The sequence below is a fragment of the Taudactylus pleione genome, unplaced genomic scaffold (assembly GCF_031769625.1).
Source record: "Taudactylus pleione unplaced genomic scaffold, aTauple2 ptg000854l, whole genome shotgun sequence".
Taxonomy (NCBI): Eukaryota; Metazoa; Chordata; class Amphibia; order Anura; family Myobatrachidae; genus Taudactylus; species Taudactylus pleione.
This window is the reverse complement of record NW_028285256.1, coordinates 1,353,542-1,425,630: the sequence shown is the minus strand read 5'-3', so window position 1 is coordinate 1,425,630 and position 72,089 is coordinate 1,353,542. Positions and strand designations below refer to the sequence as shown.

Sequence of the window (72,089 nt, the reverse complement as noted above, 5' to 3'; positions counted from 1 at the left end):
TGTGAGCTAAAGAGATGCAGGGGTGTGAGCTGGAGAGATGCAGAGGAGTGATATGGAGAGTGGAGAGATGCAGGGTGTGAGCTGGAGAGATGTAGGGGAGTGATATGTAGAGTGGAGAGATGCAGGGGTGTGAGGTGGAGAGACGCAGAGGTGTGAGCTAGAGAGATGCAGGGGTGTGAGCTGGAGAGATGTAGGGGAGTGATATGGAGAGTGGAGAGATGCAGGGTGTGAGCTGGAGAGATGTAGGGGAGTGATATGGAGAGTGGAGAGATGCAGGGGTGTGAGGTGGAGAGATTCAGGGGTGTGAGCTGGAGAGACAGGTGAATAATGGTGATCATAATGGCATAACAGCCACATACTTGGGCAACCTCCAGACTCATGAAGAGTCATCCTTCAGCACTCAGGAGAGGAAAACCCCCTGTGGAGGAAACCTCTGGGGAACCATGGCTTCAGGATCGCCCTTCCCTCTGGGCATTAAGAGGTGTATTAATAGATAAAGGGAGACAGGTGAATGATGGTGATCATAATGGCATAACAGCCACATACTTGGGCAACCTCTAGACTCACGAAGAGTTATTCTTCAGCACTCAGGAGAGGAAAAACCCCCTGTGGAGGAAACCTCTGGGAAACCATGGCTTCAGGATCGCCCTTCCCTCTGGGCATTAAGAGGTGTATTAATAGAAAAAGGGAGACAGGTGAATGATGGTGATCATAATGGCATAACAGCCACATACTTGGGCAACCTCTAGACTCACGAAGAGTCATCCTTCAGCACTCAGGAGAGGAAAAACCCCCTGTGGAGGAAACCTCTGGGGAACCATGGCTTCAGGATCGCCCTTCCCTCTGGGCATTAAGAGGTATAGTAATAGATAAAGGGAGATGTTCAATGCTTTCCAATACTTACCAAAGATCATCAGTTGTTGTGTAGAGTAAGGGGAAAGAGAGGAGAAGACATTGTTAGTGTAAGAACAAGCAGAGTGATAAACTGTAAACATTGATGTGGTTGTGAAGATGAAAAATCTCTCTATGTAAATAGGTTAATCCGATTTTCCAACTATTGAGGACATTGAAAATGCCTAAAATATGAACAATTGCCAATAGGGACAATTTTATTCCCCCTAATGTGTGGATTATATAAATCAGTTCACTCGCCGGTGAGGGCCAGCTACATCCCTCCGCTCAGCTGCTGGCAGCCTAACGCTGCCGGCAACGGGCTTCTATGTCATGCCCATGTGCGATGGTCAGTCTGCGTATGCGTCATCTAAAGATGTCAAGAGCAGTGATAAACAGTGATAATTTTAGATTGTTAAATAGCGAGTGCTAAATGGGTTATGTATGATAAATGGAGCTCTTAATATTTGCATAGGCAAATATACAATCACTTGTTACAGCTCTATTTCATAATTTGAGTCTATACTATTTTGTCCTATTTCATCATTTGGATATACTTTGTACAATTATATAAAGGTCAGGCATTTCACTATCTCCAGATCAGTGCTCCCCCCCCCTAGATCTGTGTATCCTGTATTGTGCTTCCCTGTTTAATTCCCCCATTATTGTATTGTGCCCCCACATTTATATGTGCTGGCCCCCATCTATATGTTTTATATTGTGTACTCTCCCCACCTGAGTCTCTCTGTTTTGTACTGTACTCTAATCACACCCCACCGCTACAAATACATTTATCTGCACGTCTGTCTCTTACTTCATCACCCTGACCCTCCTCACAGCCCATTGTATTACTAATGATCCCCCTGCCAGCCCTCCTCGCTCTGCACAGTCCTCTGTTACTGTCTCACATGGATAGTCCTCCTGTCTTTTCCTCGTCCATGCTATAAGTCTCTGTTCTTCCAGCTACTTTATGTGCTTATCATCCATACTGTCCTCTTGATTTCTCTACTACTACATTATGAATTTTCATTCCTAAATGTGTTATTCCTTCCTGTACTTCTCCTAATTATGTGTCCTTGTACATATATTCCCTGTTCTATATTGTCCTGTATCTCACCCTAATACACTGCACCCTGCTTTCCTTACCCACCTCCATCATACCCTGCTATGTAGGACTTACCTTCCTCCTTCTTGGCCAGTAACTGTAATCTGCAGCAACTGTAGATAGAATGTTACAGGATGAAGCACTGTGATGTCACAGGATAGGTGTATGATGTCACAGCAACCATAGCAATGCTGCTAAGTTACAGCTATCATATTATAACTGGATGTACATGCACTTTCAATAAAAAAGAGAATAATGTAGAAAAAAAACTATAAGGCAATGTTGTACAGAGTGCCCCAATATATTAGTGAAGGGAAAATCTAAGTTATAGTAAAATCTAGATTATATCACCATTTATATTTTAGAAGCAAACAGGATTTATGGTACCTACCAGTTACATCTCTTTATCTGACTTCATCTGGGGGACACTCCATTACACCTGGGGTTAGTGTGGGATAGAGACGTCAGCACATAGGGGCCTATTCATGATGTTAACATTTCAATCCATCATTGCTCCGGCATGGTGACAGCTGATGTGAAATCATTTGTCCCCGCAAGCGGCTTCACTGCTCCTTTCATCATTGCTCCTACAGGTCACACATGCGCACAAGAGCCCCGACATCCGGTGGAAGGAGCTGGACAGGGGTGGAGGGATCCTAAAGGATCCCTCTTCGCTACCTGGGACTCCTTCCCACAGGGAAGGAGCGGGTATCGGGAGCATTTGCCATCTTATGTTAGCAAATGCTAACGCAGTCAAGCTCCGAAAATATTATATTTTCGGAGCTTGATGAATTCTGTCCCCATATTAGTGTATGGGGACAGCGGGCCATTCCGCCAGAGGAAGGTAAGCAGGAGATATCTGTGATAGTGTATGGGGACAGCGGGCCATTCCGCCAGACGAAGGTAAGCAGGAGATAACTGTGGCCCTGATTCAGAGCCGGACGCTCTGACAGAGCGCTCGCTCTGAATCAGGGCCGTCCCTCCTACTTTTTGGAGTGGCCTCCTGGCCGCTCGCATAGCTGTGGGTGACCACCCACAGCTATAGCGAGTGGCCAAAATTATGGTCGCGATGGTGAAGACCATCGTGACCATCGGGCTTGCGACGAGACCCTTGCGGTAGGGTCTCGCTGCCGCAAGCCCTGGAGTGCTTTTGGCTCTATCAGAGCCAAAAGCACTCCCACTGACATCACTAGTGAAGTCAGTGGGGCCGGCCCCAGACGGTAGGCGTTCCCATGGGAACACCTCCATCTGGGCAGTCACGCCCCTGGAACACCCACCAAAGGGGGCGTGCTGTCAATCACCATCGACAGCACGCCCCCTTTGGTGCGAGACCCATAATGACTGCTTGGCCGTCGTTATTTGGGTCTTGCGCATGTGCACGACGGAGCCGCCCCCGTCGTGCGCATGCGTCCTTGGGCAACATCGACTCGCTTGCGAGTACTCAGCGCTCGTGAGCGGTCTGAATCAGGCCCTGTGATACTAGTGTATGGGGACAGCGGGCCATTCCGCCAGAGGAAGGTAAGCAGGAGATAACTGTGATACTAGTGTATGGGGACAGCGGGCCATTCCGCCAGAGGAAAGTAAGCAGGAGATATTTGTGATACTAGTGTATGGGAATAGGCCCCTAAATGTGCTGACACCAAGCTTAGGGGCCTATTCTGCTCTGAAAATCAGCTGCTTCCCATCCCTATCATCGCTGACGCTTTCACCTCAAATGACTAGCAGGGGCCCTGAAAAGGGTACTCTTTACCTGGGCCCAAGTTTGTTGGTGGGGCCTGTGTCAGTTGTCGCAGCCTCTCTCCCCAGCCTAAGCTGCAGAGGATCCAAGGAGCCTGCCCTTGTTTGATGTGCCCGCTGCTGCTATGCTGCTATACAGCGTTCAGTGCAGTGCCATAACAGGGTGGCAGTGCGCTGGCTCCTAAACCCGTTAAGTCATTACGTTACACATAGGGGGTGGGGCCACTGGCTCCAGAAAATAGAGCACTGCCCAGTCAGCTCCACGAGTTGCAGGGTACCTATCCGTAGCATCCCTGTGGTTCTTTGGCAGTGCTAGTAGTTGCAGGGTGCCACTCTAGGCACCCTGCAAGGCACATGTAGGTGCCATGGGGCAGCGATGGTATGCTCTGTGCAGTGGCATCACTCGCACACCCCTAGTTACGGAAGGCGGGGGTAATGCACTGATCGCCTCCCCTTCCCTGGATCAGCCTCTGGCTGAGTTGCATGAAGCATTAGTTTTGGAAGTGAGCGTGGCCCCACCTCCCACAATTTGGCTACACCCCCAGCATCTGGGTCAGTCCCCACTCTTGACAGCCCTGATTACTACCGGTTAAAGTTTAGACTGCTGGACAGTGTAAGTGAGCACTGCATGAACTGAGGGCCTCAATCAGCTTGGATCGCAAGTCTGCGGAAGCACACACCCGGTCGATGTTTACGTTCTGCACATGCGTATGCAGCGCATGTGCGCGAACCGGCTGCTGCGATCGCGAAAGCAAATGCTGAGGATACTCAGAGCCATCGCAGAGTGATTGACAGAAAGCAACATTTGGGGGTGGAGAGTGGGGTGGTAGAAGGAACACAGGCGTGTCTGTGCTTTTGATTGGCATTCGTTACAGAGACGTGCATAATTAAGCCCCTGCGATGGCAAACGCAGCAAGAGGTCTAGATGGTGACAGGAAGTTCCGCAGTTTGCGAGTCTGGGTTAGTTCAACCACAACTGTGTGTATTGGTCCGATGTTACAGATGTTTTCTCTGACTTGCGGATGTATGTAATGGGAAGTGGGCACTTTACACAGTGGTGGGCGTCTTGGTATAGTGTTGCAATCGCAGTGCGATCGCAATCATTTGCATAGTTTCGCAGCGGGTGCGTGTGATTACAGACTTGCGATCCATGCTGAATGAGGCCCTGAGTTCACACATGTGCACAGAGAGGGCCATTGGAGGCCCATTCAGATCCCTCGCTGCACTCTGGAACTCCTTCCAGTAGGAAGGAGCAGATTGTGGTACTGTGTGTCGTAATTTTAATTGGGAGTACAAATGTGTTGTCATGGCTGTTCCTTGTGAGACCACACCCTTTTTTGTGGCGGCAGGCTGTCCCTTTAGAGAATATGGGTGGGAGGGTGTTACCAGGTTAACATTGCTGCTCTACACAGCTCCGCCTCCCCTGCGTGTTAGACTGACCAACAGGAATCAGCCCATGTATGAGTGCGACGTCAAGACGCCACGCTGTGCGCGCTCACTTGCTCTGCATGGCTGTCAAGAAGAGCTTGTGGAGGTCTCTGGAGGAGCTGTGCAGCAACACCCGGAGGAGGACGCCGGCCAGAGACGAGTCACTCAGTCACTGTGACACTGACAGCTGCCACTGCCCCACTGCCAGATGTAGAAGAGGAGAGGATGGCAGAGTAAAGCAATTTATATTGCTCTCCCCAGGTAAGGGAATTTTCCATACTGCAGCTTGCAGGGGAGAGGTGAGCTTGGGTATGTATATATATATATATATATATATATATCTATATTAGGGGTGTGCACCGGCCACTTTTCGTGTTTTGTGTTTTGGTTTTGGATCTGAATCTTTCTTCGTGTTTTGGATCTGGATTGGTTTTGCCAAAACCACCCTTCCGTGTTTTGGGTTCTGGGTTTTGTGTTTTGGATCTGTATTTTTTTAAAAAAAAGCATAAAAACAGCTAAAATCACAGAATTTGTAGGTTTTTCTGCTCCTATGCTAGTATTAACCTCAATAACCTTAATTTCCACTCATTTCCAGTCTTTTCTGAACACCTCACACCTCACAATAGTGTTTTTATGTCCAAAAGGTTGCACCGAGGTAGCTGGATGACTATGCTAAGCGACACGAGTGGGCGGCACAAACACGTGACCCATCTAGGCGTGAAACTGCAGTGGCAGACAGGATGGCAGTTTGAAAAACTAGGCCCCAAACTGTACATAATGCAAAGAAAAAAAAGAGGTGCAAGATGGAATTGTCCTTGGGCCCTCCCACCCACCCTTATGTTGTATAAACAGGACATGCACACTTTAACAAACCAATCATTTCAGCGCCAGGGTCTGCCACACAACTGTGGCTGAAATGATTGGTACGTTTGGGCCCCCACAAAACAAGCTGGCAATTAATCTGTCCCTGCACAAACTGGCTCTACGGAGGCAAGATGTCATCCTCATCCTCCTCATCCACCGATACCTCACCCTCTTCAGTGTGTACATCCTCATCCTCACAGAGTATTAATTCGTCCCAGCTGGAACCACAGGTCCCTCTGTACGTTCTGGAGGCTGGTCTCCCTGGAAGAGTTGATAATTCATTTTATGAACATCATCTTCTCCACATTTTGTGGAAGCAACCTCCTACGCCTTACGCTGACAAGGTTCCCGGCTGCACTAAACACTCTTTCGGAGTACACACTGGAGGGGGGCAACTCAGGTAAAATAGAGCCAGTTTGTACAGGGACCTCCAAATTGCTTCTTTTTCCTGCCAGTACAGGTACGGACTGTCTGACATGCCTACTTGGATGCTGTCACCGATGTAATCCTTTAACAGACAGACGCACGCTTGTCGCTGCTGCTTTGAGGATGCAAGTGCGGCTACAGCCCACACAATTCACAAAGACAGAAAAAAGAAGAAGAATATTTTTATTGTTTGTGTAGCACACTTTAAGGGTGTCACCACCCTTTAACAGACAGACGCACGCTTGTCGCTGCTGCTTTAAGGATGCAGGTGCGGCTACAGCCCACACATTTCACAAAGACCGAAAAAAAAAGAACAATATTTTAATTGTTTGTGTAGCACACTTTGAGGGTGTCACCACCCTTTAACAGACAGACGCACGCTTGTCGCTGCTGCTTTAAGGATGCAGGTGCGGCTACAGCCCACACAATTCACAAAGACAGAAAAAAGAAGAAGAATATTTTTATTGTTTGTGTAGCACACTTTGAGGGTGTCACCACCCTTTAACAGACAGACGCACGCTTGTCGCTGCTGCTTTGAGGATGCAAGTGCGGCTACATCGCACACAAGTCACAAACACATTAAAAAAAAAAATATATTTTTTGGAGCACTTTGAGAGTTACAACACCCTTTAACAGACAGACGCACGCTTGTCGCTGCTGCTTTGAGGATGCAAGTGCGGCTACAGCCCACACAATTCACAAAGACGGAAAAAAAAAGAACAATATTTTAATTGTTTGTGTAGCACACTTTGAGGGTGTCACCACCCTTTAACAGAGAGACGCACGCTTGTCGCTGCTGCTTTAAGGATGCAGGTGCGGCTACAGCCCACACATTTCACAAAGACAGAAAAAAAAAGAACAATATTTTAATTGTTTGTGTAGCACACTTTGAGGGTGTCACCACCCTTTAACAGACAGATGCACGCTTGTCGCTGCTGCTTTGAGGATGCAGGTGGAATCTAGACGGGATTTGGAACCGAGGACACACTACCTCCATCAATTGTCTAAATCCCACTGCACTAATGGCGGATACCGGACGCACGTCTAACACCAACATAGCAGTCAAGGCCTCAGTTATACGTTTTGCTTCAGGATGACTGCTGTCGTACTTCATCCTCATCGCTAGGGACTGTTGGAGGGTCAATTGTTTAGTAAAAGTAGTGATGTTCCTACTTCCTCTCTGGGATGAGGAACAACTCCCAGCAGCAGCAACAGCACTAGGAGGAAGTGGTTCTTGATCTTTCCCTATTTTATTTTTATCGGAGAAAGTTTGGTCCTCCATTTATGTTATATTGATATATACGTGCGGCTAAAGCGCACACAAACACAGAAAATATTTTTTTATTTTTGCTGGAGAGTAGTGCACTTTGTGGGTTACACCACCCTTTAAGAAATGAGCCAGCCGGCTCTTTACTTATGGGACACAGGCGCACGCTTGGCGCTGCTCCTTTGTTGATGCATGTGCAGCCACAGTGCACACAAGTCACAAACACAGAAAATATATATTTTTTTGTTTTGGAGTGTACTTTGGGGGTTACAGAACCCTTTAACGGTCAAGCCAGCCGGCCCTTTACTTATGACACAGGCGCACGCTTGGCACTACTTTGTTGATGCACGTGCGGCTACTGCGCACACAATTCACAAACACAGAAAATAATTTTTTTTTTGGTTTGGACTGGAGTGTACTTTCGGGGGTTACAGCACCCTTAATGGTCAAGCCAGCCGGCCCTTTACTTATGACACAGGCGCACGCTTGGCACTACTTTGTTGATGCACGTGCGGCTACTGCGCACACAATTCACAAACACAGAAAATAATTTTTTTTTTGGTTTGGACTGGAGTGTACTTTGGGGGTTACAGCACCCTTTAACGGTCAAGCCAGCCGGCCCTTTACTTATGACACAGGCGCACGCTTGGCTCTACTTTGTTGATGTACGTGCGGCTACTGCGCACACAATTCACAAACACAGAAAATAATTTTTTTTTTGGTTTGGACTGGAGTGTACTTTCGGGGGTTACAGCACCCTTAACGGTCAAGCCAGCCGGCCCTTTACTTATGACACAGGCGCACGCTTGGCACTACTTTGTTGATGCACGTGCGGCTACTGCGCACACAATTCACAAACACAGAAAATAATTTTTTTTTTGGTTTGGACTGGAGTGTACTTTCGGGGGTTACAGCACCCTTAACGGTCAAGCCAGCCGGCCCTTTACTTATGACACAGGCGCACGCTTGGCACTACTTTGTTGATGCACGTGCGGCTACTGCGCACACAATTCACAAACACAGAAAATAATTTTTTTTTTGGTTTGGACTGGAGTGTACTTTGGGGGTTACAGCACCCTTTAACGGTCAAGCCAGCCGGCCCTTTACTTATGACACAGGCACACGCTTGGCACTACTTTGTTGATGCACGTGCGGCTACTGCGCACACAATTCACAAACACAGAAAATATATTATTTTTTTAGCACTTGGGGGGAGCACCCCTGATGGACAGAGCACCCCCTGGACAACACTACAGCACCCCTTTAGGACTGGGACACTGCACAGCACTTTGGAGTGGACACAGCCCCTATGGAGAACTGACTGCACAACACAGTCCAGCCAGCCCCTATGGACTTTGAAGTAGTGGACACAGCCCCTATTAACAACAGCAGCACAGCACAACACAGCCAGCCCCTATGTACTTTGAAGTAGTGGATAACAGCAGCACAGCGCTGCACAGCACAGCACAACACTACACTACACTACACAGCCCAGCCAGCCCTAACTCCCACCCTCCCTCTTCACTGTCCACAGCCGAGTGAGAAAATGGCGCCGACGCGGGCACCTTATATAGGATCCAAAACCCGCGAGACTCGGAAGGCGGGATGATGACGTTTTGCCCCGATTTCAGATCCGAGTCAGGCGGGAAAAGTCGAGCCTGACTCGGATCGGACTCGGATCGGGGGGGCTCGGGGGGGTTCGGATTTCTGAGATCCGAACCCGCTCACCCCTAATATATATATATATATCTATACCCAAGCTCACCTCTCCCCTGCAAGCTGCAGTATGGAAAATTGCCTTACCTGGGGAGAGCAATATAAATTGCTTTACTCTGCCAACTTCTCCTCTTCTACGTCTAGCAGTGGGGCAGTGGCAGCTGTCAGTGTCACAGTGACTGAGTGACTCGTCTCTGGCCGGCGTCCTCCTCCGGGTGTTGCTGCACTCTTCCAGAGACCTCCACAAGCTCTTCTTGACAGCCATGCAGAGCAAGTGAGCGCACACAGCGTGGCGTCTTGACGTCGCACTCATACATGGGCTGATTCCTGTTGGTCCGTCTAACAGGCAGGGGAGGCGGAGCTGTGTAGAGCAGCAATGTTAACCTGGTAACACCCTCCCATCCATATTCTATAAAGGGACAGCACGCTGCCACAAAAAAGGGGTGTGGTCTCACAAGGAACAGCCATGACAACACATTAGTACTCCCAATTAAAATTACGACACACAGTACCACAATCTGCTCCTTCCTACTGGAAGGAGTTCCAGAGTGCAACGAGGGATCCGAATGGGCCTCCAATGGCCCTCTCTGTGCACATGTGTGAACTCAGGGCCTCATTCAGCACAGATCGCAAGTCTGTAATCGCACGCACCCACTGTGAAACTATGCAAATGATTGCGATCGCACTGCGATTGCAACACTATACCAAGACGCCCATCACTGTGTAAAGTCGCCCACTTCCCATTACATACATCAGCAAGTCAGAGAAAACATCTGTAACATCGGACTCATACGCACACTTGTGGTTGAACTAACCCAGACGCGCAAACTGCGGAACTTCCTGTCACCATTTAGACCTCAGACACGCCTGTGTTCCTTCTACCACCCCACTCTCCACCCCCAAATGTTGCTTTCTGTCAATCACTCTGCGATGGCTCTGAGTATCCTCAGCATTTGCTTTCGCGATTGCAGCAGCCGGTTCGCGCACATGCGCTGCATACGCATGTGCAGAACGTAAACATCGACCGGGTGTGTGCTTCCGCAGACTTGCGATCCAAGCTAATTGAGGCCCTCAGTTCATGCAGTGCTCACTTACACTGTCCAGCAGTCTAAACTTTAACCGGTAGTAATCAGGGCTGTCGAGAGTGGGGACTGACCCATATGCTGGGGGTGTGGCCAAATTGTGAGAGGTGGGGCCACGCTCACTTCCAAAACTAATGCTGCATACAACTCAGCCAGAGGCTGATCCAGGGAAGGGGAGGCAATCAGTGCATTACCCCCGCCTTCCATAACTAGGGGTGTGCGAGTGATGCCACTGCACAGAGCATACCATCGCTGCCCCATGGCACCTACATGTGCCTTGCAGGGTGCCTAGAGTGGCACCCTGCAACTACTAGCACTGCCAAAGAACCACAGGGATGCTACGGATAGGTACCCTGCAACCCGTGGAGCTGGCTGGGCAGTGCTCTATTTTCTGGTGCCAGTGGCCCCACCCCCTATGTGTAACGTAATGACTTAACAGGTTTAGGAGCCAGCGCACTGCCACCCTGTTACGGCACTGCACTGAACGCTGTATAGCAGCGTAGCAGCAGCGGGCACATCAAACAAGGGCAGTCTCCTTGGATCCTCTGCAGCTTAGGATGGGGAGAGAGGCTGCGACAACTGACACAGGCCCCACCAACAAACTTGGGCCCAGGTAAAGAGTACCCTTTTCAGGGCCCCTGCTAGTCATTTGAGGTGAAAGCGTCAGCGATGATAGGGATGGGAAGCTGCTGATTTTCAGAGCAGAATAGGCCCCTAAGCTTGGTGTCAGCACATTTAGGGGCCTATTCCCATACACTAGTATCACAAATTATCTCCTGCTTACCTTCATCTGGCGGAATGGCCCGCTGTCCCCATACACTGGTATCACAGATATCTCCTGCTTTCCTTCCTCTGGCGGAATGGCCCACTGTCCCCATACACTAGTATCACAGTTATCTCCTGCTTACCTTCCTCTGGCGGAATGGCCCGCTGTCCCCATACACTAGTATCACAGGGCCTGATTCAGACCCGCTCGCGAGCGCTGAGCTCTCGCAAGCGAGTCGATATTGCCCAAGTACACATGCGCACGACGGAGGCGGCTCCGTCGTGCGCAAACGCGAGACCCGAATAACGATGGCCAAGCAGTGGTGATTGACAGCAAGCCCCCTTTGGTGGGCGTTCCGGGGGCCTGGCTGCCCAGACGGAGGTGTTCCCATGGGAACGCCTACCGTCTGGGGCCGGCCCCACTGACATCACTAGTGATGTCAGTGGGAGTGCTTTTGGCTCTGATAGAGCCAGAAGCACTCCAGGGCTTGCGGCAGCGAGACCCTACCGCAAGGGTCTCGTCGCAAGCCCGATGGTCACGATGGTCTTGACCATCGCGACCATCATTTTGGCCACTCGCTATAGCTGTGGGTGGTCACCCACAGCTATGCGAGCGGCCAGGAGGCCACTCCAAAAAGTAGGAGGGACGGCCCTGATTCAGAGCGAGCGCTCTGTCAGAGCGTCCGGCTCTGAATCAGGGCCACAGTTATCTCCTGCTTACCTTCCTCTGGCGGAATGGCCCGCTGTCCCCATACACTAATATGGGGACAGAATTCATCAAGCTCCGATTTCACATCAGCTGTCACCATGCCGGAGCAATGATGGATTGAAATGTTAACATCATGAATAGGCCCCTATGTGCTGACGTCTCTATCCCACACTAACCCCAGGTGTAATGGAGTGTCCCCCAGATGAAGTCAGATAAAGAGATGTAACTGGTAGGTACCATAAATCCTGTTTGCTTCTAAAATATAAATGGTGATATAATCTAGATTTTACTATAACTTAGATTTTCCCTTCACTAATATATTGGGGCACTCTGTACAACATTGCCTTATAGTTTTTTTTCTACATTATTCTCTATTTTTATTGAAAGTGCATGTACATCCAGTTATAATATGATAGCTGTAACTTAGCAGCATTGCTATGGTTTCTGTGACATCATACACCTATCTTGTGACATCACAGTGCTTCATCCTGTAACATTCTATCTACAGTTGCTGCAATTTACAGTTACTGGCCAAGAAGGAGGAAGGTAAGTCCTACATAGCAGGGTATGATGGAGGTGGGTAAGGAAAGCAGGGTGCAGTGTATTAGGGTGAGATACAGGACAATATAGAACAGGGAATATATGTACAAGGACACATAATTAGGAGAAGTACAGGAAGGAATAACACATTTAGGAATGAAAATTCATAATGTAGTATAAGAGAAATCAAGAGGACAGTATGGATGATAAGCACATAAAGTAGCTGGAAGAACAGAGACTTATAGCATGGACGAGGAAAAGACAGGAGGACTATCCATGTGAGACAGTAACAGAGGACTGTGCAGAGCGAGGAGGGCTGGCAGGGGGATCATTAGTAATACAATGGGCTGTGAGGAGGGTCAGGGTGATGAAGTAAGAGACAGACGTGCAGATAAATGTATTTGTAGCGGTGGGGTGTGATTAGAGCACAGTACAGAACAGAGAGACTCAGGTGCGGAGAGTACACAATATAAAACATATAGATGGGGGCCAGCACATACAGGATACACAGATCTGGGGGGGGGAGCACTGATCTGGAGATAGTGAAATGCCTGACCTTTATATAATTGTACAAAGTATATCCAAATGATGAAATAGGACAAAATAGTATAGACTGAAATTATGAAATAGAGCTGTAACAAGTGATTGTATATTTGCCTATGCAAATATTAAGAGCTCCATTTATCATACATAATCCATTTAGCACTCGCTATTTAACAATTTAAAATTATCACTGTTTATCACTGCTCTTGACATCTTTAGATGACGCATACGCAGACTGACCATCGCACATGGGCATGACATAGAAGCCCGTTGCCGGCAGCATTAGGCTGCCAGCAGATGAGTGGAGGGACGTAGCTGGCCCTCACCGGCGAGTGAACTGATTTATATAATCCACACATTAGGGGGAATAAAATTGTCCCTTTTGGCAATTGTTCATATTTTAGGCATTTTCAATGTCCTCAATAGTTGGAAAATCGGAATAACCTATTTACATAGAGAGATTTTTCTTCTTCACAACCACATCAATGTTTACTGTTTATCACTCTGCTTGTTCTTACACTAACAATGTCTTCTCCTCTCTTTCCCCTTACTCTACACAACAACTGATGATCTTTGGTAAGTATTGGAAAGCATTGAACATCTCCCTTTATCTATTACTATACCTCTTAATGCCCAGAGGGAAGGGCGATCCTGAAGCCATGGTTCCCCAGAGGTTTCCTCCACAGGGGGTTTTCCTCTCCTGAGTGCTGAAGGATGACTCTTCATGAGTCTAGAGGTTGCCCAAGTATGTGGCTGTTATGCCATTATGATCACCATCATTCACCTGTCTCCCTTTTTCTATTAATAGTTTAATACACCTCTTAATGCCCAGAGGGAAGGGCGATCCTGAAGCCATGGTTTCCCAGAGGTTTCCTCCACAGGGGGTTTTTCCTCTCCTGAGTGCTGAAGAATGACTCTTCGTGAGTCTAGAGGTTGCCCAAGTATGTGACTGTTATGCCATTATGATCACCATCATTCACCTGTCTCCCTTTATCTATTAATACACCTCTTAATGCCCAGAGGGAAGGGCGATCCTGAAGCCATGGTTCCCCAGAGGTTTCCTCCACAGGGGTTTTTTCCTCTCCTGAGTGCTGAAGGATGACTCTTCATGAGTCTGGAGGTTGCCCAAGTATGTGGCTGTTATGCCATTATGATCACCATTATTCACCTGTCTCTCCAGCTCACACCCCTGAATCTCTCCAGCTCACACCCCTGCGCCTCTCCACCTCACACCCTGCATCTCTCCACTCTCCATATCACTCCCCTACATCTCTCCAGCTCACACCCTGCATCTCTCCACTCTCCATATCACTCCCCTGCATCTCTCCAGCTCACACCCTGCATCTCTCCACTCTCCATATCACACCCCTGCATCTCTTTAGCTCACACCCTTGCATTTCTTTAGTTCACGTTCCTGCGCGTCCCAGGCAGGGTGCATCCCTTCTGGGTGCTACGAGACTAGCTAGTGCCGGCGCGTCCCAGGCAAGGTGCAGCCACACTGGGTGCTACGAGAGTAGCTAAGGCCGGTGCATCCCAGGCAGGGTGTGGCCACTCTGGGTGCTGCGAGACTACCTAGAGCCAGTGCGTCTTTCCAGCTCACACCCCTACATCTCTCCAGCTCATGCCCCTGCGTCTCTCCAGCTTAAATCTCTGCGTCTCTCCAGTTCACACATCTGCGTCATTCCCCATAATAAATCATTTTTATAGTTTAACAAATAATAAAAATGTTTTATGTATTTATTGACAGAGTCTCTATTCTTTACTGAATACTACTTTCACAGAGTTCACAAATTACTACTGATATGATTGTTACTCTACTGTGCTGCTGGTGCTCCTGAGCAGCTATATAACAGTTAGACACATTTATATTCTTTATTTAGCAGCCTTGGGGGTTTATTTAATAAGTGTCAAGTTTTACCTACACTTCTGTTCGTGCTTATACCTGATATTTAAAAGATCAGTGCCCTTTTAATTATCGGGCATAAACAGGAACAGAAGTGTCGGATTGTAAATTTCGCAAATAAACCCCTTGAAGAGCGATAAAGTGGAGAAGTCGCCCATAGCAACCAATCAGCTTCTGTCATTTATCTAGCACAATATTTGAAATGACAGTTAAAGCTGATAAATTGCTTTGGACAATTTAACCATTTTATTTCTCTCCAAGGCTTGATACATCTCCCCGACAGTTTAATGTCCCCCTTTTAGCATGACTGAGATAGTAAACCCTTTTATTTTTGATGGTTCAATGTACACAAACTTTGTTTAAGGCACAAAAAATTAAAATAAAGTATAAAATTACCTATAGGCTGTGTGTATAAGGTGTATATCAAACAAATAAAATTCATGTATGTACACAAACTTTGAGACACAAAATGATTGAAAATATTGTATAAAATTACCTTCAGGCTGTGTGTATAAGGTGTATATAACACATAAATGCCTTCTGTGTTAAGATTTGGGCCCTATTCCTAAGACATTTCAATATGGTTTGCAAATATTCCAAAATACGGACTATTCCGATATCCAAAGTACCCCTGGTCCCAAGCATTTTGGATATTACTCCTCAGTGCAGGGCCGGCGAGTACAGCGGTCTTCATTACATCATACCGCCGGGGCAGTGCATGCAAGTTACCTATTCTGTTTTACTCTGTGCTTGGTGGTTGGCCAGGTTATTGGGTTCAGTGGTTCCCAAACTGTGCACCGTGGCACCCTGGGGTGCCTCAGGACACTTGCAGGGGTGCCCCAGGATGGTGGTCCAGCACCAACTCAAATTATGTATGGTCAATGTAATGTAAATATGTGGACAAACAGAAGCTGAAACCGGTCCACAACACATAACTGAGCCTAAGGATGACAGGTAAGCACAATTTACTTCACTTTACTACTTTACTACATTTTTCCTGAATTTCTCAATAACAAACATTTGGCTTAGGGGTGCCATGAAAACAATGCTGATACTCTAGGATGCCGTGATTCAATAAAGTTTGCGAACCACTGGGTTATACTATTGTGATGACCTTGAATTGGTTTCACTGTGCTGTGTGCTATTGTCTTGGGCTGCTTTAGAGAAGGGTGCTGGTACCAGTGCTAGGGTTCAGTGTGCAGAATACGCTGTCCAGTAAGCTGTATTACTTATCCAGACTCTCAGTTTATGAGTTCCTCACTGGTTCCAGTTCCAGGTCTTGCGTCAGAGTAGTACCAGAGTTACAGCTTCCTCAAGTTGTTCTCTGACTACATAAGACTCTGATTCCTGGCTTGAGTTCTGAGTTCCTATTTACCAGTACTATATTGTTCTGAGTCCTTTAGTTCACCCTTGTTTCTGGAGTGTATCCCTGGACTTGCTGGTCTTCACAGGTCACTAGACGAGGGGTCGCTCAGCGGACCTGGTCTGTTCACTGCATTTCCAGTTCAGTATCCATGCATATCACAAGTCAGTGGTTCCTGCTACACGGTCACTAGTGTACTTATACTCCTGGTTATACTCATTCAAAAGAGTTACATTAATCCTCCTCATTTCATCTGCACCACCATTCAGTCCAGTCTGGAACTATTATTATATACCGCTGTGACCCTGGTCACTCTATATTACTTACCTACTCTCATGGAAGGTGCAGGAGACTCCCGATTTGTCAGGTAGTCCTCCAGAAGAGTGGGTGGCTCTCCCGCATCCCACCCACTTCCTTGTGAATTGGGTGGGATGGGGAGATAATACCGGGAATTGCAGGTTCATATGGGTGGCACTAAAATGAAGCAAATTGCATAATTTTAGGGGTCTAATGTCAGCTGCATCTCCTCTCCGCGCTCCTCCCGCAGAGTGGGATTTCAAAGTCGGCAAGTATGGATTAGCTTGATTTTAGTAAGTTAGGTTTGTTATTGTTATTATTGTTAATTACTATTTTTTGTGCTTGATAAATCATTTCTCACAATGACATAACATGGTACTACTCTGTCAGATATGTAGGTAAAAAACACCAATGGGCTTAAATTAATATTGCAGTACACTGGTAAATACATAGGAAAAATGCATCAAATGAATAACATAATACTGTACTATACTGTCAGATCTGTAGGGAAAATCCATCATATGCATAACCGCATGAGATTATGTGTAACACATCTATCTATCTGTGAGACATGAAACCAGCCATATCTTAGCCCTGGATTAATCTATACACTGTCTTTAAGCTGGACTTATTTGGAGGAATTCAGTAATAAAAAAAACACAAATGGATACGGAGACAGTTTTGTGTATACATACCTGGCATCCAGGGCCGGCTCTAGGGGTGTTCAACCTGAGCGGTTGCACAGGGGCACCACCCATAGAGGGCACACCCCTCCCCAACATCCCGATTTCAGCAGGACATTACTGTCCCGCTGTTGCACCCGTGGGCCGAAGTGGCCTGGGGGTGGTGAAATTGGGAGGTTGGGGACCCCCACCGCCGCAGCTGTGCGGCGGTGCCGGTCCCCGGATGGGAGAGGGCTGGGGGAAGCCCAGCTAGTGAGGCTCCCCCCAGCCTGACGTTATTGGAGGCGGACACGCCTACTAATAACGTCACGTAGGGGGCATGGCCTATGGTAATTAGGCCACACCCCCATTTTCAGTCACACCAGGGAGCTCTGGAGGGGGCCGGCACAGGGTGCTCTGACCCCTGGAGCTGGCGCTGTTGGCATCGTGTGGTCCTAGAGTACAAACCTTAATCCATGGCACCATCTAATGGCCAATTGTAACACTGCAATGTATTACCACTACATTAATCAAGACATAACAGCAATCAAGTCAATATTACAAAGTGATTTAAAACCCTGTACTAGTGTATTTCATAGATATGGGTCACACGCTGCAGACATCAGGACAGCATACAGTATGTGTTATGTATTACTAATGCTGGGAAGCAACTAGCTCTTCATTTACCAAATTATTTACAGATGTCTTAGCCTAGGTCAGGTTACAAAGCGTTGGTCAGTAATAGATCAGATAGATCTGTGTGTGAAGCTGACAGTTACTGAGCAGAAGATAAGTTTTTCCTTATGAAAGACCTGTAAGCTGGATTGTTGCCACCCTTTGGCAGCTGCCTAGGGCACCAATGATTAGAGTTTCCTAAAGCACTCATATCATAATGTTACTCTCCCAGTGTTTTTAATGCTTCTTCTCCCCTCTCGGTGCCCCCTCTTGGAGTGTCAGCTGCTGAGGTGAAGCAGCCAGAAGCTACTCTGCTGCTCCTCCATCTCAGTGTTATGCTGGGAGTGTAGTGCTTGGCTATGATGTCACACCTAAATGCCACACTCCCAGTCTGAGGAGTGAAGAATGCCATTCAAATGCCACGGCAAGGAGCAGTAAGAAATGGGCTGATCCAGGTCTTTATTGATCTCCGGTAATTGATACCAATCTTGGGCAATGCAGCGGAATGCATACTGTACATTCCTTATTATAGACCTTTAGAGACAGCACCTGTGAATGATTGGATGTGTACATTGCATATGAACTGTGAAGCTAAAACTCTGGACAATGGACCCCAGAGGCTGGTGGCAATGTGGAGGATAAATGTAATGACTGCACCATGGTGTTAGACTGCAGCCCTGCCCTAACTATCCTTTATTAAGGAAGCTATATAAGCTTTACCTATACCGTGGAGAACTTCACAAGTATTGTTAACAGTCAAGCAGACTAATTTGCTTCCATTTGGTCACCCTGGTTGAATCATCACAATTGCTTTTCTCCATTATCCTCAGGACTGTGATCCCTGACAACCTTAAGCCCGACTGATGACTTTAAGTCTATGGTCTCTGCTGAAACCTTGTTGGCTATGTTCATTTTATGTTATCTCTGATTAGCTGTTATAATAAATCCCCAGATTGCTTGTCAAGTTGATAACAGTTGGCTGGTTATGTGATGTTCCTCACAACCCTCCCCAACTGGCTCCATTTTCTTTTTTCTATGTCAAACTCTCCTACCGCCCTCCCTATAAAAAAGTATATATATATTTTTTTTAAATAAGGAAGGAAGTACAGTGGTTGTACGTCACCAACACAGAAAGGTCTCCAGGTCTGATGTAATTGAAGCCTAGGATTAGGAACTAACACCAAAAATTGGAAATCCGTCTCTCCGTAAAAAGTATAGAGCCAAATGTAATAGGGTGAGAGTTTAGTAGTAAAACTCTCAGACTAATACATTGATCGAGTTGTATTTTCAAAACAGGAAACACCTGGATGAGAGTTTAAATCTTGACAGTTATTTGAGTCTGAATAACATTGTATATTCATTGTATATAACATTGTTTGTATATTCTGTGACTTTATTACATTGGCTCAGTTTAAAAATTTTAGTTTTCTCTTACATTTACTATACTCTCACCCTATTACATTTGGCCCATAGTATTTTCCTCAAAGTAGTACATAGAAAGAATGCTTGGGAACAGACTATAATTGGGAGGAGGTCCATAGTGAACAGTCTGGTAAAGACAATTCACTATCGACCTCAGGTAGAACACTACATGCAATTTAAATACACTTTAATCACTTTTTGTTTATGATGAAACAAAAGTATCATTCAGCACAAGTAGTGTGTGTGTGTATATAGGTGGCGTTGGTGAGCCACTGAATCTGTGCTGCTATGGTTGGATCTTCCTACACAAGTTTAAAAAGGAGTGTGATTACACCTATCTGCTGCCCTGCGGAGGCAGCCAGGCCAAAAAAGTCAGAGGCCATACCTGCAAGAAGCAATGTTAAAGATGGAGAGCACTACTGTGCAGACTCCATATTGCTCCTCCAGGGAGGCTTCATTCCGTGCACCAAAAATGTCGGAGAACCCAGTACTGCGCATGCACATTGCCATCTTGTCACTGTGCTAGAGTGTCACAATGGAAGATGCATGTCTTCCAGTTACCTCTATTATACTATACTGCATCCACAAAGGGGTCCAGTCATCCTGCTCTGCTACCTGGTTCCTGCCATGCTGTATGACACCCCATTTTGCTCCAGCTCAGCTCCATTTATCGGTGTGTATAACAGTGAGTACGGCTATACCCATTTCACTATCACTAAACCACTCCTGTGGTTAAGCAATGGGTTGTTCATTGTCTCAGGGAATCAGCTGGTGTGTACAAGTTTTTTTGTTGACTGCCCCTTGATAGGCAAGGCTAAGAAATTAGGTAGTTGCCTGAAATGGGACTAGACTGATTATTATTTTCTATTCATTTATGCTGACATTAAAGCATAATTTACTTATTTAAAATTGGATAAGCTGTATGTTGACCTTTATTTGAGCACCCAAGTACTGCACCACTGACCACTCTACTGAGCAAAATACCCCAGAATGTCACAATATGTACAGTACTGCTCTCATATGGCTACATTTCCATGTTTCATTGTACTTTTTCACATTGTTTCCTATATGGTGGGTAAAGCTGGGCATCCACTGTACAATTATCTGTCAGATATCTGTCCAATCTGGCTGGTTGGATTGAAAAACCTGTAAATGTATGGGAGCAAATGACAGTTGATCATATGGTTTTAAACACTGGAAAATGGATAAAAAACAATTGTTCAAATTGGTTAAATTCATGTGCTTTAACCAATTTGGCTGAACGTCCATTTTTGTCTGTTTTCCAGTGTTTGTGAGCAAATGGTCGATTGTCATTTAATCGCATACATTACCAGATTTTCATTTCAACTAGCCAGATTGGACAGATAATTGTATAGTGGAAGCCCAGCTTAAGCATGCTGTAGCAAACATTGCAGATAATGCAAGTTATAGAGCCCATACATCAGCAATTAGAAAATTGTGTTTTTTTTCCTGATTTCACAATTCTCCAGTCCACCAATCTGTACCCATACATTAGATATATCCCAGTGATTTGCAGATAATTCTCAGCAAATAACAGATCTGCCAATCGTGAAAGGCTCATCATTTTACTAGTAACAGTCGGCAATTCTGCTGATTGTTACATTACACTAGCAATCTGCAGCCCCGATTGTTCAGTGAAATCCAACATGTTGGACATCTTGAATTACTGATTCTGATCACTTTTTTTTTGCAATCGGTGAATCCCAGACATTGCAGATACTTTTACACGATCATCCGCAAAACAGTGAATTGCCTCAATTATTTGATGATATATGGGCCCCCTTTATGTGTACGCCTGTTTGTGGAGCATATGTTGCATGTTTTCGCACTGCACATATTCTGGAATTGAGTACATGCAAGTACAGGTGATGAACAGTCATACACATTTCTTTAATTAGAATTGAAGAGGTGTGACTGGGCAGGTAAAGGGCGTTCCCACATAATCCTAGTTTAGCTAGGGCCTCTGGGCAGACTGCTGTCGGGATTCCGGCGCCAAGATTCTGACCGTTCGCATCCCGACCGCAACTACATCCCCTCTGAATCAGGCCCGTAGTCAGAAAACACCAAGGGCCAAAATTCAATTCAGTGCGATGATGAATAGCCACAGGAGGGAGCTCCCTCAGCTATCCAATACAATGCGCTGTTGGTTTAAGTCAGAGAATGCCGGTTCTCGCGACTTAACCTGGGTGTTTAGTCAGAGAATGCCAGTTACCGCGCCTTAAGTGCCGGGCGCGCGTCTATTAGCGCCGTGCTAAGCTGGCAAACAGTTGCGCGCCCTGCCCTTTTATCAGATTTCTCCTCGCATCCCCAGGGGATGCGGACCAAACAGCGCAGTGTATTGATCAGCTTCAGGAGCTCCCTCCCGTGGCTATTCATCATCGCACTGAATTGAATTCGGCGCCAAAATAGGCAGCTGGCTAATAGAAATATTTGGAGTTAATAACACTGTCTAGACATAGACGGACTGTCTTATGTACAGTATACATGACTTCATTAAAGTATTATTGTACCATAGTAAAGTACAGTATTATCATTACACAGTCCAATACGACAATGCAGATCCTGTTTCAACAATTTTGAAAGCAAAGAAGGAAGCATGCCAGTATATATTAAAATAAAATTTTCCGAAGTGGTTGAGATTACAACCAGTTCCGTAGCGCATCTTTAAAATGTAATATTTCACTAATAGTCTTGATGACTGCTGAGAGGAACAGTGACCTTGCGAAAAAAAAATACATATATAGAAAAATTGCTCCTGCTTCTTACAGTTTCCTGGTTCCAATATACGCCACAAACGTGGGACAGAAGATAGCGGCAGCAGTGCATGTCAATATTGCTGCTAGGGTGGTGCGACCAGGGCACCGCAGGGCAGGGAGAGCTGTTTGGGCCTTTCAATTTTCCTGTTTATTATCATTCTCACTTGTAGCTTCCTCTTCTTTTATCCCCAGAATCTCCTGGCCTTTAAATACACATTTAATTACACAGCAAGTGTCCCGTTATGAGACCAGAGTGTGTGCTGTGCTGTTCAAGTGGCCATAGTGTGTGTTGGGGAGCCTGGAGGGGAGGATGGACTGAGGCAACTATTTTGACCCATTGAGGAGACTAGCTGATGCAGACGGTGGACAGAAGCAGCGGAGGTAAGCTTGTTAGTGTCCCACAGCCCTCTCTTCCGTACCCCCTTACCAGTGTCCCCGCAGTCCCATCACTCTCTTCCGAAACCCCATGCCAGTGTCTCTGCAGTCCTATCCTCCTAGCCTGCCAGTGTTTCATTCGGCAGGCAGGCTGCGGGTACCAAGGACGCAGGGAAGATGGGACTGAGGCGGTGCCGGATAGTCGAAGACAGCGAAGAGGGATGATAGCCGGCGGGGTCCGGGCTCCTGTCTGTGGCTGCTGCTTGGTGGGTGCCGGCTAGAGAGAGTGTCCTGCAGAGTCTTTGTACAGGTGAGATGCTGTGTGAATGGGGATGAAGGCTGTGAGCAGGAGGTAGGGTGGGCACAGATGAGCAGCAGACTCTGGGCACCAAGTGCACCCTTGGAGCACTTGACAACCTTGCCGGCCGCACCTTGCTGGGCAGCGGCGGCCAGTGGAGTGTGCGCTGAGCCGGAGGCAGTGGGGATACAGCGGGAAGGGATGTGAAAAGATCCCTCTGCTGCATAAACGGCAACTTGTGAAGAGATTCGGGGGCTGTACGCCATCTCAGGGTGGCGTACAGCTTCACTGTCAAATTCCGGAAAAAAAAGTATTTTCGGAACTTGATGAATTACATTATTTCTATATCCCGATAAGTGGCCCTGACACTTAATTTATACAAAAGTAGGTGAAAATTATAATTTTCACCAGCTTTTGTTTAAATGAAGTGATGATGAATAGGCCCCTGAATCATAAAGCAAAGTAATCTAATGATGGAAACCCCTATTTAAGCACATTGAGACCTATTGAAGAACAGTGCTATATAAATTATTATTATTATTACAGGTTGAGTCTCCCATATCCAAAATGCTTGGGACCAGGGGTACTTTGGATATCGGAATAGTCCGTATTTTGGAATATTTGCAAACCATATTGAAATGTCTTAGGAATAGGGCCCAAATCTTAACACAGAAGGCATTTATGTGTTATATACACCTTATACACACAGCCTGAAGGTAATTTTATACAATATTTTCAATAATTTTGTGGCTCATAGTTTGTGTACATACATGAATTTTATTTGTTTCATATACACCTTATACACACAGCCTATAGGTCATTTTATACTTTATTTTAATTTTTTGTGCCTTAAACAAAGTTTGTGTACATTGAACCATCAAGAATCAAAGGCTTTACTATCTCAGTCATGCTAAAAATATTCCGTAATTCGGAATATTCCGTATTTTTACATTATTTTATACTGTGAATTTCCCAAGACAATGACATTGATAATAATAATAACTAGGGATGTGCGCCGGACCATTTTTGCCGGATTTGGATTTGGATTTGGTTCTAATTCGTCATCCGGATTTGGATTTGGATTTGCCAAACTGCGGTGACTGGCTTTGGATTTGGATTTGGATTTGGATTTGGATTTTTTGCCAAAATTGGCAAAAAAAGCTAAAATTACATAAATTGGGCTTTTTTTTCTTCCTAGAGTGTTATTTACCTCAATAACATTAATTTCCAGTCATTTACAGTCAATTTAGACCACCTCACAGCTTAAATTATTGGTTTCACCATTATTGGCCAAAGGTTGCAGTGAGCTGACTGGTGACCAAGCGTCAGAGCAGCGGCGCAGTGGCACAGACACCACAGTTTAAAGCACATCTATGAAACTATGCCACACAGCAGTGGCAGAAATGAAAGGTAGTGCTAGATGGAATTGTCCTTGGGCCCTCCCACCCACCCTTTATGTTGGATCTTAAAAAGGACATGCACACTTTAACAAACAAAGCATTTCAGCGACAGGTACTGCCACTTTGTGGCTGAAGTGCTTGGTTTGTTTGGGCCCCCACAAAAAAATCTTCCAATCTACTAAAGGCAACAGGTCTACAGTGGCATGATGTCACCATCATTGCCATCCTCACCCTCATCAGTGTGTACATCATCCGATTCCTCACACAATATCAGTTCATCCCCGCTGGAATCTACCATTACAGAAGTATCTGTACTGTGACGTGATTGGTGGGAAAGGTTTTCCTCGTGAAATTTCCAGTTCATTTTAATGAACATCATTTTTTCTACATTTTGTGGAAGTAGCCTCCTTCGTCGTTCACTCACAAAGTTCCCGGCTGTACTGAAAACTCTCTCCGAGTACACACTGGAGGGTGGGCAGCTTAAATAATGCAAAGCCAGTTTATACAAGGGTCTCCAAATTGCCTTTTTTTTCTTCCAATATTCGAAGGGACTCTGTGACATGTCTACGTGTATGGTGTCCTGAAAATAATCCTCCACCATTCTTTGGATGGTAATCGTATTAGATGGAGTTGCTGTAGAGGTGTCACTGGTGTTGGGCAAATCTTTTAGACCCGACCAGATGTCAAAATGTTGACTTGACTTATCTGCATCACCACTGGGTCTTTTGGAAAAGGTGCATTTTTTTCTGGCTGCTGCTGGAGAAACCGAAGGAGGAGACGTCATCGTAGTGCCATGTGTCACTTCAGCTGCCAACTTGCTCACCAGGAGCGCTTTGGTTCTTTTAAGATCTGGGTCAGTTGTAAAGAAAGACACAGCATATGACTTGAACCTAGGATATTTACCCTCGCTATTTACCCACGACTGCGTGTCGACTTCTGATTCTGTGAAAATCATCAAATTTGCTGATGATATTGCAGTCGTTGGGTTAATTAGCAGGAATGATGAGTCCCATTATAGGAAAGAGATCAAAAATTTGGTTTCTTGGAGTGGTGATAATCACTTGCTCCTAAATGGTGACAAGACAAAAGAACTGGTAATTGATTTTCGTAGGAGATGTTTAGAGCAGAAATTGCCAGTGTCTATTAACAACCAGGATGTTGATATAGTTGAGTCTTTTAAATTTCTGGGTATCCAGGTTGCGGCAGATTTGACATGGTCTTTAAATACACTGTCCCTAATTAAAAAGGCGCAACAGCGTTTGTTTTTCCTAAGACGTTTGAGGGCCTCGGGAGTTAGCAAAGTAACTATGCTAAACTTTTACAGATGCTCAATTGAGAGCATTCTGACGTTTGGTATCATTATCTGGTATGGCAACTGCACAGCGAGTGAAAGAAGTGCACTGGAACGGGTTGTTAGGACCGCCAGCAAAATCATTGGCGTGCAGTTGCCAACTATTCATGATGTTTATGGGCTTAGGGTTCTAAAGAGAACCAAAGGTATCATATCGGATCCAAGCCATCCATTTCATGAATTTTTTGATAAGCTCCCATCTTTAAAGCGGTTTAGAGTACTTCGGGCACGTACGAGTCGCTTGAGGGTTAGTTTTCTTCCATCTGCTGTGCGCATGTTGAATGCTATGATTGTATCTCTTTAGTTAATTTTAATTTTATTATTTTTGTGAAATTGTTTGTGATAACCTTTACCATGGATTGCTATTCACTGTTTTAAAAAAGTGCAATGTAATTTCGTCTGTCAAACTTGTTTTGCTGATGACAACAATAAATACAATACAATACAATAAGAATGGTTGCTAAAATATAATGATCAGATTTCAAGATCTTGGCCACCTGTGGATCCTGGCGAAGCGAACAAAGGACTTGATCTATCAGTCCAGCATACTTTGCGGAATCACTTTGTTTAATATCATCCTTCAATTTCTCCAGCTGCTTTTCCAAAAGCGAAATCAGGGGAATCACCTTACTCAAGCTAGCAGTGTCAGCACTCACTTCACAAGTGGCAACTTCAAATGGTTTGAGCACCTTGCACAAGACAGAAAGTACTCTCCACTGTGCTGGGGTAAGGTACATTCCCCCTCCTCTCCCAATGTCATGGCTTGTCGTATAGCTATGGATGGCTTTTTGCTGCTCCTCCATCCGCTGAAGCATATACAGGGTTGAGTTCCACCTCGTTACCACTTCTTGCTTCAGTTGATGGCAGGGCAAATTAAACTGCTCTTGCAGGTGCTGCAATCTCCTGCACGCTGTTGCTGAATGCCGAAAATGTCCCGTAATTTTTCGGGCCACAGACAGCATCTCCTGAACGCCCCTGTCGTTTTTTAAAAAACCCTGCACCACTAAGTTTATTGTGTGAGCAAAACAGGGGATGTGTTGGAATTCACCCAGCTGTAATGCTTTCACTATATTTGTAGCATTGTCAGAAATCACAAATCCTGAGGAGAGTCCAAGTGGGGTAAGCCATGTTTCTATGACATCTCTTAGTTTTTCTAAGAGGTTGTCAGCGGTATGCCTCTTATTGAATCCGGTGATGCACAGAGTTGCCTGCCTCTGAATGAGCTGGTGTTGTTTGTTAGATACTGCTGCTGCTGAAGGCGATTCACCCACCCAGTGGGCTGTCACAGTCATGTAATCTTTAGTTTGTCCACTACCGCTTGTCCACATATCTGTGGTTAAGTGGACAGTGGGTACAATAGCATTTTGCAGACCAATAATTAGGTTCTGTTTAACGTCCTGGTACAGCCGAGGAATGGCTTTTCGGGTAAAATGAAACCGAGATGGAATTTGGTACCGGGGACACATGACCTCAACTAGCTGTGTAAATCCCACTGCATTAATTGAGGATATTGGACGCAGATCTAATATTAGCATAGCTGTCATGGCGTCAGTGATCCGCTGTGCGACAGGGTGAGAGCTGTCATACTTGCTTCCCCTTGCAAGAGATTCTTTAACAGTCAATTGTTTTTTTGGTATACTACTAGTAGTCTTCTTTGTCCACTTCTGGGATGAAGATCCACCAGCAGCAGCAGCAGGCCTAGCGCTCAAAGATTCAGTTTCTTCTGAGGTGTCCTGGAAATTGGAGGAGTCACCGTGACTTAGCACTAACAAATTGGATGTTGTACTACCACTGATCATTCCTGAGGATATTGAGGAGGAAGGTGTTGTCGGCGGAGATTGCAGGTGCTGGGATTTAGTAGAGAGAAGGCATCTAGCTAATGCTGGACTGCTTGTTGTTATTTTTTTTGCAGTAGTTTCTGTTATCAAACACCTGTCATGAGCTCGCTGCAGATGACGTAATAGCGTAGAGGTTCCTAGATGTTTAACGTCCCTACCTCTACTAACTGTGGTCTCACAGAGGCTACAAATGGCTTGACAAACGTTGTCAGGGTTTGGGTAAAAGTAATTCCACACAAAAGATGTGGATTTCTTGGTTCTATGCCCAGGCATGGCAATGGCCTTCTTATCTTGGCCAAGAGCTGCTTCCACTGGTGCCTGACTTATACAAATAATATCCTCATCCTCAACATCCTCATTAGTGCCAGCATCAGCTGCACATATATTCCTCTCATCCTCTTGCAATTCCACGGTAGCATCCTCAATTTCTATGTCCTCGGCAATACTGCTCATCCCCACAACTACAGATGGAAAAGAAACTGTGGAGGGCGGCTTCTCTGAAAGGTCAGGCTTACACATAGAAATGCCACTTGTGGACCCACTTAGACTCTCCTCAGGGATTTCTGACATTTGTGTTTCAAAAAACACAGTTTGTTCGACTGCCTTATTGGTTTTAAATTTTTTCACACTTCTATAGTCTGATTGAAAAGGTCTTTTATCATCACGAGAGGCACAAGATGCCTCACTGACAGCTGCAGAACCACCACTCAGAAATAAAGGGCAAAGCCTGAGTCTTTCCTTGCCGCTACGTGTGGTGAATGGTATGTTGCCAATTTTCTGTTTCTCTGCAAAAGTAGTAGTCTTTAGAGGTTTTTTTTTTGTCTTTACCCCTGTAAAATCTAAATTTTTTGATTTCAGGTTCCCTAAGGTTTTAAAGCCTCTACGCCCTTGAGCATCAGCTTTAGATAAAAGTGATGGACTTCCAGCCGCTGCAATGCTAGCATTTACATGTTGTTTCTGCTCTCCTCTCAGTTCATTCTCGTGATCCATATTACTTTATCACTATGAACTGGAGTCACAGAGCTTGTATACACACAGTGGGCTATGCCCTTTCACGGAGCTTGTATAATAGACACAGTGGGCTTATGCCCTGTCACGGAGCTTGTATAATACTCAGTGGGCTTATGCCCTGTCAAGGAGCTTGTATAATACACTCAGTGGGCTATGCCCTGTCACGGAGCTTGTATAATATACACAGTAGGCTATGCCCTGTCACGGAGCTTGTATAATACTCAGTGGGTTTATGCCCTGTCACGGAGCTTGTATAATAGACACAGTGGGCTATGCCCTGTCACGGAGCTTGTATAATACACTCAGTGGGCTATGCCCTGTCACGGAGCTTGTATAATACTCAGTGGGCTTATGCCCTGTCACGGAGCTTGTATAATACACTCAGTGGGCTATGCCCTGTCACGGAGCTTGTATAATAGACACAGTGGGTTTATGCCCTGTCACGGAGCTTGTATAATAGACACAGTGGGCTATGCCCTGTCACGGAGCTTGTATAATACACTCAGTGGGCTATGCCCTGTCACGGAGCTTGTATAATACTCAGTGGGCTTATGCCCTGTCACGGAGCTTGTATAATACACTCAGTGGGCTATGCCCTGTCACGGAGCTTGTATAATAGACACAGTGGGCTATGCCCTGTCACAGAGCTTGTATAATAGACACAGTGGGCTATGCCCTGTCAAGGAGCTTGTATAATACTCAGTGGGCTATGCCCTGTCACGGAGCTTGTATAATACACTCAGTGGGCTATGCCCTGTCACGGAGCTTGTATAATACTCAGTGGGCTTATGCCCTGTCATGGAGCTTGTATAATACACTCAGTGGGCTTATGCCCTGTCACGGAGCTTGTATAATAGACACAGTGGGCTATGCCCTGTCACAGAGCTTGTATAATAGACACAGTGGGCTATGCCCTGTCAAGGAGCTTGTATAATACTCAGTGGGCTATGCCCTGTCTCGGAGCTTGTATAATACACTCAGTGGGCTATGCCATGTCAGTTGTCACGGAGCTTGTATAATACAGTGAGTAGTAGAGTACACATACACACAGTGGGCTTATTATGCCCAGTCACGGAGCACACACAAGGGCTTATGCCCAGTAAAGTCACAGAGCACTGCCTACTCTAATCTATCTAACACTGGAACAGACAGCGCACTAGCTAACTACCTAACTACGCGTCACGCGAGAAATGGCGCCGACTGCCGGGCGCCGCGCCTTTTTATTGAGGCCGAACGTCACTCGGCTCTCGCGAGAATCCGACGCCGGACGGGTGACGTTCGGCCTCGAGGTGGAATCCGAGTCAGGCGGGAACACCCGAACTTGCGTTCGGGTGGACTCGGATTCCACCTGTTCGGAGCGGATCGGATTCCTCAGAATCCGAACCGCTCATCACTAATAATAACTGAACTTGCTAATTAAGTGAAAGGGGGACATTAAACTGTCGGGGAGATGTATCAAGCCTTGGAGAGAAATAAAATGGTTAAATTGTCCAAAGCAATTTATCAGCTTTAACTGTCATTTCAAATATTGTGCTAGATAAATGACAGAAGCTGATTGGTTGCTATGGGTGACTTCTCCACTTTATCGCTCTTCAAGGGGTTTATTTGCGAAATTTACAATCCGACACTTCTGTTCCTGTTTATGCCCGATAATTAAAAGGGCACTGATCTTTTAAATATCAGGTATAAGCACGAACAGAAGTGTAGGTACAACTTGACACTTATTAAATAAACCCCCAAGGCTGCTAAATATAGAATATAAATGTGTCTAACTGTTATATAGCTGCTCAGGAGCACCAGCAGCACAGTAGAGTAACAATCATATCAGTAGTAATTTGTGAACTCTGTGAAAGTAGCATTCAGTAAAGAATAGAGACTCTGTCAATAAATACATAAAACATTTTTATTATTTGTTAAACTATAAAAATGATTTATTATGCGGAATGACGCAGAAGTGTGAACTGGAGAGACGCAGAGATTTAAGCTGGAGAGACGCAGGGGCATGAGCTGGAGAGATGCAGGGGTGTGAGCTGGAAAGACGCTCTAGGTAGTCTCGCAGCACCCAGAGTAGCCACACCCTGCCTGGGACGCGCCGGGCCTAGCTAGTTTCGCAGCACCCAGAGCGGCCACACCCTGCCTGGGACGCACCGGCCTTAGCTACTCTCGTAGCACCCAGTGTGGCTGCACCTTGCCTGGGACGCGCCGGCCCTAGCTAGTCTCGTAGCACCCAGAAGGCATGCACCCTGCCTGGGACGCGCAGGAACGTGAACTAAAGAAACGCAAGGGTGTGAGCTAAAGAGATGCAGGGGTGTGAGCTGGAGAGATGCAGGGGAGTGATATGGAGAGTGGAGAGATGCAGGGTGTGAGCTGGAGAGATGTAGGGGAGTGATATGGAGAGTGGAGAAATGCAGGGATGTGAGGTGGAGAGACGCAGGGGTGTGAGCTGGAGAGATGCAGGGGTGTGAGCTGGAGAGACAGGTGAATAATGTTGATCATAATGGCATAACAGCCACATACTTGGGCAACCTCCAGACTCATGAAGAGTCATCCTTCAGCACTCAGGAGAGGAAAAACCCCCTGTGGAGGAAACTTCTGGGGAACCATGGCTTCAGGATCGCCCTTCCCTCTGGGCATTAAGAGGTGTATTAATAGATAAAGGGAGACAGGTGAATGATGGTGATCATAATGGCATAACAGCCACATACTTGGGCAACCTCTAGACTCACGAAGAGTCATTCTTCAGCACTCAGGAGAGGAAAAACCCCCTGTGGAGGAAACCTCTGGGAAACCATGGCTTCAGGATCGCCCTTCCCTCTGGGCATTAAGAGGTGTATTAAACTATTAATAGAAAAAGGGAGACAGGTGAATGATGGTGATCATAATGGCATAACAGCCACATACTTGGGCAACCTCTAGACTCACGAAGAGTCATTCTTCAGCACTCAGGAGAGGAAAACCCCCTGTGGAGGAAACCTCTGGGGAACCATGGCTTCAGGATCGCCCTTCCCTCTGGGCATTAAGAGGTATAGTAATAGATAAAGGGAGATGTTCAATGCTTTCCAATACTTACCAAAGATCATCAGTTGTTGTGTAGAGTAAGGGGAAAGAGAGGAGAAGACATTGTTAGTGTAAGAACAAGCAGAGTGATAAACAGTAAACATTGATGTGGTTGTGAAGAAGAAAAATCTCTCTATGTAAATAGGTTAATCCGATTTTCCAACTATTGAGGACATTGAAAATGCCTAAAATATGAACAATTGCCAAAAGGGACAATTTTATTTCCCCTAATGTGTGGATTATATAAATCAGTTCACTCGCCGGTGAGGGCCAGCTACGTCCCTCCACTCAGCTGCTGGCAGCCTAACGCTGCCGGCAACGGGCTTCTATGTCATGCCCATGTGCGATGGTCAGTCTGCGTATGCGTCATCTAAAGATGTCAAGAGCAGTGATAAACAGTGATAATTTTAGATTGTTAAATAGCGAGTGCTAAATGGGTTATGTATGATAAATGGAGCTCTTAATATTTGCATAGGCAAATATACAATCACTTGTTACAGCTCTATTTCATAATTTTAGTCTATACTATTTTGTCCTATTTCATCATTTGGATATACTTTGTACAATTATATAAAGGTCAGGCATTTCACTATCTCCAGATCAGTGCTCCCCCCCCCCAGATCTGTGTATCCTGTATTGTGCTTCCCTGTTTAATTCCCCCATTTTTGTATTGTGCCCCCACATTTATATGTGCTGGCCCCCATCTATATGTTTTATATTGTGTACTCTCCCCACCTGAGTCTCTCTGTTCTGTACTGTGCTCTAATCACACCCCACCGCTACAAATACATTTATCTGCACGTCTGTCTCTTACTTCATCACCCTGACCCTCCTCACAGCCCATTGTATTACTAATGATCCCCCTGCCATCCCTCCTCGCTCTGCACAGTCCTCTGTTACTGTCTCACATGGATAGTCCTCCTGTCTTTTCCTCGTCCATGCTATAAGTCTCTGTTCTTCCAGCTACTTTATGTGCTTATCATCCATACTGTCCTCTTGATTTCTCTACTACTACATTATGAATTTTCATTCCTAAATGTGTTATTCCTTCCTGTACTTCTCCTAATTATGTGTCCTTGTACATATATTCCCTGTTCTATATTGTCCTGTATCTCACCCTAATACACTGCACCCTGCTTTCCTTACCCACCTCCATCATACCCTGCTATGTAGGACTTACCTTCCTCCTTCTTGGCCAGTAACTGTAAATTGCAGCAACTGTAGATAGAATGTTACAGGATGAAGCACTGTGATGTCACAGGATAGGTGTATTATGTCACAGAAACCATAGCAATGCTGCTAAGTTACAGCTATCATATTATAACTGGATGTACATGCACTTTCAATAAAAAAGAGAATAATGTAGAAAAAAAACTATAAGGCAATGTTGTACAGAGTGCCCCAATATATTAGTGAAGGGAAAATCTAAGTTATAGTAAAATCTAGATTATATCACCATTTATATTTTAGAAGCAAACAGGATTTATGGTACCTACCAGTTACATCTCTTTATCTGACTTCATCTGGGGGACACTCCATTACACCTGGGGTTAGTGTGGGATAGAGACGTCAGCACATAGGGGCCTATTCATGATGTTAACATTTCAATCCATCATTGCTCCGGCATGGTGACAGCTGATGTGAAATCGGAGCTTGATGAATTCTGTCCCCGTATTAGTGTATGGGGACAGCGGGCCATTCCGCCAGAGGAAGGTAAGCAGGAGATATCTGTGATAGTGTATGGGGACAGCGGGCCATTCCGCCAGATGAAGGTAAGCAGGAGATAACTGTGGCCCTGATTCAGAGCCGGACGCTCTGACAGAGCACTCGCTCTGAATCAGGGCCGTCCCTCCTACTTTTTGGAGTGGCCTCCTGGCCGCTCGCATAGCTGTGGGTGACCACCCACAGCTATAGCGAGTGGCCAAAATGATGGTCGCGATGGTCAAGACCATCGTGACCATCGGGCTTGCGACGAGACCCTTGCGGTAGGGTCTCGCTGCCGCAAGCCCTGGAGTGCTTTTGGCTCTATCAGAGCCAAAAGCACTCCCACTGACATCACTGGTGATGTCAGTGGGGCCGGCCCCAGGCAGTAGGCGTTCCCATGGGAACACCTCCATCTGGGCAGCCATGCCCCCGGAACGCCTACCAAAGGGGGCGTGCTGTCAATCACCACTGCTTGGCCATCGTTATTCGGGTCTCGCGTATGCACGCGACGGAGCCGCCTCCGTCGTGCGCATGTGTACTTGGGCAACATCGACTCGCTTGCGAGAGCTCAGCGCTCGCGAGTGGGTCTGAATCAGGCCCTGTGATACTAGTGTATGGGGACAGCGGGCCATTCCGCCAGAGGAAGGTAAGCAGGAGATAACTGTGATACTAGTGTATGGGGACAGCGGGCCATTCTGCCAGACGAAGGTAAGCAGGAGATATCTGTGATACTAGTGTATGGGGACTGCGGGCCATTCCGCCAGAGGAAGGTAAGCAGGAGATATCTGTGATACCAGTGTATGGGGACAGCGGGCCATTCCGCCAGATGAAGGTAAGCAGGAGATAATTTGTGATACTAGTGTATGGGAATAGGTCCCTAAATGTGCTGACACCAAGCTTAGGGGCCTATTCTGCTCTGAAATTCAGCTGCCTCCCATCCCTATCATCGCTGACGTTTTCACCTCAAATGACTAGCAGGGGCCCTGAAAAGGGTACTCTTTACCTGGGCCCAAGTTTGTTGGTGGGGCCTGTGTCAGTTGTCGCAGTCTCTCTCCCCAGCCTAAGCTGCAGAGGATCCAAGGAGCCTGCCCTTGTTTGATGTGCCCGCTGCTGCTACGGTGCTATACAGCGTTCAGTGCAGTGCCGTAACAGGGTGGCAGTGCGCTGGCTCCTAAACCCGTTAAGTAATTACGTTACACATAGGGGGTGGGGCCACTGCCTCCAGAAAATAGAGCATTGCCCAGTCAGCTCCACGGGTTGCAGGGTACCTATCCGTAGCATCCCTGTGGTTCTTTGGCAGTGCTAGTAGTTGCAGGGTGCCACTCTAGGCACCCTGCAAGGCACATGTAGGTGCCATGGGGCAGCGATGGTATGCTCTGTGCAGTGGCATCACTCGCACACCCCTAGTTACGGAAGGCGGGGGTAATGCACTGATCGCCTCCCCTTCCCTGGATCAGCCTCTGGCTGAGTTGTATGCAGCATTAGTTTTGGAAGTGAGCATGGCCCCACCTCTCACAATTTGGCCACACCCCCAGCATATGGGTCAGTCCCCACTCTCGACAGCCCTGATTACTACCGGTTAAAGTTTAGACTGCTGGACAGTGTAAGTGAGCACTGCATGAACTGAGGGCCTCAATCAGCTTGGATCGCAAGTCTGCGGAAGCACACACCCGGTCGATGTTTACGTTCTGCGTATGCGTATGCAGCGCATGTGCGCGAACCGGCTGCTGCAATCGCGAAAGCAAATGCTGAGGATACTCAGAGCCATCGCAGAGTGATTGACAGAAAGCAAATTTGGGGGTGGAGAGTGGGGTGGTAGAAGGAACACAGGCGTGTCTGAGGTCTAAATGGTGACAGGAAGTTCCGCAGTTTGCGAGTCTGGGTTAGTTCAACCACAAGTGTGCGTATGAGTCCGATGTTACAGATGTTTTCTCTGACATGCGGATGTATGTAATGGGAAGTGGGGGACTTTACACAGTGGTGGGCGTCTTGGTATAGTGTTGCAATCGCAGTGCGATCGCAATCATTTGCATAGTTTTGCAGTGGGTGCGTGCGATTACAGACTTGCGATCCGTGCTGAATGAGGCCCTGAGTTCACACATTTGCACAGAGAGGGCCATTGGAGGCCCATTCGGATCCCTCGTTGCACTCTGGAACTCCTTCCAGTAGGAAGGAGCAGATTGTGGTACTGTGTGTCGTAATTTTAATTGGGAGTACTAATGTGTTGTCATGGCTGTTCCTTGTGAGACCACACCCCTTTTTTGTGGCAGCGTGCTGTCCCTTTATAGAATATGGGTGGGAGGGTGTTACTAGGTTAACATTGCTGCTCTACACAGCTCCGCCTCCCCTGCGTGTTAGACGGACCAACAGGAATCAGCCCATGTATGAGTGCGACGTCAAGATGCCACGCTGTGCGCGCTCACTTGCTCTGCATGGCTGTCAAGAAGAGCTTGTGGAGGTCTCTGGAGGAGCTGTGCAGCAACATCCGGAGGAGGACGCTGGCCAGAGACGAGTCACTCAGTCACTGTAACACTGACAGCTGCCACTGCCCCACTGCTAGACGTAGAAGAGGAGAGGTTGGCAGAATAAAGCAATTTATATTGCTCTCCCCAGGTAAGGCAATTTTCCATACTGCAGCTTGCAGGGGAGAGGTGAGCTTGGGTATAGATATATATATATATATATATATATATATAAAATTTGGATGCAGCTGGTGGTCTGGTTTCCTATCAGTACTACTGTGACATGTGTATAAGGGGCGCTACTACTGTGGCATTATGTGTATAAGGGGCACTACTACTGTGGCAGAATGTGTATAAGGGGCACCACTGTGTGCCATAACGTGAATAAGGGACACTACTATGTGGTGTAATGTGAATAAGGGGCATTACAAATGGTGTGAATAAGATTGTACTACTGTGTGGCGTAATTTGAATTGGGGGAACTAATGTGTTGTCATGCCCATTCCTTGTGAGACCACACCCCTTTTTTGTGGCGGCGCGCTGTTCCTTTATAGAATATGGGTGGGAGGGTGCAAATTTATAGTTTGCAGGGGGGCCGTGTGTGTGTGTGTATATAATATATACACACACAGTATATATGTATACATATACAATGTTGTCCCCTTCCCCGCCTACACTTTATTATCCCCCTACGCTTTGTTAGAATTCCCCTGCTGCAGTGCCTGGCTTTGTTAGTATGATGCTGCTGAAAGTCATGCTACATATATGAATAGTGCACTGTACAAGTTATTGCCCTTACGGTGGCGTCTCACTGAAACAACCTGCCCTAAACCCTCTCCACCCGCGGGCCACAGTGTCCTGCAGGTGGGAAAAGTTTAACGATCACAGGCAGTGAATAAATTCTGTGTGCATGCACATGGCATCTATTCACAGTGAGGCAGCGCTTGAGGGCAGCCCAGCATCTCCATAAGTGCTGAACATGCTCCTTGGAATGAAGAACAAGGGGTTTGACAGAATACACGCCCCCTTGTCGGGAGTGCTCGTGCATCTTCTCCTGGACAGGGCCCTGCCTGCTATTCACCCTAAAGTGAACATTAGGTTGTATTGACTTCACGAAACAAAGTGTCAAACATCCAAGGTAACATAACTTCTGGCAAGGGGATGGATCTGGGACCACCCATTACCAGCGGCGGATTGGGCCACCGGGACAGCGGGAAAGTTCCCGCTGGGCCGGTCCCATGAACCCCTCTACCGGGCCGGCTGACGGGCCAGGCAAATTTCTATGTACTGGGCTGCCGGCTGTGGCACTTCCTCTAATTGCGTTCCGTTATGGAACGCCAACAGGAAGTTGTCACCTGTTCCGGCTAGCAGGCACTTCATAGTGCCGTTAGACAGATGCAGTGCTGCAGCGGAGTCAGCGTACGGAGCGCTTGCGCTCCAGCCGGGACACTGCGGGGGGCCGGGGCAGAGTATGGCAGAGTTAGAAGGGGTGATCCATTTTTGCACAAGACCACCCCTCAGCTGTGCGGGCAGCGGGCAATGCCGGTCTGGACTCAGGAGCTGGTCATGCCGGAGTTAGCAAGGGACGAGGCGGTTCCTCATCCTCCTCGGCTCCCCTGCCCAGCAGTACTCCAGTGCGGTCTGACAGTCATGGACCCTGCAGCCGCGCACTACCGGCACAGCATGACCTGGAGCTCTAGGTAAGAAGCCCAGTGTCCTACCGTATGTGCAACTAGATTCACTGTGCCTGTCCAGCTGTGATGAGACTACAAGTCCCAGCACACTTTGTCAACTGAATGTTCTGGGACTTGTAGTGCCATACCAGCTAGAAAGGCTCTGAAAAGACAGACAAGTGTTTCATATATATATTCTTTTTTTTTTTGCTTATGGATTTCATGAAAATTCCTTCTTTAGGAATTTGTATGCAGTCTGCTGTGGAAATGTTATATACTGTGTATATATGTATATATATATATACACACACACACACATATATATATATATATATATATATATATAGCCAGTACTCCACTCCACAATAATGGTACCTGCCCACATGTCTTCCTAGATGCCATATCTCTAAATAAAGAAGCCCCCTCAGGGTCCCTGGTCTCACCCTCCCTGTAACTCCCCCTCAGTGTCCCTGCTCTCACCCTCCCTGTAACTCCCCCTTGGTCTCCCTGCCCTCACCCTCCCTGTAACTCCTCCTCCCTGCCCTCACCCTCCCTGAAAGTCACACTGTGTGTCTGTCACTCAATCTCAATATTCCTGCCACTCATACTCACTGTCACATTCACCTTTGTATCACTCATACTGACTCTCAATGTCCCTACACTCATCAATTACAGTAGTCCTGCCAGTCACAGAATCACTCAAGCTATGTACCACACAAACACCCACAATGTTACCATCACACACTCACCCTGGCACTCACACTTAATAACACACAAACACCATCAATGTTCTCTATTAGAAAAAATGAGCAGGAAAGAATGTCAGAAAGGAAACAGACACAGAAATAGAGGAGCAGGAGAGCGAGAGGGGGAAAGGTGGAAGACAGGAGGGAAGAGAGAGAAAAAGCAGTGGGATGAGACAAATGGGAAGGAGAATATCAGAGCGAGAGAGAGAAAAAGTGTGGAGGAAGAAAAGAGATACGAGGAAAAGACAGTCGGAAGTGAGAGATGGAATAAAAAGGGGGAAGAGGGGAGGAGAAGGGGGCAGAAGAGAAAGAGAGAGTAGAAAAAAAAAATCAGGCAGTGTCGTGGACAGCAATAGTTTAAAAAATAAAAAGAAAGCCAGGCAACGCTGGCCATTACCTTTTGGATTTTGTGTGTGTATGTATATATTAGGGGTGAGCGGGTTCGGATTTCTGAAATCCGAACCCCCCCGAGCCCCCCCGATCCGAGTCCGATCCGAGTCAGGCTCGACTTTTCCCACCTGACTCGGATCTGAAATCGAGGCAAAACGTCATCATCCCGCCTTCCGAGTCTCGCGGGTTTTGGATCCAATATAAGGTACCCGCGTCGGCGCCATTTTCTCACTCGGCTGTGGACAGTGAAGAGGGAGGGTGGGAGTTAGGGCTGTGTAGTGTAGTGTAGTGTAGTGTAGTGTAGTGTAGTGCTGCTGTTGTCCACTACTTCAAAGTCCATAGGGGCTGGCTGTGTTGTGCTGTGCTGCTGTTGTTAATAGGGGCTGTGTCCACTACTTCAAAGTCCATAGGGGCTGGCTGGACTGTGTTGTGCAGTCAGTTCTCCATAGGGGCTGTGTCCACTCCAAAGTCCTGTGCAGTGTCCCAGTCCTAAAGGAGTGCTGTAGTGTTGTCCAGGGGGTGCTCTGTCCATCAGGGGTGCTCCCCCCAAGTGCTGAAAAAATAATATATTTTCTGTGTTTGTGAATTGTGTGCGCAGTAGCCGCACGTGCATCAACAAAGTAGTGCCAAGCGTGCGCCTGTGTCATAAGTAAAGGGCCGGCTGGCTTGACCGTTAAAGGGTGCTGTAACCCCCGAAAGTACACTCCAGTCCAAACCAAAAAAAAAATTATTTTCTGTGTTTGTGAATTGTGTGCGCAGTAGCCGCACGTGCATCAACAAAGTAGTGCCAAGCGTGCGCCTGTGTCATAAGTAAAGGGCCGGCTGGCTTGACCGTTAAAGGGTGCTGTAACCCCCAAAGTACACTCCAGTCCAAACCAAAAAAAAAATTATTTTCTGTGTTTGTGAATTGTGTGCGCAGTAGCCGCACGTGCATCAACAAAGTAGTGCCAAGCGTGCGCCTGTGTCATAAGTAAAGGGCCGGCTGGCTTGACCGTTAAAGGGTGCTGTAACCCCCGAAAGTACATTCCAGTCCAAACCAAAAAAAATTTATTTTCTGTGTTTGTGAATTGTGTGCGCAGTAGCCGCACGTGCATCAACAAAGTAGTGCCAAGCGTGCGCCTGTGTCATAAGTAAAGGGCCGGCTGGCTTGACCGTTAAGGGTGCTGTAACCCCCGAAAGTACACTCCAGTCCAAACCAAAAAAAAAATTATTTTCTGTGTTTGTGAATTGTGTGCGCAGTAGCCGCACGTGCATCAACAAAGTAGTGCCAAGCGTGCGCCTGTGTCATAAGTAAAGGGCCGGCTGGCTTGACCGTTAAAGGGTGCTGTAACCCCCAAAGTACACTCCAGTCCAAACCAAAAAAAATTTTATTTTCTGTGTTTGTGAATTGTGTGCGCAGTAGCCGCACGTGCATCAACAAAGTAGTGCCAAGCGTGCGCCTGTGTCATAAGTAAAGGGCCGGCTGGCTTGACCGTTAAAGGGTGCTGTAACCCCCGAAAGTACACTCCAGTCCAAACCAAAAAAAAATTATTTTCTGTGTTTGTGAATTGTGTGCGCAGTAGCCGCACGTGCATCAACAAAGTAGTGCCAAGCGTGCACCTGTGTCATAAGTAAAGGGCCGGCTGGCTTGACCGTTAAGGGTGCTGTAACCCCCGAAAGTACACTCCAGTCCAAACCAAAAAAAAAATTATTTTCTGTGTTTGTGAATTGTGTGCGCAGTAGCCGCACGTGCATCAACAAAGTAGTGCCAAGCGTGCGCCTGTGTCATAAGTAAAGGGCCGGCTGGCTTGACCGTTAAAGGGTGCTGTAACCCCCGAAAGTACACTCCAGTCCAAACCAAAAAAAAATTATTTTCTGTGTTTGTGAATTGTGTGCGCAGTAGCCGCACGTGCATCAACAAAGTAGTGCCAAGCGTGCGCCTGTGTCATAAGTAAAGGGCCGGCTGGCTTGACCGTTAAGGGTGCTGTAACCCCCGAAAGTACACTCCAGTCCAAACCAAAAAAAAAATAATTTTCTGTGTTTGTGAATTGTGTGCGCAGTAGCCGCACGTGCATCAACAAAGTAGTGCCAAGCATGCGCCTGTGTCATAAGTAAAGGGCCGGCTGGCTTGACCGTTAAAGGGTGCTGTAACCCCCGAAAGTACACTCCAGTCCAAACCAAAAAAAAATTATTTTCTGTGTTTGTGAATTGTGTGCGCAGTAGCCGCACGTGCATCAACAAAGTAGTGCCAAGCGTGCACCTGTGTCATAAGTAAAGGGCCGGCTGGCTTGACCGTTAAGGGTGCTGTAACCCCCGAAAGTACACTCCAGTCCAAACCAAAAAAAAATATTATTTTCTGTGTTTGTGAATTGTGTGCGCAGTAGCCGCACGTGCATCAACAAAGTAGTGCCAAGCGTGCGCCTGTGTCATAAGTAAAGGGCCGGGTGGCTTGACCGTTAAAGGGTGCTGTAACCCACAAAGTACACTCCAGTCCAAACCAAAAAAAAAATTATTTTCTGTGTTTAGCCGCACGTATATATCAAATCGATATAACATAAATGGAGGACCAAACTTTCTCCGATAAAAATAAAATAGAGAAAGATCAAGAACCACTTCCTCCTAGTGCTGAAGCTGCTGCCACTAGTCATGACATAGACGATAACATGCCATCAACGTCGTCTGCCAAGGCCGATGCCCAATGTCATAGTAGAGGGCACATACAATCCCAAATGGCAAAGTTCAGGAAAATGACCTTGAAAAAGACATTTAAATCAGCTGAAGAGAAACGTAAACTTGCCAATATGCCATTTACGACACGGAGTGGCAAGGAACGGCTAAGGTCGATCCCTAGTATGTTCATGACTAGTGGTTCAGCTTCACATGACGATGGAAGCCCTCCTCCCACTAAAAAAATCAAAAGAGTTAAGCTGGCAAAAGCACAGCGAAGAACTGTGCTTTCTAAGAAGATATCACAAATCCCCAAGGAGAGTCCAAGTGTGGTGGTGGTTGCGATGCCTGACCTTCCCAGCACTGGACGGGAAGAGGTGGCTCTTTCCACCATTTGCACGCCCCCTGCAAGTGCTGAAAGGAGCACCCACAGTCCACTTGCTGATATGCAAATTGAAGATGTCACTGTTGAAGTACAACAGGATGAGGATACTGGTGTAGCTGGCGCTGAGGAGGAAGTTGGCGAGGAGGATTCTGATGGTGATGTGGTTTGTTTAAATCAGGCTCCGGGGGAGACAGTTGTTGTCCGTGGGATGAAAAAGCCCATCACGGTCATGCCTGGGCAGAAGACCAAACATTCCACCTCTTTGGTCTGGCAATATTTCTATCCAAATCCGGACAACAACTGTCTTGCCATATGTACCATATGTAAAGGTGAAATAAGTAGGGGTAGGGACGTCAACCACCTAGGAACATCCTCCCTTATACGGCACCTGCAGCGCGTTCATAAAAAGTTACTGTCAAGTTCAGAAACTTTGGCTAAGACCGTAAGCAGTCCAGGGACACCTAAATCCCGTTGTCCTGTTGTATCCAAGCGCCTGCAAACCACACCGTCAACTCCCTCCTCGTCAATTTCCTCCTTAGTCAGGATCGGAAGTAGTCCTGCAGGCCATGTCACTGGCATGACTGACTCTCCTATCCGGGATTCCTCTGGAGGATCCTGCATTGCTACGCCTACTGCTGCCGCTGCTGCTGTTGCTGCTGCTGGGAGTCGTTCATCATCCCAGAGAGGAAGTAGGAACACCACTACTTTTACTAAACAATTGACCCTCCAACAGTCCTTAGCGAGGAGGATGAAGTACGACAGCAGTCATCCTGAAGCAAAACGTATAACTGAGGCCTTGACCGCTATGTTGGTGTTAGACGTGCGTCCGGTATCCGCCATTAGTGCAGTGGGATTTAGACAATTGATGGAGGTAGTGTGTCCCCGGTTCCAAATCCCGTCTAGATTCCACTTCACTAGGCAGGCGATACCGAGACTGTACAGAAACGTCAGAAAAAGTGTCCTCAGTGTCCTGAAAAATGCCGTTGTACACAATGTCCACTTAACCACGGACATGTGGACAAGTGGAACAGGGCAGACTAAGGACTATATGACTGTGACAGCCCACTGCAGCAACAGCAGCAGCGTCACCAGTAGCAGCATCTCAGAAATGCCAGCTCGTTACAAGGCAAGCTACGCTGTGTATCACCGGTTTCAGTAAGAGGCACACCGCCGACAACCTCTTAGAGAAACTGAGGGAAATCATCGCCCAGTGGCTTACCCCACTTAGACTCTCCTGGGGATTTGTGATATCTGACAACGCCACCAATATTGTGCGGGCATTACATCTGGGCAAATTCCAGCACGTCCCATGTTTTGCTCACACAATAAACTTGGTGGTGCAGAATTTTCTGAAAAGCGACAGGGGCGTGCAGGAGACGCTTTGGGTGGCCCGAAAAATTTCTGGCCACTTTCGCCATTCAGCGACTGCGTGCCGAAGACTGGAGCGCCAGCAAACACTCTTGAACCTGCCCCGCCATCACCTGAAGCAAGAGGTTGTGACGCGGTGGAACTCAACCCTCTATATGCTTCAGAGGATGGAGGAGCAGCAAAAGGCCATACAAGCCTATACATCCACCTATGACATAGGCAAAGGAGGGGGTATGCACCTGACTCAAGCGCAGTGGAGAATGATTTCCGTGTTGTGCAAGGTTCTCCAGCCCTTCGAACTTGCCACACGTGAAGTCAGTTCAGACACTGCCAGCTTGAGTCAGGTCATTCCCCTCATCAGGCTTTTGCAGAAGCAGCTGGAGAAAGTGAAGGAGGAGGTAAGACGGAGCGATTCCGCTCGGCATGTGGGACTTGTGGATGAAGCCCTTCTTTCGCTTTGCCAGGATTCCAGGGTGGTCAATCTGTTGAAATCAGACCACTACGTTTTGGCCACCGTGCTCGATCCTAGGTTTAAAGCCTATGTGGTGTCTCTCTTTCCGGCCGACACAAGCCTGCAGAGGTGCAAAGACCTGCTGGTGAACACACTGTCAGCTGAAGCGGAACGTGACACGTCAACGGCTCCTTCTTCATTTTCTCCTGCAACTGTGGCTGCCAGGAAAAAACTTAGGTATCCTAAGCAACCCGCTGGCGGTGATGCAGGGCAGGCAGAACCAAGTTTGGACATCTGGTCCGGACTGAAGGACCTGGCAACAATTTCTGACATGTCTACTGTCACTGCATATGATACTGTCACCATTGACAGAATGGTGGAGGATTACATCGGTGACAGCATCCAAGTAGGCATGGCAGACAGTCCATACCTGTACTGGCAGGAAAAAGAGGCAATTTGGAGGCCCCTGTACAAACTGGCTCTATTTTACCTGAGTTGCCCCCCCTCCAGTGTGTACTCCGAAAGAGTGTTTAGTGCAGCCGGGAACCTTGTCAGCGAAAGGCGTAGGAGGTTGCTTCCACAGAATGTGGAGAAGATGATGTTCATCAAAATGAATTATCAGCTCTTCCAGGGAGACCAGCCTCCAGAAGGTACAGAGGGACCTGTGGTGGTGGATTCAAGTGGGGACGAGTTAATACTTTGTGAGGATGAGGATGTACACACTGAAGAGGGTGAGGAATCGGTGGATGAGGAGGATGAGGATGACATCTTGCCTCCATAGAGCCAGTTTGTGCAGGGACACATTAATTGCCAGCTTGTTTTGTGGGGGCCCAAACGAACCAATCATTTCAGCCACAGTTGTGTGGCAGACCCTGGCGCTGAAATGATTGGTTTGTTAAAGTGTGCATGTCCTGTTTATACAACATAAGGGTGGGTGGGAGGGCCCAAGGACAATTCCATCTTGCACCTCTTTTTTTTCTTTGCATTATGTACAGTTTGGGGCCTAGTTTTTCAAACTGCCATCCTGTCTGCCACTGCAGTTTCACGCCTAGATGGGTCACGTGTTTGTGCCGCCCACTCGTGTCGCTTAGCATAGTCATCCAGCTACCTCGGTGCAACGTTTTGGACATAAAAACACTATTGTGAGGTGTGAGGTGTTCAGAATAGACTGGAAATGAGTGGAAATTAAGGTTATTGAGGTTAATAATAGCATAGGAGCAGAAAAACCTACAAATTCTGTGATTTTAGCTGTTTTTATGCTTTTTTAAAAAAAAATACAGATCCAAAACACAAAACCCAGAACCCAAAACACGGAAGGGTGGTTTTGGCAAAACCAATCCAGATCCAAAACACGAAGAAAGATCCAGATCCAAAACCAAAACACAAAACACGAAAAGTGGCCGGTGCACACCCCTAGTATATATGATTATGTTTTTAAATGTTAATTTTTGTGTGGATGTTTCATGTTATAATGTGTATTTTGGGAAGAGAGTAATAGCTGAATCCACACTAAAGTTTCATGCACACACGCAAGATCCACGCTGGGTTCTATGTTAAAAGTAAAGTGAAAAGCGTCTTAAAAACATTTATTTGTGTCCAACTCAGAATCAGATCCAATGAGGAGAGATCCCGCTCCCCTCGATAGACCCCACCCCCTCAACAGGCCACGCCCTCTTTAGGGCTGCTTCCTATAAATCTCCCGGGCTGGTTTTTCATCCCAATCCGCCCCTACCCATTACCAACTGTCTAGCTTCGCCTATGACCATAAGGGATAATGGATAGGCCCCTTATTCTCAGATTATAGTAGGGATGTGTGCCGAGCCCCGTGTTTTGGTTTTGGATCTGGATTTGGTTTTACAAAACCACCCTTGCGTGTTTTGGTTTGGTTTTGGATCTGTATTTTTTTTCCAAAAAAATTATATAAACTGCTAAAACCACATAATTTGGGCCTATTTTTGTTCCTACAGTATTATCAACCTTAATAACAATAATTTTTAGGCATTTTTAACCACCTCACAGCTCACAATATTGATTTCACTATTTTTCACCAATATAAGCCAAAGGCTGCAGTGAGCTGGCTGGCTAAAGTAAGCGACAGAGCAGCAGTGCAGGGCAGTTTAAAAAATATAGGACATCTATGAAACATTGACACACAGCAGTGGCAGACAGGATGGCAGTTTAATAAACTATAATAATGTCAGTCGTCAAATAAACCAAATTGTGCAAAATGTAAAGAAAAGAGAAAACTTGTATTTGAGATATTAAAAAGGACATGCACAGTTTAACAAACCAAGCACTTTAGCCACTAGGACTGACATTTTCATGGCTGAACTCCTTTGTTTGTATGGGCCCCCACAAAACATTTTTTGGAAGGACTACCTTCAATTTTCAAGGAGGAGGTTGATGATGAGGGTGTTATAATTTTGTTAAACAAATTGCATGAACTCGCTGCAAATGACGTAACAGGGAGGAGGTGCCTAGATGGTTAACGTCCCTTGCACAGTTGTGCCTTAGCAATTTTAATCTTTTTGACACTTCTACAGGGAAAAAGGCTTAAAGCATAATAAGATGCAGAACCACCAGTCATAAATAAAGGCCAAGACCTTATCCTTTCCTTGCCACTTCGTGTAGTAGATGGCATATTGCCAATTTTTTATTTCTCTGCAGCTATCTTAGCTTTTAATTTTTTTTCTTTAACACTGTAAAACATTGCTTGTTTGATATTAAATGCCCAGACTTAAGCCCTTGGGCATCGGCCTTCGTAGATGACGTTGACGGCCTTGCATCATCATCATGACTGCTGGCAGCAGCTGCATGACTGGTATGTAGTTCCTGCTCTCCTCTCATTTGATCATCCTCCATATCAACAAACTTACACTGTGGCACAATATTTTTTTTACATTGGGGAATATCACACCTGAATGAGGCAGCAGCACCTTGATGTACAACACAGACAGCAACCCTGTTTTATGGACAACAAAGCACCCGTGCCAAGAGCAGACAGACCACAAATACGTGAACAATAAACTGTGGTCTGGCCGGCAGTGTCACCAAACAATAATAGTGTAACTACTACTACCTAGCACACACACACAAAAAAATGAAGCAAAAAAATAAAAAATTTTAACTTTCATTTTTTTTACATTGGGGAAGAGCACTCCTGGACAACACAGCACCCCTTTATGATCTGCAGCCCTAGCCCCTTGATGGACAGGACAAGACAACAGCAGCCCTTTATGTACTGCAGCCCCTGCCCCTTGATTGACAGGACAACACTGTACCCTTGAACAAATAGTAACATGGACAAGTCACTTACAATGATTGATGACCGACAAGTTGACAACTACACTAACTGCACCAACAGCAAGTCTGCTCTGTAGTCCCCAGCCAGAGTGAAAATGCTGCCGATCACTGGGACCTTAGAATCCAAAACCAACGAGAATCCAACAGGGGGATGATGACGTTCGCCTCGTTTTAAGATCAGAGTCACGCAGGAAACCCCGAGCCGGACTCGGATCTCGTCTCAGAACACAAAGTTTGGGTGGGTCCGGTTCGAACCGGACCCGCTCATCTCTACATTATAGTAATACATTATATATAATAATTCTTTGTATGGAACTTAATATGTTCAGCACATGCCCCATTTTATTGTGGCAACTACAAGTTGGCCACAAAACGGCTGATTCAGCTACTTACCAAGCACCAAGCTACAGTTTTACTGTGCAATTTGTCTATACATTACAGCTAGCATATAAAGCAGACCCTCATGTGCATGGCAAGTGTGCTTTCAACGTTAAATAGCCCCAGGACCCCAGGGTTGTTATCAATTGGCACTGCTGCCATTGGCTGATCTATTTTGTATCCTGGAATAATTTGTTTGGTTGATGGCACTCACTGCAGTAATGTACATTGTAGGCTGCTGTCAGTAGTCATTGTTTTAAGCAGGGATTCAGTATGATTGGCCGCCGGCCGCGGTTCAATTCCCGACAGCGGCATCCCGGCAGTAGTGAAAATCCTGATCGTCCCAAGGTAAGTATTTCCTACCCTATTCTACCCCCTAACCCTCCCTTAGGGGTGCCTAACCCTAACCTCCCCCCCAAGTGCCTAACCCTAATCCCCCCTCTAAGTGCCTAAACCTAACCCCCCCTTCCCCGCTGCCTAACCCTAACCTCCCCCCGGGGGTGCCTAACCCTCACTTTCCCTAGCCTAACCCTAAACATCCGGAGGGGTGCCTAACCCTAAGTCCCCCCCGGTAACCCTAAACCTAACCCCCCACCACCCCCGCGCGGCTGTCCGCGCCCGGCTTACCTTCGATCGGTAAGACGGGTGTCTGCTCCCGGCATAGGTAAAATGACAGGTGTCGGAATTCGACGCCTGTCATTTAACCCCTTGCCGGGATTAGACAGTCTGGAATCCATCCGTCGGCTTCCCGACTGCTTCCCTTAAGCAGAATAGGGATGAATCAGAACTAGTACTGACAGCGGATTGGGTATGAAATACCGGCGCCGGAAGCCTGATGAGTGAACATCTGGACAGGGGCAGGTAAGTACACTATTCCTCCCCTCCCTTAGTGGTGCCTAACCCTAAACTCCCTGTGGGATGCCTAACCCTAACTCTCCCCAGGGGGTGCCTAAACCCCCATCCCCGGGCTAATGCTGATACTTACCCGGAATCCTTGTTCAGGATTCTGGCGGTCGGGATGCCGGCAACGATATCCTGATCCACTTTGAGATAGCGACTTCTGCATTTTGGCGGGCATCGGGATTCCGGCGACATATCGGCAGCTGGCATCCCGTCCGCCGGCATATTAACTACATCCGACAGCACCTTGTGATATTTACAACTATCATCTGTTCCAGGAAATGAGTACCTAGGGTATTTTACACTTATTATGGGGCTGATTTGGTAGCTAAATTGTCTTTTATCACTCATTAATGTTTATGCATTTAAGTTTGTGTACGTTCACTTTTTGAGCATGCGCAAAGTGAGATCAGGCAACATGTGCCATGCAAACTGGCATAGTACTCACTGTGCATTCACCCCATTGTGCATAAATAGATACAAAAACATAATTTACATGTTTACTGTTTAGCTACTGTAAGTATACCTTTGGTTTTTTAATACTATAACCACTTTTAGAAAGCATATATATTTTATTTGTCATATTTGTCTACTCTCCTGGAAAGTCTGTGAGACTCTCGAATCTCAGGTGGTTCTCCCGGATGACCAGAAAAGCAGGAAAGTCTCCCAGATCCCTCTCACAGTCCTCTGCAGCTTCTAGAGGGAAGCTTGCTGTCTGAGCGGCTTGATGACACGATTCGCTCTGAATAGAGTCATTGTGGCCCTACCCCTGCTTTACAATCTGCTAATTGCGGCTTTGTATAATGAGGTGCAGGGCAACAATGACTTAATTGTACAATTACGCCACCCTCTTGGCTGTACCATGCCCCCTGCATCACCAGCCTGGCTGCCCCCTCCTGGAACCTATCACAATCTACATCTCATAAAGACTTGTGGCCCTCACTTTATCGGTAGGTGTCAGTGTGTAAAAGATGAGTTTCTGTGGATGCTGTGCCTTTCTTTCTCTACCCTTCTCCCTAAATTAATAAAAAGCAATGAACACAAACCAACAATCTCATTAGAGGGCATTCTCTGAACATGGGCGAGCAGAAAGCGGAGGTACAATAATATACATGTAGTGGGAGACTATAGGTAAAAGTGTAGGAATGCTTAATTCTTGAGAAAATAAGGAGATTTACCTCCATTTTATCATCATTTTTTGCTCCTTCCAGTTACAGATAATTCAATTTTTGGGTCTTCTGTTTGGGTAAAGCCTACTGTATGCAGGGGCGTATCTATAATGGGTGCAGGGTGTGCGGGGAACACGGGCCCCTTGGTCCAGGGGGGCCCCACACCGCACACCCTGCACCCATGATATTACCTCTACAGAGTCCCACGTCGGCGCAGGTGTCCGGCGCTGTAAAACGACTGGAAAATTCCTGTCATTTGCACATGCGCAGTACAGCGAAAATGGCCGCCGCGGCCATTTTCCCGGTGACCTGTGCATACACTATAGACTCTGGGCACGCTCTAGTGCCCAGAGTCTATAAGTCCGGCGCTGGCCGCGCACAGCTCAGTGCGCTGCCGGGTGGAGAGGAGGGGGCCCGTGTCGGAGACTGCACACGGGCCCCCTCCTCTCTAGAAACGCCCCTCACTGCATGTTACCCAGGATGTAACATGTACATCAAGGCATTTTGTCCTCCTTGCCCAACTGCCTGTTAGCAGGTGCACTGTGATAGGGCAGTCTGGGACATTTATTGTCATTAACATGTATCACTCTTCTACTAATAATCAGTATAAGAGGAGTGTGATATTGCACACATACGAGTAAATTACATTAATAACCATACATAACATATGTCCTCCACTATAATCCATATATCACCATGCTTTTCTTTATTCTATTGCTGTGTACGGGATCCCGGCGGTTGGGATACCGGCGGTCAGAATCCCAACAGAATTAGGTAAGTATCCTAACCCTAATTTCCCACAGTCTAACCCTAACCCTCCTCCTCCCGCAGCCTAACCCTAACCCTCCCCCTAATAATAAATACTTGCCATCAGTATGTCAGCGGTCGGGATTCTGACTGCAGATCATACTGATACCTTAGGTCATTACTATACACAGGTCATACTGATATCACACACCTGATACACACTAATCATCACTATATACAAGTCATAGGGCTCTATTTACTACAATCCGCATTTGTAATGCAGATTGTAGTGTGATATTACCGCCGGATTTCGCATTGGATTTACTACACAGGGATTTACTACAAATCCCTTGCAGGGACAGAGCTTACAATAAAGCTCTGTCCCTGCGAATCCCCTCCGGAGCCTTATCACGGTATTTTCGCAAAAAATACGGCGATTAAGTGCCCGCGCATGCGCCGACCGGTCGCCGCTGCTACCCCCCACCGGCGCTAAGCCCCGCCCCCGCAATCGAGGACCCCCCCTCCCCCACGCGACCCCCCTCTCCCTTACTTACACTTACCTGCATGCTCCAGGCCTCCGGTGATGGTCTCCATTCCTCCGGTCAGGTGATCTTCCATACTGCACTAGGGCCCGATCACCTGATGACCGGGCAGCAGTGCACTGTGGGAGACCAGCTGACCAGAGGGGAGTCATCACCAAGGCCCGATCACCAGTCCCTGGAGTCAGGTAAGTACATTTTTTTTTTTATATATTTTTTTTCTTTTTTTTACAGTAATCAGCTTGCGGTCTGTTTAGACCACACAGCTGATTACAGGGACCGACTCCCGGCTCTGCTCTCCCCGTTAGAGCAGGGCAGGAGGCCGGCAACCCGGGGGAGACCCTGGATAACGCCACCTCCAGGTGGCGTTATTATCACAGGGCTTTCCCCGGTATTTTTTTCACATTTATTTTTAGTAACTTTGGTCGGATGACATTTCCCATTACAGTTATGGGAAATGCGATCTGCTATACTAAAAATAAGTGATACTTAGGGGTTGGAGTAGAATTTTACGAATTCTACTCCAATTGCCCTGTAATAACTATAGGTGATACTAAAATAATGTAAAAAAGGGTGTGAAAACACCATTTTTCACTTTATTTTAGTAAAAATAATGTTAATAAATAGAGCCGATACTGAGATCAAATAACTGATACACACTGATCATTACTATTATAACAAGGTCAGGAAATCTGTACCATCTCCTGGGGTAGATGGCAATGTGCAGCAGCTGAGAGATCACACAAAGGGGCATATGTATCAAAGCTTGATGTGAGATAAAATTGTGAAATATATATCACCAACCAATCAGCTTCTAACTTACATTTTGCAGGCTGTGTTTGAGAAATGATAGTTTGGAGCTGATTGGTTATGCTGGGCATACACCATACTTGCCGACTATCTGGCTGCTCCTTCCGGGAGGGAGCAGCCAGATCAGCAGAACAGGGGGCGTGGCTGGCAAGAGGGGGCATGGCCGGGCGGGCTGAAGGCAGTTTGCAGGTGTGACAGGGGGGGGGGGGGGGCCACGCGATCGCGTCATTTTGGCCTGCTCCCGCTACACAATGCCGAAAAACAGGCATTGTGAAGCAGGGGACGGGGCCAAAATGACGCGGATCGCGTCAGCGGCCCCCCGCTGCGGGGGTTAATCAAGTACTGGCGGGGGGAGACGGGGGATCGGCGGCATGCGGGAGGCTTGCCTGCCTTTCCGGGGGTGCGGGAGCTGCACCCATTTATCGGGAGGCTCCTGCCCGAAACGGGAGGGTAGGCAACCCTGGCATACACGGCCAGATAAAATGCCTGTCAGACCGACAGACATTTTATCTGGCCGGCTGCCAGCCGCAGATGTCGCCGGCATACACTGTGAGATTTCTCTCACAGTGTATTCGGCAGACATCTGCGCTCCGCCCCGGGGGGAGGAGACATTTCCCTGTTCCTTCCGTAAGAAGGAACACAGGAAATGTCTGTCTGTCGGCCGCGGCTGGGCATACACTGCCCGATGCGGCCGACAGTTTACCGGGAAATATCGCATCGGACGGACATGCTGGACAATCCGGCATGCCCGACTGAGCAATATTTAACCCTCGGTCGCATCCCCACACGCTACAATTATCGGGGCGATCGCCCCGATAATTGTAGCGTGTATGGCCAGCATTAGTGATATATATTTCACAATTTTATCTCACATCAAGCTTTGATACATATGCCCCAAAGTTTGTTGGTCTGGTGCAACTGACCTTGGACAGTTTTATTATCAAGCAAAAACAAAATAACAAATATAAATACCTTGGCGTCCAGCACTAACTAAACACAGAATGGTCCTAGCTCACTAATAAAAATACAAGAAGTTTTTACCAGGCATAGTTCACTTGGTTTCAGCAGCATGTTTTCTCTCATAGGGCTCTATTTACTACAATCCGCATTTTGAATGCAGATTGTAGTGTGATATTACCGACTGAATTCGCAATGCGAATTCAGGCAATATCACAGGGATTTACTAAAAATCCCTTGCAGGGATAGAGCTTGCGATAAAGCTCTGTCCCTGCGAATCCCCTCCGCAGCCTTATCGCAGTATTTTCGCAAAAATACCATGACAAGTGCCCACGTATGTGCCGACCGGCCGCCACTAAGCCCCACCCCCTGATGATAAGCCCCGCCCCCCATCACCGCGACCCTCCCCGCGACCCCCCCTCCCTGATTACATTTAACTCCGGTGATTGGTGCTCCAGTGATTTCCTCCGTGGCTCAGCTGACATCACAGGGCTTTCCCCTGTATTTTATCACAATTTATTTTTAGTAACTTTGGCCAGATCACATTCGTTATTACAATTATGGGAAATGCGATCTGCTTACTAAAAATAAGTGATAATTAGGGTTGGAGTAGAATTTTACGAATTCTACTCCAATTGCCCTGTAGTGATTTTAGGTGATACTAAAATAATGTGAAAAGGGTATGCTCTCTAAATCTAACCCTCCCCCCCCACTCACACGGCTAAAGCTAAGGGCGCCCCGGGCTTATCTCGTTCAGGCTGGCATTCCGGCGTGGGGGTTAAGATAGGCGTCGGTATTTCGATGCCTATCTTAAGTCCCTTGTCGGGATTCAGCTGTTGGTATTGAGACCGGCGGCATCCCAGCAGGCACATTTGCTGCATGGGCAGATGTAGTTGCATCTTGAAGTGCGTCTAGCTCTGCATATCGATATACAGGGCTGTAAGGAGAGGCGGGACTAGCCGTACATACCATTGGCTGCAGCTCGCGCCCTTCTCTAGCGTTTGGATTCCGCACTGTTTGTGTGGGGGGGGGGGCCCTGTCTGTTTTGTCGCACCCGTGCCCCACAATTTCTGATGGCAGCCCTGCTCAGTGGCTTCCCTACCTTTTCATGCACCCAATGCGGGTAGGTAAGCTGTGTGCGTGGCATCGCCGTGCACCGGGAAATAGGGTGTGTGGCCTCGTGACAAGGGGGCATGGCCTCCCGGGTGGTGGCAGGGCCACATTCCCAAACCCCATTTTTAGCATCTCCGGGGGGTCCCGAAGGTGCGGGCTGCTTCCGGAGACCAGTGTACTAGTAGTGCACTTTGGTGTTACCCCCTCAGCGGGTGACACCCGGGTGCGGCCTGCACCCCCCGGGGACACCACCCTTGCGACGCCACTGGTCATACTGATATGACACATCTGATACACACTGATCATCACTATACATGGGTCATACTGATATCACACACCTGATACACACTGATCATCACTATACACAGGCAATACTGGTACATACTTGCCAACTCCCTGATTGTCAGGGAGACTCTCTGAAATAGCAGCAATCTCCCTGACACCCTGAAGAGTCTAACAATCTCCCTGATTGCACTGTGCCCCAATTATGAAGCTATATATATATATATATATATATATATATATATATATACACAAACAGAGATATATACAGTCAAATTGAATCATTAGTATAATTTCCCTGCATTTGGTTATAAGGCACAATGTTCCCTATGGCTACGAGCATTTTCTGAAAAGTATCAGTGTGTTTTTTTTCATCAACAATTAGTTCTTACTAACTGCTTTGGGGATTATTTACATTTGGATGTAAATCAGTTTTATGACACCACTCTCAGATGTAGCAGTACACGTCTACTTTACCATCACGCTTTCACAATCTCCCTGAAATGCTTGAAATGCTTTTTCAAAAGTAGGCAAGCATGAACTTCTGTCATAAAACAAACATCTTTGTGGATTGTCTAGTAACATCAGGCTTGCCGACTATCTGGCTGGCTCTTCCGGGGGAGGCAGCCAGCTCGGCACAGCTGGGGGGGCGTATCAAAGTTTTGAGGGCGGGCCAGGGGCGTGATCTCACAATTGCGTCACTGCGGCCCCGCCCCTGGCAACATAATGCCTGTAATCTCGGCATTGTGTTGCCGGGGGCGGAGCCACGATGATGCGATTTACCGCGAATCGTGTCATCAGCCCCCGCCCCTGCTGCAGGTATATATTTTTTCTTATATATCCGGCAAGCGGGAGGGAGGGTAAATTACCGGGACAAGTGCCTACTTTTCCGGGAGGTCGGGAGCGGCACCCGATTTTCGGGAGGCTCCCAGCCAAACCGGGAAAGTAGGCATGTATGAACAACAGATGACTAGTAACATTTTGTGTTTTAATGTCTTTAAATGTAAATTCATTTATTATAACAAATAGTTGACATTAGCAACCATCTGTTTTTAAAACCTCCTTTAAAAGCACATTTTTTAAAGTTTAATTTCTCATTTAGAACTTAACTCCCAATACTGAGCCTACGCGATATACCACATTCATAATGTGCTGACGACAGTGACTTACAAGAGTTTCTTCCTTATTGTTAGTCCTGTAGAAGAAGACATTGCCCCTACTCCTGGTAAAGGAGCAACCCGTGAGAAGGATAATCATGAACGCAAAGCCGAGCTGCCCCGTTCTAGAACTATGCCAAAATCATCCGGGAGGGCCACAAGGAAAGACATAGCGGAAAAGTTTGGAGGGTAAGTGTATAAAGTGGCTATTACCAGTCCATACGTGACAATATTTTAAAACTATCCTCCTGGAAATGGCCATTGTGGGGGGAGGGGACTGTGGGCCAGCAAATTATGTATTTGACAATGTACCTCCATTGCCATGAATCAAATCACACACATACAGACTTAGGGAGTCATATTAAGTTGGATGCAATTCGCACTTAAACCATAACCCTAAATTGTATCTAAATAAAAAGCCAATTTGCAATGGTGACTTGGCTAAATCACAAGATCCGGTCAGCTGTTTATAGCCAGTATATGCGGTCCCTCATCGTCATTATCATCATCACCTGCAAATTTTGCCACAGTTACTATGGCAACCACAGTCACGTGACATACAATGTAGTGAGCAGAGATCCTTTGGAATACCACTATCACCTCTTAGTATAGTCAAACCTTTTTTACTCTCCTTTGCACCCAGCTGCCTTCATATATATTCATATATACTGACTGTGAGTGCCTGTGACTGTGAAGCAGCAAGACAATGTTTTTTTTGTGTGTCTGCTCGGTGCATTGGGTCATCTTTCTCCTCCATCTACCACCTCAGCCATGACATGACATCCTGAGAGCTTTGAGTCTGTGGCAGCCATATTTGTTTACCCTCCAGAGAGTTTTTGAATAGAAAATAATGATAACTTGGAATATAGTTATGCTTATGTTCATTTTAGCCATTTCATTGGCTATCTTAAATACTTTCTATGTAGGATTTCTGCTTCAACATCTGCAATTTGCCACTTATAGCATTGTTGAAAAGGATACCCCAATCTCCCGTTCTCCTTCTCCTTTCCCTCCTCCATTTTCCCCATTCTCTTTCCCCTTATCTACAAGAAGTAGAAGTATTGAAAAGTTTTAATTTTATTTTATTTACCACAATTACATTAATCGGCAGTCACTGAAATGTTTTCAGTGTTAGCATGTCTTTTTATATATACTGTGTATATATGTATATATAATATTATATATATATATACACAGGATATCTGTTTGTATCTGAGATGTATTTTATTATACTTAAATACAGGTAATGTGTAGTAAGGTCAGGTGATGTACTGTTAGCTTTCTTACAGGGTGGCCACTTCTGGGATTCGTGTGCAAAGATCGACAAGCTGTGGTGCAGGTGCTGTGAAGAATATGCTGCTAGAGTGGTGCCGGGCAAAGACTCGTGGGCGCGAGGTGAGAATGTGGAACAGTATTTCATTGGGATCAATTCCACAGAGCAAGATAACTTTCTTAGGAAGAATACTGGGCTCAAATGAATTACAATCAAAATGTTGTGTGTGAAAACCTGTATGGGATTGTAAAGCAGCTCAGTTACCTAAAGCTGGGTACACACTATACGATGTGCTACCCAGCGATGGTGTGATGTGCGTAATCATACTTTGCTGTACACACTGCGCGATCCAGTGTACAATGGTGTAAAACATTGTAGCAGCATGACGTTATTCATTGCATGCCCTGGAGAACAGAAGATGGGACGATGCAATGAATGACTGTCACGTACAATGGATCGGGCGTACACACTGCATGATCCATACAATATATTATTCCGATCTGTGATGGAGCAATATGTTTTACGACGGATGGTATAATGTGTACCCAGGCTTACATATTGTGATCTTCTGACTGACAGGCAATTGCTTCCATTGGTGTCCAGTAGTTCATGTCTGAGAGATAATTGTTACTCTCACTCCCAATCCGTACCGGCCCAACAGAGTTTATCCAAAATATGAAACTTTCTCTCTGTCTCCTCTTAGCTAGCATTTGTCTCACCCATCTATCTAGCTTCAGTCATCCGAAATCTATGGCGAGACTGATCATCATCTCTCCCCACTCCACATCCACTAGAACATTCCCTACACTGGCTCTCTATATCCTCCAAAATATGATTCAAATGACTTCCAGACAAAGCCATAATACCATCGCTTCCTACATGTCAAAGCTCATCTCCAAATACTCTCCCTCACGCCCTCTTAGATCTACCTGTAACCTGACCCTAGTCTCTCACTTACGCCTACAAGACTTCCCAGCCTTCAAATCATTTTCTGTAAATCCTGTAGACTCTTCCCTTCTCCTTCCTATTCTACTGACACTGCTACACCGTCACACCCAGGAGCTGGGGGGATAGTCTAAGCATGTGTCTGCCACTGGCAGAGGACTAGTTACAATGGGGGCATACCTAGCCCTAGACCACCCTTAAAGACCCCCCCCCATCCTTTCATGCTTGGTGCAGTAAAGGGGGAAATGGGCATAACATTATATTGCTAGATAGAGGTTACTCAATCAAGAAAGGCAGATTTCCCTGATGAATAGCCACTGTTTGAAGCATGCTGTCCTCCCTCATTGGGGTGCAGGACATATCTGTTCTGACAGCTACTTAGCAGTGATTGTGGATAATTTGCATTACATATAAAACAATTTAGAATTATTTAAAATATGTACTGTGCTGGGTAAATTGAAAATTAAATAAACGTAAATCAAAATAAATTATATATACACTATTTTAAATTGAAAGTGGTGGATGTATAATAAATAAGGAATTCTTGTGGTGGGATTGCTACACTAAGAGGTTTGGTCCCTGCACTCTGCTTGCTTACCTGTGTGTGGTGCCTCATTGGTGGGGTTCTAGATGGGTAACATCCTTTCCACGTTCTCCATGCTGCTTCCTGCTGCTGGCCGAGCAGGCCAGTGTGGTGTCTCCAATTACTAGGAGCCGTTTAGACTTACGGAAGCCCTGTGCTTCCAAAAGACTTGAGGTTGTAAAAGAGCCTTAATTTCCTCTATTCCAGTTCATACTTGCATAATGAGATAGTCTGTCACTAAAGAAAAGAAAATATCCGATACATACAAATGCACCAACATTAAGTATTATTTATTTATTTACAGTCATTTATATAGCCCCATTATAAAAATAAAACACTTTACAGAAATTATTTGTACTTTTCACATAAGTCACTGTGCCGACTTAGGACCCGTTTTAGGTATGGACGGAATTGAAGAGCCACACACAAGCGGTTATTCCTTCTATCTCAAATGCAAATGCAGCGGGAGGTAACAGAACAAATAACCACACCAAAGAGGCTGACAAGTGCGTTAAGTTAGCTCCGCCCCTATTAGTGACTTCTGCAGAAGGTCCTTCCGCCTCACAAGCTCTGATTATTATGGTGTCCTTTGATTAAGAGAAGCTCTCACTCTGTATAATGCGGGAGAGCTGTGTCATGTAGTGTAGGTTATAGGAAGGTTAGGGGGTACTTTGGAGGGGATCCAGGTATGCCTGTGTTGGGATTAGGTTATAGGGAGGTTTGCTTTTGGTGTCTTTAAGTTTTGTTTATTTGCTTAGTTTGAAGGTTAGTGATGGGCTTTGAGGGGTGGCGGGCTATGGTAAGCAATACTTTATATATATATTTATGGTGGGTGTAAATCTTTATATTTTGCATAATTTCATTTATTACATTTAAACCCCATTGTTGTTATGCTTTTATTTGTTTTTCTGTGCACCCAAATGGCACCTTTACGTGTTGCTTAGGTCATCCGTGATTGTTATGGGGTATTTTAAATTACCTATATTTGGTTTAAAAATCCGGCTATTTTTATTTTCTTATATTCTATGTCTCACTCGCTGTTCTTATATGTTGTCATTCGTTCTTTGATTTATATATCCTTATATGTTATTTCTCATGTCTCCAGCCCTTATCATATGCCTGTTCTCCGGGCTGGGTATAATACTGCGTACACACGGTACGATTAAACTGGACGATTTAAATGATAACGATATCGTTCAAATCGTCCAGTTTTCGGCCACTTCCAACCCATCAACGACCAACGATGCACGGGCATGTATGGACGATAGCGATATCATCCATCGCTCGTGCATGCTGGTCAACTTGGTCGATATCGACCAAGTTACTATAGGGATGTTATAGTCGTTAATGAGTTGGTGGTGTGCTGGATGATCAATATCGATTATCCAGCACACCAGGAGGTTGCAGGACGATCCGACAACGATATAGTTATCTGATTGTACGCAGCTTAACTTTTTCAATAAAAATACATGATTAAAAAAAAAGGTCGAGGCGGCCTAGAACGCACCCGTGAATTTGTCCCAGAGGTCCTCAAAAGGGTTAAGATCTGGACTCTCCGGCTTACTGAATTTTCAGTATACCAGTCCAGCGCCGCCCTGGAAACATGACAGGTGGCATTGTTGTCCTGATAAAAACATTTGTTGTTTCTGTAGAACTGCAAGTGCATGGGCCTCCCTACATGGCGTTCTTGTCAAAACCGTCACATTAGTGGCCATTTGGAACTCATGTGTTTGCTTGGGGGTGTCCAATCACTTTTGTCTACATAGTGTGTGTGTGACTATATATATATATATATATATATATAAATATATATATATATAATGTCAATAGGTTCGGCACTCCCCATATATAAAATGATGATCCTCTGTGCCCTTGCAAAAATTGAATAGGGGTCATGGAAGTGCCAGATCCGGCAAAACACACACGGCACTGAGGACGAGGCGTGCAAGCCTCGAAACGTTGAGGTAAAGCAGTCTTTTGTATCAATCTGCAGTGCCGCGTGTGTTTTGCCGGATCTGGTATTTCCATGACCCATATACATACATACATATACATACACATACACACACACACACATATATATACACACACACACACACACATATATATATATACATATATATATATATATATATATATATATACACACACACACATATATATATATATATATATATATACATACATACACAATTGTTAGGGATTGCCAGTTGCCTCACCTGTGCACGCCTTCATCGGATGCTTCTGTAATGGATTCTCTCACACTCATGTACCTACAGGCTTCAGACTTTGGGCCTGACTCAGAGTTGTACACAGCTGAGAATTTGTACGCAGTGGATGTGCGAAAATATGAAGATGTCACAGCCACCGGGATTTGTATTGAGACACAAATCCAAACAACTTTGTGCAAAGACACAGAATCTGATACAGATCAGTCGATTATTGGAGTTCTGAGTAACCCTATGCTTACTTAGAATAGCTGCTGGAACCAAGAGCCTGCAGCCATTTTTACTGCTTGTGGGATCGCAGTTGCAGGCTGAAATACGCCAAAAAAAACGGTTGCGTCACTTTTGTCATTGCCAGCCACAAATGGTCCCTGTCTGTCAATCACTTTATAAAAAAGTACCTGGACGCAGCATCGGATCAGAGAAGTCGGCAGTGAGCGTTTTTAGCAAAGCAGCGGCTGTGCTACTGCGTCCATCTCTGAATCAGTCCCACAATCAGTAACCTCTCTAATATCTGGAAGAGTATTTTAACAAATGCACACTAGCACTAAAATGGTTAATTACTTGGCAATCATGCCAAAACAATCTTCTTAATGGTAATGATTTCATTAGTGCATAAGAACAGAAACATTTGTAATTTGTAATTACTTTTGATGAACATCTTCTTTTCCACATTTTGGGGAAGTAACCTCCTATGCCGGTCACTGACAAGGTTCCAGGCTGCGCTGAAAACTCTTTCAGAGTACACACTGGAGGGTGGGCAACTTAAGTAAAGCAAAGCCAATTTGTGTAAGGGTCTCCAAATTGTCTCTTTTTCCTGCCAGTAGTGAAACGGACTGTCTGACATGCCTATTTGGATGCTATCCCTAAAATAATCATCCACCATTCTCTGAATGGTGACCATATAAGACAAAGTCACGGTAGACATGTATTTCATTGTAGGCAGTTCTTTCAGTCCCAACCAGATGTCATTAGGTTTTGCTGACTGATCTGCATCACCACCAGCAGCGGGTCTCTTAGGAAAATTTAATTTTTTCCTGGCAGCCGCAGAAACTGAAAGAGGAGATGCTGCCATGTCACGTGCCGCTTGAGCTGACAATTTTTTCACCACCAGCTCTTTGCATCTTTCCAGATTTATGTCCGTCGGAAAGAAAGACACAAGGTATGACTTAAACCTAGGATCAAGTATGGTCGCCAAAATATAGTTATCTGATTTCACGACCCTTGGATCCCGGTGAAGCGAATGAAGGGCTTGATCTACAAGTCCAACATACTTAGCGGAATCACTCCGTTTCAGCTCCTCCTTCAGTTTCTCCAGCTTCTTTTGCAAAAGTCTGATTAGGGGAATGACCTGACTTAAGCTGGCAGTGTCTGAACTAACTTCACATGTGGCAAGTTCAAAGGGTTTGAGAACCTTGCACAACACGGAAATTATTCTCCACTGCACTTGACTAAGGTGCATTCCTGCTCCTTTCCTTATGCCATAGACCATAGTGTAGCATTGGATGGCCTTTTTCTACTCCTCCATCCGCTGAAGCATATAGAGTGTAGAATTCTACCTTGTCACAACCTCTTGCTTCAACTGATGACAGGGCAAATGCAACAGTTCTTGCTGGTTCTGCAATCTTCTACACGCAGCTGCTGAATGTCAAAAATTTCCCGAAATCTTTTGGGCCACCGAGAGCATCTCCTGCACGCTCGTCATTTTAAAAAAAAAATGTTGCACCACCAAATTAATTGTGCGAGCAAAACATGGGATGTGTTCGAATTCGCCCGCATGTAATGCTCATACAATATTGCTGGCATTGTCAGAAATCACAAATCCAGAGGAGAGTCCAAGTGTGGTAAGCCAATTTGCAAAAATTTCCCTGAGTTTTTCTAAGAGGTTCTCAGTGGTATGCCTCTTAGTGAAACCGGTGATACACAGAGTAGCCGGCCTCTGAATGAGCTGGCATTTGTTAGATGCTGCTGCTACTGTTTGCACTGTTGGAGGCAATACACCTACAAAGTGGGCTGTCACAGTCATGTAATCTTTAGTTTGCCCTGTCCCACTTGTCCACATATCTGTGGTTAAGTGGACAGTGGGCACAACGGTATTTCGGATGACATTAATAAGGTTTTTTTTAATGTCCTTGTACAGATTGGGAATTGCTATTCTAGAGAAGTGGAATCTAGAGGGGACATGGTAGTGGGGACACAGGACCTCAATTAACTGTCTAAAACCCACTGCATTAATGGCGGATACTGGACGCACATCTAATACCAACATAGCCGTTATGTCATCAGTAATCTGCTGTGCAACTGAGTGTCTGCTGTCATACTTGTTCCCCATTGCAAAGGATTGTTTGACAGTCAATTGTTTGGTTAAACTACTAAAAGTAGTCTTCTTCCTGGTCCCCTTCTGGGATGAAGATCCACTCACAGCAGCAACAGGCGTAGCACTCAAGGATCTTTCTGAGGAACCACGGATAGGAGAGGAGTCAGTCATTCTTATGAAATTGGATGCAGGACTACTTCCGAATCTGATCATGATTGAGGATGCAGCTGTTGGTGGTGGAGATTGCAGGCGCTTGGATCCAGATGAAAGGGAGCAGCTAGGTAACACTGGACTGATTGTTGTTACGTTTTTTTTTAGCCAAAGTTTTTGAATTTGAAAAACCCTTTTCAATTTGATGAATATGCTGCAAGTGACATAACAGGGAGGAGGTTCCTAGATGGTTAAGGTCCTTACCTCTACTCACTGTTACTTGGCAACGGTTACAAATGGCTTGGCAAAGGTTGTCCAGATTTGGGTGAAAATATTTCCACACGTGAGAAGTGGATTTTTTGGTCCTTTGCCCAGGCATGACAACAATGGGACTTTTCCCACCGTGGGCAACAACTGTTGCCTGATTTACAATTTTTAAACAAACATCCTCGGCATCAACATCCTCATCATCCTTGTTGTTATCGCCAATTACATAAATATCCTCCTCATCTTCCTGGTGCAATTCCACAGAAGCATCCTCGATTTCTACGTCAGCATCTTGACTTGTGCTGCTCATCCCCACATTTGCAGAGGGCACACAAATGGTGGAAGGAGGATCCTCTTCAAGTACAGTATTAGAAAGGTCAGGCTCACACATGGCAACCGCGGACACACTTGGACTCTCCTCGGGGATCTGTGACTTTTCAGAGCACACAGTTGGTTCCGGTGTCTTACATGTCTTAACAATATTAATTATTTTTTTATACCTCTCCTACAAGCAGAAGGGCTTAAATCATCACAATTAGAACCACCAGTCATAAATAAAGGCCAAGGCCTTATCCTTTCCTTGCCACTTCGTGTAGTGAATGGCATGTTGGCAATTTTTTGTTTCTCTAAAGCTAACTTAGCTTTAGATTTTTTTGTCTTTAACAGGGTAAAAGTTGATTTTACATGGCCTGATTTAAGCCCTGGGGCATTGGCCTTCATAGATGACGTTGACGGCCTTGCGTCATCATCATGACTGCTGCCGGCAGTTACAAGACTGGTATGTGGATCCTGCTCTCCTGTCATGTGACTGTCCTCCATACTCACTGCGGTCTTGCAGCAGTGTCACCAAGCAATTATAGTGCAGCTAAGTTGCCGCTAACGCACACAGCCACACAAAAAAAAATATATATATATATATTTAAAACTGGGTAAGAGCACCCCTGAACGAGGCAGCAGTCCCATGATAAATGACACAGGCAGCGCCCCTGCGCAGCTACGTTGTTAAGTGCGGCTAATGCACACAGAAAAAAAAACACTTTTATTAAATTTTTTTACACTGGGGGAGAGCACCCCTGAATGAGGCAGCAGTCCCTTGATAAACGAGATAGGCAGCACCCCTGTGCAGCTACATTGTTGATAAGTGTGGCTAACACACACACACACACACACACACACAGAAAAAACCCCACTATTTTTATTTATTTTTTTTTACAATGGGGGGGAGCACCCCTGAACGAGGTAGCATCCCCTTGATAAACGACACAGGCAGCACCTCTGCGCAGCTACGTTGTTGATAAATGTGGCTAATGCGCACACACACACAGAAAACAACAAAACACTTTTATTCATTTTTTATTTTTTTTACACTGGGGGGGAGAGCACACCTGAATGAGGCAGCAGCCCCTTGATAAATGACACACCCCTGCAGCACCCCTGCACAGCTAAGTTGTTGATAAGTGTGGCTAACGCGCACACAGAAAAAAATCTTTTATTATTTTTTTTTCTTTTACACTGTGGGGAACGCACCCCTGAACGAGGCAGCAGCCCCTTGATAAAAGACACAGGCAGCACCCCTTTGCAGCTACATTGTTGATAAGTGTGGCTAACACACACACACACACACAGAAAAAAACCCACTTTTATTATTATTTTTTTTACAATGGGGGGAGCACCCTTGAACGAGGCAGCAGCCCCTTGATAAACGACACAGGCAGCATGCTTGGGGCAGCTACGTTGTTAGTGCGGCTAACGCGCGCACACACACACACACAGAAAAACCCCCACTATTTTTATTTTTTCCACACTGGGGGTGAATAGCACCCCTGATGGACAGAGCACCCCCTGGTCAACACAGCAGCACCCCTTAATGGACTGCAGTGACAAAGGAGACACTGAAGCCCCCCTCTTCTGTCTTCAGCACATCTCTTATAGACAACAACACAGCCCTTATGGACATGAGCACAGCACAGCCCAGCCCCTATGGACAACAGCAGCCAGCCCCTATGACAACAGAAGCCAGCCCCTATGCACAGCAACAGTACAGCTGCTATAGACAACAACAGCACAGTACCTCCCTAGCTTCCTCTTCACTCTCCACAGTCGGAATGAAAATGGCGGCGAGAGCGGGATCCTTTATAGGATCCAAAACCCCACGAGAATCCGACAGTGGGAGGATGACGTTTTGCCTCGCTTTGAGATCCAAGTCAGACGGGAAACCCGAGCCGGACTTGAATCTCGCCCCAGATCTGCAAATTCGGGGTGGGTTCGGTTCTCTGAGAACCGAACCTTCTCATCTCTAATACAAATAAGACACATTTGAAGGTAAAAAGTCGCACGAAAGACGCTTGGTGCTACCGTGTCACACGGATCTCTCGCGTTATGTGTGGCGCGACTTGTAGGAGGAAAGATATGTGGACACATCTGTACATACGATGTTTCTGATTTTGTGTGTGTGAGATGCTCTCAGGGCTGCCTCTAAGCACTGGACGGCAAGTAAGTCATTAGCATATTTTCACAATTGTGATCCGTGAGAGTTTGCAGCTGAGATGGAATTTGCATCCACATCTGAATCAGTCCCAATGTCCCCAGTAGGTGTATGGATGAAAGAAGAGTACAGATTATGAGAAGGATTGGACATGTGCAAATTCTAGGAATTGTTCTTGTTCCATCAGACTGAAGGGACCTCACATATTTGGGGCCATAACTTGCAAAAGACACTTGAGGCCTGATTCAGAGTTGTGCGCAAACCCGATGGTTTACATACAACTCCAATGGTTGCCGATCAGCCCATACACAGGATCTGTACTGCACATCGCAGTGCCCCCTAAGCTGCAGCCTTTTGACGTTCTCAGACGCAGCAGTGGATCACAGAAGCTGGCAGGAGGCGTCTATTTACACAAGACATTGGTATCATTTTACTTTGCCGCTGTGTACAAAGACACAGCGACGAGGCGATTAGCATACAACTTTGAATCAGGCCCTTGTTTTACGAACATAAGTAGCTGTGATTAACAGATTTTTCAAAATAAGCAAAAGGAATCTGATACCAGGGTTTGTTCTTCAATGTCCAGAATGTCAACATACAACATACAACATGTCAACGTTGTCAACGCTAACATAACGTTGATATTGTCAGAATGTTGATATTGTGATTTTAAGGTTAGGGTTAGGCTTACATTGAAAATCCTATTGTTGACATTGTAAATGTCAACATTAAATCAGTGTTGGCATTCAGATCAGGTCGACATTCTGAATGTCGACTAAATATATTCAACCTAATGTGGGCTTCACAGGACACAGTTTTTCACAGGACACTGACATCACAGTCTGTGCAGAGTCCTATGCAGTAAGCTACACATGCAATCCTCTGTGTTGGAGTAAGAATGCTGCGTCTTCAGTGATCTTTTAAGATCAGGTCAATCAGCACATTAACAAAACCAGCAATGGTTGGCGGACAGGGTAATAGTATACACACATATTACTCCTGCACATACCTGTAGCAAATGCTAGTGTTGTACAGGTGGATGCATGCCGAAGCTGCGCCTGACTGACCACATACATGTGAATTCGCATTTTCTTGCATGTGTATTTTCCAGTGTAAGTTTAAAGTACAAATACATCCAACTCTCTATGATCCCCCTTATTACTCAGTTTACATCTTTAAGTTTCCCTGTTTCTTTGGCTCAATTTCTTAGCTCTAGTCTATATGGAAAGTGGGTTCTGTACTTAGTTTTCCCTTGTAGCTGAAAGTACACTATTACATAATGGTACTCAAACACAGTAGAGATATTGTCATATATGTATATTCTAATAAGATCTATAATGTTAACATTATTCTGAAAACAACAGGTAACTACCGAGATAACAACTTACCATAGTTACAATCTGACTTTCTTTCTTCTATCTTTGGCTTTTAGGGGGTAGACATCCAGAATTTTTCGAGCAGTTGGAGTAGCGGCCTTGCATTCTGTGCTCTCATTCTGGCCTTCTTCCCGGATGCGTTTGACTACGACTCTCTTGATCCCAAGAACAGAAGACAGAACTTTCAGCTGGCATTCAGTACAGCAGAGTGAGGAACACAGTTTGGAAAAGAGTGGTAGGGGTAGCATGGTGGGGGACATAAATGAGAGGGGATAATTGAGCAGAGGCAATTGAGACTAATGTGGCCCAAATGGGATGAGATCCAGGTTTTTGGCTTTATCCCCATATAGCCAAATCTTTGTCCAACTTGGCCACACACGTAGAGGGCAAGTTGGACAGAACTGTATATTCAGTGGTCAGAAAGAATCCCATTACTACAATTGTCCAATGATCAGTGGTCAGTGGAGAGCCATAAATATATTGATTCTTTAACGCATGTACACACATAGCGATTTTGTGTGGTGCCATCATTAGACGGCTGAACTAATGGAACCCCTTGGGATTGCTGTTGCTTGGTCCAATCTGGCCTAATTGAATACTGTATCGAGCAGACAATTCAGAGATCAGACCAAACAACTGAATACCAACATGTATGGCCCCTTTACAAAGAAACTACTTTTTTTATAATATCAACATAAAGTCCCCATCCTCATTATCTCTTATTTCTCTATCTAATCCTACCTATTACTGAGCTGATGAATAGACCCCTTATACTCATGCTACTAACATAACACTACAGTATATAGATCTGTCTACCTTATCTCTTTTAATATATATTTTTCCTTTGTTGTTTGTGCTCTAGCTTTTTTCTATCTGCTCATTGTGTTCCCTGCATTACAGCAATATACGTCTGCTTTATTAAATAATAAATATGTACAGTATGCAAGGACACATATACCAGCCCTTCATGGTATAGAAGTGCATATTCAAACATCATCAACACCACATTACATCCACAGATGCACGGGTGCCAGGAGCTCACACATATTTGTGTTAAATTCTTTGCATTAAGGACTCAAACACGGACAAATACATATGGAAAAACATATATGCAGTAGAATAAACTTTCCTATTATATCTGTGGGCCTGATGCAGAGATTGACGGATGTGCAGAGACGCACACAAGCGGCTGTGAAATTCCGTCCATCTCAGATGCAAATGCGTCAGACACCTTCTTGCTGCATTTGCGATCCCAGTACTACGACTCGCATCGCAGTCTGGGATCATCATCGCGACTGATGGTTGCTCCTTTGGTTATGGTCTTTAACTGGGTACTGATCACTTAAGATGCCAGGAATCTGTGCCTGGTCTTGTCCCTCCCGGATAACGGTGACCAGACACGCCCCTGCTCCACACCTAAAAACACCACAACATGTCAACCATGCTGCGGCTTTGGGAGAGTCAGCGAGTGAGATTGCAGGAAACGTCATCAGATTAACGTACATCTCTGAATCAGACATCCATGTGTGCAAAATTTCAGTGTTACTATATAGATCACTGATCATACTCTGCTTCAGACCAACTTGTACAGCTCTGAGGTGTATCCATGGTCTAAGCTGCAAAGTGTTTTTCATATAGGATTAACTGTATTATACATACAATTTTCCAATTATATTGTTTCTATTGTCCTGAGATTGGCTTTCTGTCTTCTTATTCTATTGATCACACACTACCAGACACTCCCCCATGATCCTACTAATAGCCTCCTCTGTAATACTTACTGTACCTCCTCTCCAGGAAGTTTGCAGACTGCCCTCCTCTCCTGGATGTGGAGGACATGGTACGTATGAAGGTCCCGACTCTAAATGCGTTTACACCTATGTGCAAGAACTATACCGCAGTCTGGTCGCTAAGGGGCTGGTGAAAACCAAGAAGGCATGAGCTTACCAAAGATGTACGAATAAAGGCAAAGTAAGAGATAATTATCCATTATATTTTATATTAATAATCTAAGAGAAACCGAAAGATTGCATAAGAAAAGAGGTGTTTTAAACTTCTAGGATGGGGGCAGGCATGTATGCAAATTACTTGTGGGAGTTAGCCTATGGCAAGCAGGGGCGGGTTTGTAACAGGAACATTATATAGTGGGATAAAAGTGTGGGCCAAAGCCTCTTTGTTCCAGATTCCTCCAGGACAGGGAAGTGCATTTTGTCAGTTGTCATTTTCCTTAATAAAACTCTCTTAGTGCTTCTCCTTCTTCTCTTCTTCTCTCCTCCTTTTCCTTATTGTATTTAGTCTCTTTTCATTTACTTCATATCATTGCTTTTACTTTTCCTTTCTGTCCTCAATCACTGTCTTTTCTGATTTCTTGTTCTGCTGGGGGTGGGTGTAGCTATGTCCTGCCTAGTAATGAGCCTCCCCAGACCCTGGTCCCTGGCTCCACAGTGCCCCCATGTTATTAGGAGCTGCAGGTGTGGTTCCCCTATTGATAGTTCTATCCCCCCTCAGGCTGCAGCAGCTTTGTGGAAGGTGTGCCAGTGTGGGGGAGGGGTGCTTCCCTTTAGTCCTTAATGCCCCTGGTCAATATTATCTTTGTGGCTGCAATGGCCAGCACCATAGGCAAATGCAGGAGGGGTTTATGAGTGCCTTGCCTGAACCCCCCCTCAGCCCACACCATGATGACTACAATAGAAATAGCATATAATACTAAAGTTGCATGTTTTTTAGGATCCCCTCAGTGTCACAAATGAAATAACTAGCACTACAGTCCCTGTTGATCTTTTAAATGTGTCAGCCAGTAGAAAAAGTTAAAAAGCCAGTAATGAATATTGTTGTGCACCAACTAGATCTGGAAAACATGCACTGTACGGGGTGCACTGATATGGACCACCTATTGGATCAATTATTAATGCTGGATAATACACCATCCAGTACATAGGGGGACCAATCTGTGCATCTGTTTCCAGGACAGTGCATGGTTTCTTTTTCTGCCCTCTCCCAGATTCCCCAACTTGCTCATATGATCTGTAAAGGAGCCGGCACATGAAATAAAAAGATTCAGCTCAGACAGGATGGCCCTACTTCTACATATAATTACTTACTGTGTTTGCTGGTCCTGTATATGCCAGAATTATATCATTCAGTACATTCGTATGATGTATTTTATAGATGGTCTAAGTGCTGATTATGCCCTCTTAATGGTAGAAAACAGTTGCAGCAAACAGTGTCAGTATTATGCTGGGCATTGAGGTATCATTGGGGGAATAGAATGCTTTAGTGATGCGTTATATGACAGTAAGGGGTAATGGCTTTGACACTGCTTTATTTATCTATAGCACCTAAGATCTAGCTTTTATCTCCTTTGAATCATTATTATCAGCCAATAGAGGAGATTGTATTATATACTGTATTCTGAGCATTTAACTTACAAAATAGACAGAATACATGTGCTACAGTGAATTTCTACAGGGTGCACAGCTTATTATTGCAATCACTGCCCCAAGCAGCTATCACCGGGAAGCTCCATTCTCAGCTATGCTCCTACTTCGACAAATATACATTGCTGGAGGTCACGCAGCCTTCGCGTCCTGCCTATGAGGGGTACAACGCGTGCAAAGCAGCTAGTTCAGTTCGTCAGGGCTAACAGCAGGCGTCTGGGGAAAATGCTTCGCCTTTAATAATTCCACATTAAAATGTCGTTTTCGTCACCTCTGCTTGCGATGTGGTGGCAATCACCCAGTTGCCAAGTGTTTCAAGGGGGGTGCCCAGCAGCAGCCTGCACAGCCAGCAAAAGGCACAAGTGCTAAGTAAAGTTCCATCCCCTGTCCGTGTCACAGCGATAGCAAAATGGTTGAGTTGGTACCCGGTTCTGCAGGACGCAGAATTTTCGTTAAAAGGCTTCAGTTTTGGTTTTCGTTTACCTATTTGCAGGGATGTCGACACATATTCGCCTAGAAATTTGAAGTCTGCCTTTGAATTGCCTCACATTCTTAGGGAAAAAGTGGCTGGCGAGGTTAGCGCAGGCGCATTGCTGGGCCTTTTGCAGAACCCCCATTAGGGATCTTGTGAATTCCCCGGTGGGAGTGGTTCCCAAGAAAATTCCAGGAAAATAAGGGCTCATGCAACATCTGTCTTATCCGCCAGGCTCGTCAGTAAATTATGCCATACCAGTTGAGGTTTCCTCGGTGGTGTACCAGTCTTTTGACGATGCTTTGGACGTCATTAGGTGTTATGGTCCGGGCGCACTGATGGCTAAGATAGATGTTGAGTCAGCTTTTCGTCTACTTCCTTTGCACCCAGAGTCATTCCAGTTTATGGGTTTTTAGCTTGGACAACGGATATTGCATAGACAAATGCTTGCCTATGGGGTGTTCTGTGTCCTGTGCGTTTTTCGAGCATTTTAGCACCTTCCTACACTGGTGCGCGGAATTTATTTATTTAATTTTTGCGGTAGTCATGGAATAGCCCACTATCTCGATGACTTTCTGTGTGTCGGCCCTTCCGGTTCAGGCAGATGCAGTTATCTTTTGTTTTCTTTACGAGCGCTGTTTTTTCATTTGGAGTTCCCGTTGCTGTGGACAAAACGGAGGGCCCTTCCCCTTGTCATTCCTGGGTATCGAGATCTGTACCTCGGTGGGTTCTTGTCGCATTCCTCTCGATAAGCCTGTCAAGTAATGCCATAGCGGAATGCACGGCTTCCAGTAGAATTACCCTGCGGCAGGCGCAATCCCTCCTGGGCCTGTAAAGTAATTCCAATGGGCAGAGCTTTTTCACGTAAATTGGAAAGGGCCACGGCTGGTGTCACTAACCGAGACATTTGCTACGTTTATCCTCAGAGATTAAGCAGGACCTCTCTGCCTGGGTCTCGTTTCTTCGGGATTTTAATGGCGTTCGGTTGTGGATGTCTCCAGCCGCTGACAATTTGCAGCTGCAGCTGTTCACCGACGCAGCAGGCACCACGGGGTTCGGATGTTACCTTGATGGCTCCTGGTGCGTTGGCCGTTGGCTGGAAGAATGGGTGGGAAAGGGTTTGACTAAGGACTTACTCCTTCTCAAACTCTTTCCCATAATGGTTTCCTTGGAAATCTGGGGGGAATGGTTACGCAATCGCAGCATCATTATCAGGTGTGACAACCTGGGCATGGTCCATGCGATACAATCAGCAACATGCGGCTTCCCTGCTGGTTTTGCGCTTGCTAGCGCAGCTGTGCTCACATGTTTGCGCTGTAACATCATGTTTAAGGCAAGACACGTTCCTGGGGTGGAGAATGAGATAGACGATGCGTTATCACGTTTCCAGTGGGCTAGGTCCCGATCTGTGGCCCTGGTGCTGACGTTGTGCTTTGCCCCTCTTATGTTTGGCAGGTGATCGAGCCGGCATGGAGGGCTAAGCAGAACAGTCTTTAGCCCCCTCCACGTTGCGAGCATATCGGCAGGCATGGAATGAATGGGAAGATTATTCCCGTAGCAGCAAACAGGCAGGTAAGAGTCAGCATCGTTCGATGCTTTCTTTTATTTGGAGTCTCCGTTTGGCTGGCAGATCCAGGGCTTCTGTTGCGCGCTCTTTGGGGGGCATTGCATTTTATTGTAAATTGAAGGGCCAACCTGACTTTACTAAAAGTTTTCTGATAGTGAAGGCTTTAAAGGGTTGGGCACGGGTCTCCCGGCCAGTAGCTGACCGTAGGAGACCTGTGGACGCTCATCTGCTTCCGGCAGTATTAGGGGCGGTTCTCGGAGTGGCTCTTACTGCGTATGAGGCGGTCCTGATTCAAGTGGTGTTTTCGGAG

The 72,089-nt window shown here is 46.1% G+C and overlaps 1 protein-coding gene across 1 annotated transcript; it reads left to right on the top strand.

Annotated features, from left to right (window-relative positions):
• Positions 1-37,207: 37,207 nt before the first annotated feature.
• Positions 37,208-68,227, top strand: LOC148474293 (smoothelin-like protein 1). Its single transcript, XM_088458822.1, has 5 exons — positions 37,208-37,368; positions 54,719-54,871; positions 55,972-56,077; positions 66,360-66,511; positions 68,101-68,227. Exons 1-5 carry the CDS (start codon positions 37,208-37,210, stop codon positions 68,225-68,227), a joined length of 699 nt encoding a protein of 232 aa, XP_088314948.1.
• Positions 68,228-72,089: the final 3,862 nt, after the last annotated feature.

Excerpts from the sequence above, each read along its gene's own strand:
- LOC148474293 (XM_088458822.1), top strand. The coding sequence starts at position 37,208 with ATGCCGGTCTGGACTCAGGAGCTGGTCATGCCGGAGTTAGCAAGGGAC. Across the intron at positions 54,872-55,971 it reads ATAGCGGAAAAGTTTGGAGG|GGTGGCCACTTCTGGGATTC; the intron begins GTAAGTGTATAA and ends GCTTTCTTACAG. Across the intron at positions 56,078-66,359 it reads CAAAGACTCGTGGGCGCGAG|GGGGTAGACATCCAGAATTT; the intron begins GTGAGAATGTGG and ends TTTGGCTTTTAG.